This window comes from Canis lupus, chromosome 13 (genome assembly GCF_011100685.1).
Source record: "Canis lupus familiaris isolate Mischka breed German Shepherd chromosome 13, alternate assembly UU_Cfam_GSD_1.0, whole genome shotgun sequence".
In the NCBI taxonomy this organism is placed as follows: Eukaryota; Metazoa; Chordata; class Mammalia; order Carnivora; family Canidae; genus Canis; species Canis lupus.
In genome coordinates, this window is record NC_049234.1 from 37726546 (window position 1) to 37777893 (window position 51348).

At 62.4% G+C, this 51348-nt stretch overlaps 3 protein-coding genes and 3 long non-coding RNA genes across 45 annotated transcripts; 3 read left to right on the forward strand and 3 right to left on the reverse strand.

The window, feature by feature from the left end:
- Positions 1–2321: 2321 nt before the first annotated feature.
- On the reverse strand, positions 2322–28186 carry LOC102152006. Of its 9 annotated transcripts, none has more exons than XR_005368893.1 (9): positions 27584–28186; positions 24368–25470; positions 23244–23384; positions 22536–22648; positions 16030–16082; positions 15798–15921; positions 15142–15539; positions 14320–14874; positions 13729–13987 (listed from the first exon to the last, which is right to left on the reverse strand). It is a non-coding gene; the product is annotated as an uncharacterized LOC102152006 (long non-coding RNA). The 9 variants fall into 9 exon arrangements; XR_005368895.1 differs by having other exon boundaries at positions 15142–15305; positions 15393–15539; positions 15798–16082; XR_005368898.1 differs by having other exon boundaries at positions 13730–13987; positions 15798–16082; positions 24368–24531; positions 25217–25470; positions 27584–28185.
- Positions 18567–20296, forward strand: GPIHBP1 (glycosylphosphatidylinositol anchored high density lipoprotein binding protein 1). The gene is made up of 4 exons (XM_038555721.1): positions 18567–18721; positions 19168–19290; positions 19670–19786; positions 19919–20296. The coding sequence occupies exons 1-4, from the start codon at positions 18592–18594 to the stop codon at positions 20152–20154; spliced, it is 606 nt and encodes a 201-aa protein (XP_038411649.1). The 5' UTR covers positions 18567–18591; the 3' UTR covers positions 20155–20296.
- Positions 28187–28536: 350 nt separating the features above from the next.
- Positions 28537–40599, forward strand: ZFP41 (ZFP41 zinc finger protein). 26 transcript variants are annotated; one of them, XM_038555727.1, is made up of 9 exons: positions 30278–30755; positions 30962–33579; positions 33889–33940; positions 35160–35293; positions 35453–36479; positions 38212–38723; positions 39123–39710; positions 39927–40054; positions 40199–40599. In XM_038555727.1, the coding sequence occupies exon 2, from the start codon at positions 32146–32148 to the stop codon at positions 32734–32736; it is 591 nt and encodes a 196-aa protein (XP_038411655.1). In that variant the 5' UTR covers positions 30278–30755; positions 30962–32145; the 3' UTR covers positions 32737–33579; positions 33889–33940; positions 35160–35293; positions 35453–36479; positions 38212–38723; positions 39123–39710; positions 39927–40054; positions 40199–40599. The 26 variants fall into 26 exon arrangements, 7 of the variants coding, with proteins under 7 accessions (XP_038411652.1, XP_038411653.1, XP_038411651.1 ...); XM_038555726.1 differs by having other exon boundaries at positions 39123–40054; XM_038555728.1 differs by having other exon boundaries at positions 39123–40377; positions 40461–40588.
- On the reverse strand, positions 32304–42194 carry LOC119864089. 6 transcript variants are annotated; one of them, XR_005368906.1, is made up of 7 exons: positions 41987–42194; positions 39406–40569; positions 38916–39327; positions 38198–38603; positions 35145–35748; positions 34352–34618; positions 32304–33859 (listed from the first exon to the last, which is right to left on the reverse strand). It is a non-coding gene; the product is annotated as an uncharacterized LOC119864089 (long non-coding RNA). The 6 variants fall into 6 exon arrangements; XR_005368905.1 differs by having other exon boundaries at positions 35145–35363; positions 35509–35748; positions 38916–40569; XR_005368904.1 differs by having other exon boundaries at positions 34352–34443; positions 38916–40569.
- Positions 42195–42654: 460 nt separating this feature from the next.
- GLI4 (GLI family zinc finger 4) lies at positions 42655–48584 on the forward strand. Of its 2 annotated transcripts, XM_038555717.1 has the most exons (4): positions 42655–42746; positions 43557–43718; positions 46747–46863; positions 47561–48584. In XM_038555717.1, the coding sequence occupies exons 2-4, from the start codon at positions 43595–43597 to the stop codon at positions 48487–48489; spliced, it is 1170 nt and encodes a 389-aa protein (XP_038411645.1). In that variant the 5' UTR covers positions 42655–42746; positions 43557–43594; the 3' UTR covers positions 48490–48584. The 2 variants fall into 2 exon arrangements, with proteins under 2 accessions (XP_038411645.1, XP_038411644.1); XM_038555716.1 differs by lacking the exons at positions 42655–42746; positions 43557–43718 and having other exon boundaries at positions 45343–46863.
- Positions 48585–49652: 1068 nt separating this feature from the next.
- On the reverse strand, positions 49653–51065 carry LOC119864090. Its single transcript, XR_005368908.1, has 2 exons — positions 50665–51065; positions 49653–50559 (listed from the first exon to the last, which is right to left on the reverse strand). It is a non-coding gene; the product is annotated as an uncharacterized LOC119864090 (long non-coding RNA).
- Positions 51066–51348: the final 283 nt, after the last annotated feature.

Consider the following 51348-nt stretch of genomic DNA (forward strand, 5'->3'; position numbering starts at 1 on the left):
GAACCCCGCGCCGCCCCCCCCCCCCGCCTCCTGCGCGCGCCCGGGCGCTCACCGCGGGTCGGGGCGTGGAGCGCGGGCCTCGGCCGGAGCGCACTCACATCCCGGGGGGCGCACGGGCTGCGGGAGGCGCGGGGAGCGGCGCCCTTCGGTCTCCCTGCGGACCGGAACCCGGGCGCAGCCTCGTCTTTCGGGGAACGCAGCCGCAGACGCGGACCCCGCGCGAGGGGCGGAGCGGAGCCGGGGCGGGGGCGCGCGGGGGCGGGGGCGGCGGGAGAGGCGCGGGCGGGGCGGGGCGCGGGGCGCGGCGGGTCGTGGTCCCGGGCGGTGCGCGCCCCTCGACAGCCGGCGCCCGGGCCGCGCGTCCGCCCCTCGGGTGCCCGCCGCCGCCGCCCCGCGCGCCCCGCCCCGGCGGCCGCCCTTCCCCCTCCGCCCGGCAGACGTCCCCTCGGAATTGCTCGGAAGAACGTTTACTGCGAAAGGAAGCGAGCGGAACGTGCGGGGACGCGGAGGGGGGGAGGCGCCAAGGTGGTTGGCGCAGGGCCTCCGCCGCGGCGCGCGTACCTGGAGCACCCCCCAGCGCAGTGGTCCGGCCTCGGGGCTCCGCGCCCCCGCCCCAGCCCCGCTGCCGGGGCCTGCGGGCCCCAACCGCGCCCGCCTTCCAGGGCCGAGTCCCGAGTGCTGGTCGCGGCGTTCAAGGCCCTCCGCCGCCGGCTCAGCAAGTTGCTCAGCTTTGTCTCTCGCCTTCCCGCCCCACAAAGCTGTTAAGCCCTGCGCCCTTGTCCTTGCTGTCCCCGTGCCTGGAATCTATGTCTGCTGAGCACTAAGCCCCGGCTGCTGTGCAAGGGTTGGGGTCGTTCCTTTCTGTCCCTGCCTTCCTCCGGCCGGCAAGCACTCATGGAGGAGCCCCGTGAGCCCGCCCGCCGCTGCCCTGGGCCTGGGCCGGCGCAGTGGGGAGGCTTCTGCCCCCTTCCCCAGTCTTGCTTTACACAAACGATTATCACAGATGTGCCCTTGTGAGGTGTCGTCGTACTGTTGGCGGAGCACCTAGTGTGTCTTCTGTTCCAGACGCAGGTACTGTGTCCTCACAGCCTCACCACCCCCCCTGCTGCGAACTATTATTGACATCCCCACCTTATAAGGAGGAGACCAAAGCACAGAGCTTGAGCTCCCTGCCCAAGGTCACACACTGAGCAGGTGACACAGCCCAGGTTGCAACTGGAGCAGCTTGGCCTCAGAACCTGTGCGCCTCGTGCCCCGCCGGGGCTCCGGGGGAGCAGAGGCAAAGGACACAGACAGGCAACCCACCTGGGAGCCTGTGGTTCCCGAGGGTTCCATTCCAATATGAGTTCAAAGTCAAAATCAGCAAACATCCAAAGAAAGAGGCCTCCAAAGACACCACAGAAGCAATGAGGAGGAACAGGTTTAAGTCTCCACAAATTTTCTAATCTGAAAGTGTTAAATATAGAATATAAAATTAACCTGCCTTGTGGGTTTAGGATATATTAAGGGAAAGAACAAGGAATATCGAAACTGACAGTGCTTAGCTGAAAAACGGAGAGCCTCTGGAAACGAGAAACTTTTCACTGAAATTAAAAGGTCATCAGAAACTTTGATTAATGCTAAATGAAAATAAAATCCTTTTGAAAAACATACATGGTGTGGCTTCATTTGTATGAGACGCCCAGAATGGAAAAATCCAAAAAAGAGAGAAAGTAGACATGCGGTTGCCTCCACTGGCGGGAGGAAGGAACCGGGGCTCCCGGCTACTGGTCAAGGGATTGCTTTTCAAGTGATGGAAGTCATGCAACACGTGGATGTACTAAAACCCCCTGAATTAGAAACCTTAAAAGGGTGAATTTTACAGCAGGCGAGTTACGTTTCAGTAAAGCTGTCGTGTAAAAAACAACAAACAGCAAATGCAGGAGGCGGCATAGGCGCAAGCGAGGAAGGAGCTTGCGAACTGGAATGTGAGTCCACAGAAATGATCAAGAACACGGTGCGAGGGGCGCGGAGGGGGACACGGAAGGAGAGGGGGCACACGGCAGGCAGCACAGAGGAGAGAGCCAGTGTTTGAAGACCCTCTGCCTCAGAGCCGGTGACAGGGGGCCTGGTGGCTCAGGGGTCAAGCATCTGACTCTGGATTTCTGCTCCGGATGGGCCCCCGTCGGGCTGCACACTCAGCGGGGGAGCCTGCTTGAGTGTCTCTCCTGCCCTCTCTGCCCCTCCAGCTCATGTATCTCTCTCTCTCTCTCTCTCTCTCTCTTAAAAAGAGGAAAAGAACTGGTGAAAGAGCATCGGGCTCCCTGCATGGAGCCTGCTTTTCCCTCCTCTTGTGTCCCTGCCTCTCTCTCTCTGTGTCTCTCAGGAATAAATATATACAATCCTTAAAAAAACAAAAAGAAACAGCAGCTAGGCAGGCAGCAGGACTTGAGCAGCAGTGGAAACCAAGACAGTGAGGTGAGTCCCCATAAGGTGCTCAGAGGACAGTAATGGTCCATTGAGAACTTTTCACACTGTTTTCCAAAAAAAAAAAAAAAAAAAAAGTGCAAAATAAAATTTTCAGATAGTTAACAGCCCAGACAAATTTTTTTCAGATAAAATTTTGGAGATGTTGAGAGAGTTTGCCACTAGCAAGAACTTTTATTTTTTTATTATTTTTTAAAGATTTTATTTATTTATTCATAAGAGACACAGAGGGAGAGAGAGAGAGGGGCAGAGACAAGGGCTAGGGGGGAAGCAGGCTCCATGCAGGACTCGATACCATGTCTCCAGGATCATGCCCTGGGCCCATGGCAGGCGCTAAACCACTGAGCCACCTAGGAATCCCCCTAGCAGGAACTTTTAAAGAATGTACTACAGGAGGAAAAAATACCCCAGAAGGAAGGGCCAGCTACAAGAAGGAACCGTGTGCAAGACACTGGCTTACAAGGGGGAAACTGAGTCAGCCTCGTCGTCTAGGACAGCAGGAGCTCTGTGAAGTTGGAAGACTGAACCGGGAGCGACAGCATGTGGGGCGGGCAGCAGGACTGAGTCTCAGGGTCCTGAGCCCCTTGCGCTGTCTGAGACATGGCGCGGCTCACAGGGAGCTCTAGGTCGTGCTCAGACGTTGAGGATGCAGGGAAAGTTTCCATGGGACCAGCAGAAGGGCTGGGGTGCAGCGTCTCCCGTGGGAATCCTACTTGTGCAAAGGCTGGGCACGGAAACAAGGTCGGTGTGTCTGGCAACCAGTGACCCGGGGGACCGGAGGGACCCTCCGTGGCTTTGGAATCCTGTTACGGATCGTGGACCGTGTCCCAAGCACCGTAGTGGGAAGTCTCCGAGCTACACGTCACATGATACCCATCCGTGAGTGGGATGGTCAGTTGTGTGTCTGCTTGGCTGGTTCATTGAGCCCAGATATCTCGTCAAACATCGTTGTGCGTGTTGCTGTGAGGCTATCTTTAGACGAAATGAACATTTGTATCAGTAGACTTCGAGTGACGCAAATTGCTCTCCATGGTGTGGGTGGGCCTCGTCCAATCAGTTGAAGGCCCAAATAGAACAAAAAAACTGACTTCCTCTGAGCAAGAGGGAATTCCGCCCGTGGATGGCCTTTGAACTTGAACTGAAACACTGGCTCTTCCTGACTCTCCTGCCTGTTGGCCTGTCCTGCAGATTTAGGACTTGCCAGACTCCAAGTTGACGCACATGAGCCAACTCCTCAAAATAAATCTGTCTGTATAAATATACACATCCCACTGGTCCTGCTTCTCTGGAGAACCCTGGCCATTACAGGGCGCGACTTACGCCTGGGAAGTAAGGGCTGTTGGGCCCAAGCTCCCCGGGGGCTCTGTCCCTTTCCCCTGACGCCCCAGCCCTCCTGAAAGGGAGCTGGGATGGCTTCGAGTGCAGTGGTCAGCAGTGTGGCAGGAGCAGGGCCGGGAAGGGCTGAGGCCGGGCACACACATCAGCTGACACTTTGGACGATCTGATCCCTCTGGCTGCTGAGTTGAGCGTGGCCTGGAAGATTCTAGATCAGAACGAGGGGGCCAGTGAGGATTGTGGCTCAGACAGAGGGGCGGCACAGACACGGAGTAGGGGTACGGGTTCCCAAGACCTGGTGGGGCCAGGATGCTGCCCTTCGGCTCTGGCTCGGGAAGCAGGTGGGCCCAGGGCAGGACGCTTCTCAAGTGCCTGCGGGGCTCAGAGGAGGGTCTGGGGTGGAGATGTCCAGCTGGTCCCAAGGGAGCAGGTAGATCACCAGGTGAGAAGGTGGGGGGAGGGCAGGGCTACCCCATGCCCCTGAGGTCACGCCAAGTCGCCGCACAAGCGCCTGGCGTTCCTCGGGTGGATGAGCGCCTCACCGCACGGCCTTGTTGCCCGACTCCCAGCAACCCTGAGTCCAGGAGCTGTGTTTCCATCTGTTCTCCTCTCGAGGCAACCGGTACCACTTTGGCTCAAGTCCCAGCAAGGGCCTTTCCCCACTCTGGTGCCACTGTTCTGCGGAGCCAGTCCCCCCCAGGCTATGCCCCACACCTCCAAGTCCCCCCGAGCCACCTGTGCCCCCGCTGTGCCCGCGGGACTCCCAGCAAAGCCCCAGTGTCCTCCCAGCTTTGGGAGACTCCTTGGCCCCATGCCACCCTCCCCCTCCCGTTCCTCCTCAGCCCTCCTCACAGCTGAAATGCACCCCACGCGCCCCCACCCCTGCCCAGGTCTGCATCTGCATCTCGCACAGGGGTGGTCATCCCCCCTCACCGCGGCACAATCGGCCCCTTCCAGGCTGGCGTCCTAGGGGCGTTTCTGCCACCAGCATCCAGCACCTGCACGGTGCCACCTGCCACCCTTCCTCTGCACCCTCCCCGTGCCAAGGGTCCAGACGATCTGAGGAACATTCCTGCAGGGGGAGGTGCACCAGCAAAGCCTCAGATGGCCGTGCTCCTGCGCTTTCCTTCCTCTCAGCCCTTGCTCGCTCCTCACCTGGAACACCCATCCTGATACCTCACACCGGGGACACCGAGGCCCTCCCACCCCGCGCTTTCTTTTTGCCGTAAACGGTTCTGGGCCCCTTCCCGAGATGGACCATCCGGTGGCCCTGGACCAATCATAGGTCCTCCCATCCCCTCCTCCAAAGGCACTGCATCTCTAGGAGCCGCCCTCATCCCGGCGCGGAGCAGCTGGGTGACCCTGTCCCCCGTGCCAGGGCTCCATGGTTGTCGTGCCCAAGGCCAAATCTCAGCACGTAGAGTCTCCTCAAAGACACCTGAACTTTCTGGATGCTCAGGTCTGCTCCAAACAACCCCTTCCCACACCTGAGAAGCTCCTGGGAGCAGCTGCACCGAGGAAGCAGCTGCAAGAAGCCCTCGGGGCCCCAGGGTCCAGGATGGGAAACGGCTCCCAGGGGGGCCCAGACTATGGCAGGGAAGGCAGGTGCACTCAGGGCTCCTCACAGCTCCCCTGCTGCCTGCACTCATGCACACATGCGCCCACACGCAACGCACGCACTCTCGTGTGCACACCGATGCCTTTCCACTGCCTCTCCTGCACTGGCACACACACGCTCACTCACACGCTGAGACCTCGCTCCCGGGGGGTGAGCCCTCTGGCTCCCGACACTGCACAGGGCTCTGTACTCTCATGGGCGGCTCATGTGTCACCGTGTCACCGTGTCATTGTAGCTGGCCTGGCCGGGGACCTTTCTAGGAGGCAGAGCAGAGCAGTGGGGAGCGCCAGGCCCCGGGCGCAGATGGCAGGCGACCACGGCCAGTGTGTGCTGCTCTGGGCTCTGGGCAGGCCGTGTGCTCTCCTGAGCCTCGGTCCCTCGTCTGCGGGTGGGGCAGCGCTGGTCACCGTCTGGAAGTGTGGCAGGGATCGCACACGATGCCGCTGGGGAGTGCTCACTGGGCGTCTGGCCCAGGCCCTGGGAGGTCAGCACCCAACATGGTCATCCGTTCCCGCTGCGCCAGAGACAGTGGGGCCCCTGCCCCGTGGAGGCGGGGATGACTGGGCAGACAGAAAGGTGGCTGTGGAGCCCTGGGAGCAGTTCTGGGAGCCATCGGGGGCGGGGACAAGGCCTTGGAAGGAGACACTGAGCCAGGGCCTGGGGGGATGGGGCTGCCAGGAGCTCCCAGAGATGGGAGAGCAGGAGTGTTCCGGAGAGGAGCCAAGTGATTTAAGGGGAGGGAGGAGAAGGGAGGGGCAGGAAGGGTGGAGGGGGGAGGAAAGAGGGCCCCACTGCCCTGTCCTGGGGCACTGCCCTGGGGCATGGGCTGTACTCAGCCATTTGCTCCTAGTGAAGAGGGGACAGAGAGACAGAGGGACAGACGTCACTATGAGACAGGATTATAACAAGACTGACGCAGGCTCCCTCCCACTCCTGGACCGCTCACCCTGGGGAAGCCAGCTGCCCTGCGGAGGGAGTGAGGCTCCCCAACGACCCCCCAAGGGGGGCTGGATGCTGACCCCCCCCCAGGGCCCCCTCGGATGAGACCACAGCCCTGACAACAGCGGACAGCAGCATCCTGAGGGCCCAGCGAGGCCGGGCCTGGATTCCTGGCCCTCAGACACCCACCCAGGAGCACGAACCGTATTGTCTTAAGCCCCTGAATTTTGGGGTAAGTTGAAATGTAGCAAAGGATAGCACGGGCGGGTAGGGCCTGACGTGGGCATGACGTGAGGGAGCAGATGTAGGCGTCTGAGGACTGGTGCTCTGGAGGCTGGCGCCAAGGCCTGGGTGCGGCTCTGGGCCGTTCCCCAGAGAGCACAGCTGTTGCCCTCGCCCTCCCGAGCTGGGTGGGCTTGGTTGCCAGGGAGATGCTGGTTCCTAACCCAGTTTCCAAGCTGCTCAGCTTCCTCCCAGTGCATGTGGGTCAGCTTCACCCTATCAGGATCTTTGCAAACAAAGAATAATAATCAGTCCTGATTAGCAGCTGATTAGAGAGGGCTTTCTTGGAAGAAGCCTTGAGTAAGCGCTGGGTAAGCGCCACCGAGGAGTCCCTGTGCTGCTGGCCCTGCCCTCTGGAGCTGGGGAGGCTCTGATCTCTGTCCTCCCAGCCGCACCCCCCCCCAGCCCCCGGATCCTGGGGAGGAGCCGAGGCGCTCCCCCTGCCGGGCAGCCCAATCCCCAGCTTACCCTCAGGGCCAGGGTGATGCCAGTGGGCCGTCCCACAGCAGAGGCAGCTCCCAGGTCAGGACCAGGGACAGCGTCAGGAGGCACCGGAGCCCCTAAGGCCACAGAGGCAGCAGGACAGGCGACTGGGCCAGGCCCTGCAGGAGGGGCCGATGCTGGGGTCCTGCCTGAGACAGGCTCCCAGAGCCGCCTTGTGTTTTGGCCAACCCTGTCAGAAGCCCTCCCAGCCAGCCACGGTGGGCGACATGGCTGCAGTTCCCCAAAGACTGCCCTGCCTCATGGGGAGGGCCAGCCTCTCTGCCAAGGGGCGGCAGGGACACGTGTGCCACACGTCAAGCCTTTCCCGAGGCCATCCAGCCTCAGGGAGGGAGAAGGCTGCTGACCCCAGGAGCCCCCCAGAAGAGTGGGGGCACGCTGTGTGCTGGGCTGAATGGTGGCCCCAAAAAGATGTCAAATCCTGACCCCCAGAATGTGAACTTCTGTGGGAAGGTCTTTTGTGAAGGAGAGTAAGTTAAGGACCTGGAGATGAGGTCCCCCCGGATTTAGGGTGGGCCCTGCCCCCAGCACCTGGCGCCCTTGGCCAGGAAAGGAGAGAGTTGAGGCATAAACACACGGGAAGGGTGACACGTTCTCAGGGAGGGCTGTGGCCATGGGCCGCCCACCGCCTGGAGCCACCAGGTGCCTGAAGGAGCAGGAAAGACTTGGCGCATCTTTGCGGTTTTCAGGCCCCACGACTGTGATTTGCTGCGGGAAACAGACTCAGGGTCCGAGGCGCTGCATGAGGTGAGGCGCAGGGATGCCTCCAGGCCAGACAAACAGCAGAGTGAGGTCCTGGCCAGGCCCCAGCTGGGGTGAGGGGCGTTGGAAGGAGGGCAGGCAGCAGAGCCTCCACGTGGGAAAGAAGCAGGGCTCCAGCTCCGGGTGGGGGGGCTCCCCCCAGGACCCCCGGGACCCGCAGGGCCACCCCCAGGGCACAACCCCAGCCAGCCAGCTCTGCCCACCTAACATGGCCTCCAGTCCCCTACCAGAGCGACACTCACTTGGCATGGGGAGAGGGCGGGCCACTCTCAGAGCCCTCCAGCTCCTCTGCCCCCACCTCCGCTGCAGCCCTACCCCCTGGCTTTCCCATGGGGTCCCCCCACCAGGCCTGACCTTTCCCTGCCCCCGCCCCTGGGAGGAGCTGGCGCTGAGCTCCCCCGGGGTCCATGTAGGGACCCCAGCAGGGACCCCAGGCAGAGGAGCGTGTCCCCTGCTCTCCACTCCCCGGTCCACCGTGCAGAAAGCCAGCACACGGGCCCAGCTGCAGGGCCTCAGCCCCCCTGAAGCTCCCAGGGGGTTCAGTGGAGGGACAATTGATGTTGAGGATTCTTGCTCCCTGAACGAGGTGCTCCAAGAGCGGTGTGGGGAGGGCAGGAGACCCTAGGACACCCTCTGAAGAACCCTGCACGCACATGTGCAAACACACACACATGCAAACACATGCACGGAGTCAGGCACTTGTCCCCAAAGACTAGAAAAGCCCACATCTTTGGGGAACACCCCCCGGTGTGGGACGGTGGGAGGGTGGCCCCAGCTGAAGGGAGAGATGGGGGCAGGGGTCGAGGCCCAGAGGGGAGACCGAGCCAGCTCCATCTGCCTGCTGGCCCAGCAGTATTCTGGGAGCTCTCCATCCATCTGTCATCCTCCCCAGGCCTCACCTGGTGGGGACTCAAGCATCCCTCACCTGGACCCCTACCTGGGCCTCACCTGGGCTCCTTGTACCCACTCCCACCCACGCCGACCCATTCTCTAGGGGAGGCCAGAGCGGCTTCGGCAAATATCCCTGTTTAAACATTTTGGGGGCTCCCGACTGTTGTCAAGATAAAGTCCAAAGTTCCCTGCGGGGCCCACAGGGCTGCAGGGCTGAACCCACTGCCTCAGCTCCAATCACAGTCCTTTTTTCAGCCCCTTGGAACTGCCAGCCTCCTCTCGCACTCAAGCCCTAGGTCCCAGAACAGGAGTGTGTGGACGGTTGCATCAACTCTGGGATTGGGGCCCAGCCCACCCCCTCTGGGGTCCCCACCCCAGTCTCACCCTGGGATCCACCTTGTGCCAGAGAGGGTGAGCCCCTCAGCTCATCGCTGTGGGCAGACACCCTAAGTCACACGGGGCTGCCCCACAGGGACACTGCGGTGCACCCTCCTCCCTGTTGGGCAGTCGGCTCTGACATATGCATTCAGGAGGCACTGTCCATGGCCAGCCTGGGTCACCCCAGGCCCGTTTCCAGTGGCTAACATGACCAGGCATCAGACTCAGAAAAACACATTGAATCCTGGGAGGAACCATGAGTAAAATAATGTGCCAACCTGTCAAGCACGAGCACCCTGAACATATGAGAACTCAGCCCAAGGACACCCTGACCAGGACTGACGTCCTAACAAAAACAAAAATAGAGGGATGCCTGGGAGGCTCTGGGGTTGAGCGTCTGCCTTTGGTTCAGGTCATGACCCCAGGGTCCTGGGATCGAGTCCCGTGTCAGGCTCCCTGCATGGAGCCTGCTTCTCCCTCTGCCTGTGTCTCTGCCCCTGCGTGTATGTGTGTGTCTCATGAATAAATAAGTAAAATCTTTTAAAAATTTCAGTAAACCATGCTGTAAACAGATGACACTCATCGCGGCTTTCTTGTTCCATTGACAGGGTCCCTAGGACTTTCAGAATGGTCAGTGAGCACTGGCTTCACTGAGGGTCACCAGCTGCATTAGCCCCTAACAAGGGAGTCGGCTTGTAGCGGCAGCTTTAAAGCCAGGCAATGACGTCTCCTCTCCAACCACGCCGGTCCTAGACGGCACCTCCTTCCAGTACATAATCTGTTGCTTAGTGCAGCACCCTCAGTAATTATCTGAGCCTGATCTTCTGGAGAACTGGTTGCAGCTCTGATGTCAGCACTGCTGGTTTGTCTTGTACTTGCCTGTTTGGAGACAACTTCTCACTTCTCTCCTTCAACCTCGAGAACCTCTGCTAGCTTACAGCTTTCCCCTGCAGGCTCCTCATCTCTCCCAGCCCTCCTGGAATTGAAGAGAGTGAGGGCCTTGCTCTGGGTTAGGCTTTGGTTCAAGGAAATGCTGTACCTGATGTGATCTTCTATCCAGACCAGGAAGACTTTCTTCCTATCGGCAATAAGGCTGGTTTTCTTATCCTTCATGTGTTCACTAGAGAAGCACTTGTGATTTCCTTTAAGAACGTCTCCTGTGTGTTCACAGTGTGGCCGTGTGGTGTAAGAAAAGAGGGCTGGCTCTCCACCCGTCTGGGCTTTCCACATGCCTTCTCACTAAGCTTGGTCATTTCTAGCTTTTGACTTAAATGAGATATGTGACTTCTCCTTTCCCTGGAGCACGAGGGGTTATCGTAGGATTATTAACTGGCCTACTTTCAATACCAAAATATGACACAGAATCACAAAGTGAGCAAATGCTATCGGATAAAGTGTGAATAGACTTGCTGGCAAGGTTGCCACAAACTCATTTGTAAAAAAAAAAAAAAAAAAAACAAACCACAGTATCTACAAAGCCCAATAAAACAAGGTGTTCCTGTCGGTATTTCTTGTTACAAATCACAATACCACAATGCTCTACTACTGTGACTCTTGGAGATTTTCATAATGAAACGTTTACATGTGGAGCAGGGCTAGACCTTGTCCCCATGCATCTCCTCGACTGCATAAGGAAAGTAAAAAAACAAGTTACCTAAACTTCTGTCACTAACTGAATCTGTTTTCTTTAAAGTTAGTACACAGAGTCCCAGACACCAGAAAGGGGATTCTGGGACCAGTCATGGGAAAACAGGAACATGGGGCACAGAAGAGCTTGATCCCAGGGCCCCGCTCGGCTGTAATAGTGTTTATTATGCAGTTTTGACCCAGTGTTGAGTCCCGGCTGTCAGTTCCCTCTCATGGGCACATCCCAAACACATCTCTCATCAGGCTTCCACACTTCAGACTCTGGTCCCAGGGCTGGGTACCAGACAACCAGGATCTGCCCCAGTGCCTAGAGATGCCAAAATTATTAAACAAGCCAGTCTGCAGGGATCGTGTAAAACCCAGCTACCCAGCCCTGATGGCCATTCAGTAGCCACTCCTGCAGCCTCCTGGCTGGCACAGCCCCTGGTGGTGCCCCTATAAGTCACAGAGATCTGACTTCCATCTTTCCCAGTGTCACCCTCCTGTGTCCCACCATCAAAAGAACCTTTACATTTTATAAAACTGATGTAGAAGGACCAGTGTTCAGGTCCCAGTGGTTCTGCTTACCAGCTGTGTGACCTTGAGCCTGCTCCCTTGGCTTTCCCATGTGAAGATGGGAAACATGCACAGGGTCAGTACCTGCACTAAGTGAGCAGGTGCAGGTAGAAATCTTGGTAGAATGCCTAGCTTCATAAACACTTACATGATTCTTCCCTACACCCCCAGCTCCTGGCATGGAACTGCACCCCCAACCTTGCCCTAGAGGTCATGCACGCCAGCATCATTCTGACTGGACATTGGCAATGAGCACCACACCACCCCCTTGCTTCCCTGATGGCTGACTTCTCAAGGTAAAGTCATTGCAGTGGCTAATGCTCCCACTGACTCCAGAAGAGCCAGATAAATCACAGAAACCATCTTGTTTAAACTCTAGAGAACTAGGGAAATAATAAAGACAAGAGGAATGAAAATCCAGACACAGCAGATCTGCAGACCAACCCTCTAAACAGCCAGTCTCCCGAGTGCATGATGCCTTGTGATTGCTGATACCTTGAGGATTTGACCTTGGTCAAGGTCAAACCTCAGTTAAAGCCGAGGCCACCCCTGGGTGACAAAGAAACAAGCAGGCAAAGTTAGAGAGTTGAGAGGACTCCAATGTATGGTTGGTCTCATATAAATTTTGGAATCTGCTTATCAGTTTCCACACACAAGAAGTTAAAAGCACTGTGAAGCACTACTACACCCGCTGGAATGGCTACAAGTTTAAAAATTGACAATACGAGTGTTGGTAAAGTTGTGGAGCAACTGGAGCTCTCCTACAGCACCAGTGGACACAGTGGGTAAGATCGTCCCTACAACACCAGTGGCGACAATGAATAAGAACTCCTACAACATGGGTGGAGACAGTGGGTAAGAACTCCTACAGCACCAGTGGAGACAGTGGGTAAGATTGTTCCTACAACATCAGTGGAGACAAGAGTAAGAACTCCTACAACACAGGTGGAGACAGTGAGTAAGAACTACAACACCAGAACTCCTACAACTCTTACAACAATGGGTAAGAATCCTACAACATGGGGTGGAGACAGTGGTAAAAATTCCTACAATATGGGTGGAGACAATGGGTAAGAACTCCTACAACACCAGGGGAGACAGTGGATAAGAACTCCTACAGCAGTGACGGAGACAGTGGGTAAGAACTCCTATGACACCAGTGGAGACAATAGGTAAGAACTACAGCAGCAGTGGAGACAGTGGGTGAGAATCCTGCAGCAGTGGTGGGAGGTGAAAGGCAGTCCATAACACAGCTGGCACCTGCAAGTCTCAGCCCCGTGTTCACCCAGTGGACATGAGGGCTTGTCTACACCAAAGCACGTGTGCCGTGTGTGCAGAACAGCCTGCTTCATAAAAACCCCAGACTGGAAACAAGCCCAGTGCACCCGCATTAGATCAAACACCAGCCTGGAGTTCCCGCACCGCGTAACACCCCCTGGCAACAAAAATGCATGTGGACAAACCTCGGACACACGTGGCCCCAGGGTTGGTGGAAGTGGTCAGACACGAAGCAGCTGATACTGTACGAGGCCATTTACATGAAGTTTGGAAACAGAACCAACATATAGTATTCGGGGTCAGAGCAGTGGTTACCTTCAGTGCTGGACACTGACCGAGGGACCCTTCTGGGTTCTAGAATGCTCTGTGTTTTGGTATGAGTGGTTGTTACTGTATATACGTGTTTTCATCAACATGTACACTTAATGTTTGCACACTTAGCTGTATGAACATTTTATCACAATCTTTTTCATGTAACAAAAAGACATGTGCTAGAATGTTCACAGACAAAAACCAAAAGCTGCCCGCAGCTCAGCAGCTGTAGGGTGGATATAAAAACCATGATGTGTTCCCAGGACACAGCAGTGTCCAGCACTGAAATGAAACGAAGGACATTGGGACTCCTGGGTGGCTCAGTGGTTGAGTGTCTGTCTTCAGCCCAGGGCATGATCCTGGGGTCCCAGGATCGAGTCCCACGTCGGGCTCCCCACAGGGAGCCTGCTTCTCCCTCTGCCTGTGTCTCTGCTTCTCTCTCTCTCTGTGTCTCTCATGAATAAATAAATAAAATCTTTAAAAAAAAAAAAAAGAAGGACGTCTAAGCTCCACAATGTGGATGGACCTCCCAAGCCAGACCGCGGTAAAGTCCAAACACGAAAGGGCACCTGCGGTCGGCCTCTAATTAAACAAACAGGTTTCAGATAAAACCTTGTTTTTTAAGGCTAATAGCTTACAACTTTCCCACCTCACCCTCCTTCCTGCGAGAACCCTCTGTCGTGCACAACTTCTCCCTGCTTCCCTCTACTTGCTAGACGATGGGATGGTGCCTTAATCACGCATCGCTTAATCAAGCCAGCTAGATCTTCACATTTACTCCATCGAATTGTATTTAACACTTAAAAATAAAACCACCAGTTATTAGGGGCCAGCAGGAGGCACCTCCACAGAACAAAGCAGGGGAGGCTCTTCCATAGGGAGAGGGGCAGGCTGGCAGGAAGCATAGTGGCCCCTCATCAGCTGAGCCGTGACAGTCTCTCGTGGGGTTTGGGAGGAGGACCCCTCCCTGTGTGGGGTGGTTCAGCACTCACTGCCCGTGAGGTGCACCTCTCGGTGCTGGGCCTGCAGTTGAGGAGAGAAGTAGGGCTGAGGCACCCCTGCTGGCCTCCAGGCTCCACTCTCAGGGGGAGGCTCCTTTTATTAATTTGCACACCATGCAGGTGAAGACCTGCCACCGCGGCTGCCACGAATCCACATGGGACCTCTCCGGGCCCGGTCACCCCCCTGGGGGCAGTGTCACCCCCCTGGGGGCAGTGCAGCTGCTCTGCTGCTGGGAGGAGCTGGGCAACCCGCTAGGCCTGCGGTCCGGCCCCAGCCCGGAGCCCTAGGAGGGAGCTCGTGCTCAGCCTGGGGCTTCCCTGGCTCCGTGACCCCTGCCACGTGCAGACCCCTACCTGTAGCTCCACCATCAGTGTCCGTCTTCCAGGCCCCCAGGGCTTGCACAGGCACACACACACTCCTTCCTTTGCAGGCGGTGCACAGGCCCAGGGGGGTAACTCGAATGGAAGACGGCAGCTGGGAGACCTGGGTGCAGGGTGCTGGGAGTCCTGCACGGCCTCCTGTTCCTCCCCCTTCATCCAAACAGTAGAACGTGCGTGTGCTCCTCAGCGCCTGCTGTATGCAGGTAATACTTTCCTGACTCAGGACACAAAGAGCTTCTTCGTGCCTTCATGTGGCTGCAGAGAACCCCTGCCACATTCTTTTCAGTTTTTCTTTCTTTCTTTTTTTCTTTTTTAAGATTTTATTCATTTATTCATGAGAAACACAGAGAGAGAGGCACAGACACAGGCAGAGGGAGGAGCAGGCTCCATGCAGGGAGCCCGAAGCAGGACCCAATCCTATGACTCCAGGATCACGCCCTGAGCCAAAGGCAGGCTCCAAACCGCTGAGCCACCCAGGGATCCTTCTTTTCAGTTTTTCTGTCATGTCAGCATGAGGGAGATTGATTTCTATCGAGACAACGTAAACAACACGCTCCATGTGCCCCCGACCTTAGATTTTCCCAAGGGAACCCCAATGTAAAGCACTGGCACCCCAGGCGTCTGGGGGCTGCCAAGGAGCCCCTCCGCAGGGGTGGGGGGTGGGGAGCAGGTCTCGGGGAGGCAGAGCCCGGGGTCCCTCCAGCGCCCCAGGAGCAGCGGGGCGGCCGGTGGGCAGGATGCTCTGATGGAGGCCTGTGCTCAGTGCGGTTTCACGAGACCCGCAGGCGTGCTTACACGTGAGAGGAGAAGAACCAGTTAGCCATAGCTCGCCGTCTACCCCAGCAGCTGCACCCCGACTGCCCCCTCAGGAAGTGAAGCCAGGGTCCTGACGGGGTCCCGGGTCAGGTCCGCACAGCGAGTCACCGCAGCCAAAGCCAGCCAGGGTCCCAGCACTTCCACTACAAAATGCAGTGGATCCATCAAATGGAGTATTATCAGCGTTAAAGAGGAGGGGAAATTTGCCCCACGCTCCGACCCGGGTGCACCTGAAGGCATGACACCGAGTGACAAGAGGACACACATTCCCGGTTTCACTTCCACAAGGCTGCGAGTCACTAGGTTCAGAGACCGCAGGGAGACGGTGCTGCCCGGAGCTGCAAAGGGAGCTAGTGTTTCCCAGGCAGAGCATCGGTCTGGAACGATAGAAAGTTCCAGAGGTGGATGGTGGGGAAGGTGGGGCAACGGGAGCGCTGACAGGAGCCGCCGGGGGCCGTGGGCAGCCCTGCAGAGCTGGTGCCAGACACCAGGGACCCCCGGACCCCCTCCACGTGGGGCTCACAGGGAACGGGGAGCTGGGAGTCCCGGGGTTGATATGGGGGGCCCGGGGGGGCGAGGACTAGAGACAACTGGGGTGCGGATGTGTGCCAGGGGGGTCGGGGACACAGGCTGACCGAATGAACAACTGCAAGCCCGAGGGAACCGATGGCTGAGCTTCTGAGACCCGGAGAGTCAGCTCACAGGCTCCTGGTGTGGCCTGTCCCTGGGTCGCCCCCCACGGCTGCTTGTCTCTCAGGCCTGGGTTCCCGGGAAGAAGGGGGCTTGTGCCGCTTTACAAACCCCAGGAGCGGCCTGCCTGGATGAGAGAGACCCCCCAGGAGAGACCCCTCACGGCCCCCTGCCCACCTGGGTGACAGGCTCTGGCCTCTGCTCCAAGAAGGAAGCCTCTTCCTCTGCTCCTGGGGACCGAGAGCATTATCTGCAGAGAGGGTGGGGAGCTCCTCCCCGGGGCAGTTGCAGCCCACACGGCCCCCCAAAGCCCCATTCCCCCGTGTCTGTGCACAGTAGCCAGCCAGGTGCCCCTCCTGTCCACACAGCTGCTAGACCTTTGCCCTTCCGTCAGAAACATTGTTCACCCTTCTCCGGGTCTGGGTCTGATTCAACGTGGGGAGGCTGAGGAGGTACAGAATAGGGACTCAGAGCTTGAGACAGAGCAGCACCGTATCCCTGAGGAAAGCAGGGCCCACGCCCCCCATCTCCTCTGCCAGGCCAAGAGCAAGTACGGCTGGCCGGCATGCCCTGCCCACGGTGACACTGAGGTCTGAGCCAAGGCTGCTGCTGCCAGGGAGAGCAGGGTGACCCGCGGGCTTCTCTCGGCTGGAGGACAGCAGGCCTGGGGGGCGGGGGAGCCCCAGACCAGCAACATCCACAAGGCCGCCCCCTAGAGCCAGGTCTGCCAAGCTGGGCGGAAGGGGCAGGGCCGGGTCCACACTGTGCAGGGCTCTGTGGGCAGGGTCTGGGGCCCTGGGGCTGCCTCTGGATGTGGGCTTGGCTAAGGGACAAGGGCTCTGAGCCCAGGGCCCAGGCCAGTCAGCATGTGGGCTCTAACATGGGCCTCAGCTGCCCGTGGGGCCACCAGCCCAGAGTCCTGACTCTGGGAGTGTCTCAGGAGCCGAGTCCCTGCATTGAGGGTCTGCAGGAGGTGCCCCTGCCCCAGAAGCCTGGGATCAGGGAGGGGCCCCTATCAGGCATGTTTTTGGACCAGAACGTCTGAAGAAGCCTGGGTCGGGAGAGGGATGGGCGCACACACACCCCAACCTGGGGGCCTGGGGTCCCAAGGATGCCAGGTGTCTGCCATCAGGGTGTCGGGTAGGGGCCCTAGCTCCCCCAGCCTCGACGGACCTCGTGCACACACATGGGCCAAAAGCCCTGGCCACCTGCTGCATCTGCATGGGCAGAACTGGACCTGCTCCTACCCTGGATGGGGCAGGGGGCACCAGAGTACCTGCAGGGGGCGGAGCTGAACGGGGGCCAGGGGGGTAGCTGGGCCTGAACCCTACAGCCCCTTCAGCCCCTCGGGCTGCTGAGCAGCAACAGCAGTTCATTTTAATCAGTGAAGTAGGCGGGATTGTTATGATCCCTGCAGGCTCCTCACAAGTGCTGGCCTGTTGGGGGGCAGGGGCACCGGGGGCACCAGGGACACCGGGGGCAGGGGAACCCCCTGGGCCTTCCTGGGAACAGCCCAGGGGCAGGGGGCGCAGCCTCCCCTTGAGGAATGAAGACGGGGGGTACAGAGCCGTGACCCCCAACAGATGGGACCCTGGCTGGGGAGTGTCCTCGGCCCCGGTGTGAGGATGGACTGGGGGCGGCTTCCTCCAGAAACTGAGGTGGCTCTGGGGACAGCGAGAGGGCTTAGCTCCCGAGGACTCAAGGAGGGACAACACCTCGGGGAAGCCAAGACTTCAGAGAAGTGTCCTGAGGGATGGAGGCAGGCGCTGTGCTACAGGCCCACGGGCACCGCTCCCAGGGCCGAGACATCCTCTGCCGACCCTGAGGACCAGGGGACCAGGGGGCGGTCTCAGGCTCAGGGGGAAGGAGCCAGGCCCCAGGGCCAGCTGGCCTCAGCCCTGCTATAGGTGGCCGCACAGAGTGTCCACCCGCCTGCTGACAGGGACAGTGGCCCCAGGGGAGCCAGGGGAGGGCCAGGCGCTGAGGCACCAAGCCCCAGGCGGCTCCCCGATAACCCAGCCCCACTTTTCCATTGCCCCCAGTGGGGGGAAGCGGCTCTCAGGACGCCTTCAGGCCTGTGCCCGCAGAGAGAGAGCTGGCAGGGGCCAAGGCGCCGGGAAGGCAGGCCCGGGGTGCACTCACTCGCAGGCAGCTTCACCCCTCCACCACCTGCTCCAGCCAGCAAGCAGCACGGAGAGAGCTCCCCAGGGCAGGGGCACCCTAAGGTGGCGGGGACAGGGCAGGGGATGGGTGATGGCTGGAAGGAGTCTGGGAAGTGACGTGTAAGCAGGTGAGGGGATGAGCCATGGGGATCTAGCCCTCCAGGCAGGGGTGAGGGGTGAGGGGACAGGGGACAGGGGACAGCAGAGGCACAGGGAGGACACCCCCTGTGTTTTCATTTCATTTCATGCATCCCTGGACAGTGGGTGAGGCTGACTGAGTCTCAGGGGACGGGTGAGTGATGTGCAACCAGAGGGTCCAAGAGGGCAAGGTCCGGTGACCACGTAGCCAGGGCCTGGTTCCCACGGGTCCAGGTTTGCTGGCCGTGCCCCCCCAGCAGAGGCCGGGCCGGCCGAGCATGCAGGGGGGCAGGACGCCCCCCGCGATGGCTTCCTGTCCCCCAGGGCCCTGAAGTCAGGGGGGAAATGGCCGTCCCTGGCCTGCTGCCTGGCACTGGGGTCAGTGTCAGGCCCATTGTTTGAGGCTGGAGCTGGGGGGGGCCTCCGGGAAGCCCCTGAGATGGCCTCTGTCCCACTTCCCACAGATCCAGAGCCCGAGCGAGAGCCGGACCGCGCAGACCCCGCAGCGCCCGGCGGGATGACGGCGCTCCCGACTGTCCTGCTGGCCCTGCTGCTGTGCGGACGGCCAGGTACCGGGCAGGGCCACCCCTGCGGCGAGAGGGGACAGCTCAGTGTGGCCAGCGGGGGCCTCGGGGTACCCGGCCTGGGGGCAGGACGCGGCATGGGGAGAAGGGGGCGAGGCTGGAGTCTGAGGCCAGAGGGAGGTGGACGTGGGTCCCCAGACCCCACCTCTTTGAAAGGCAGGCTTCAGGGTTCCCTGCCTGTCCCCCCTCAGTGTCCTTTTCTGTCAAACAAGCAGGGTTTACGGCGGGGGGGGGGAACAGGTGCTGGAAGGGACAGGCCCCCACAGCCAGTGACCGGCAGAATTGGCAGGGCCACCAGCTGGGAGCCCACGGGGAGGACAGAGTGGGGAGGAGGCGGCGGAGGGGGCGCCGGGCAGGGCAGGCGGGGACGCAGCACTGGGCCCCGGGCCAGCCGTGGGGGTTTACGGGCGTCCCTGTGTGGCACCGCACAGGGCGGGCGCAGGACAAGGAGGAAGAGGACGACGACGCAGACTTTGGGCTGGACGGCTACGACGATGACGACGACGACGAGGAGGAGGAGGCAGCCAGTGTGAACGCCGGCGGCAGGGGCCAAGGTGCCCACCCCCCCAGGGCTCAGGCGCCCACCCCTCTTTGGCAACACCGACCGAGCCTCCGCCTGTGACCTTGGCTTGGGGGCCGGAGGGCAGGGGAGAGGAGAGAAGAGCCCTAACGGCGCGCACCAGCTGTGACCCTCGGCTGCCACCCAGAGCAGGGAGCCCGGAGCAGGGGTGGCTTCTGGGCAGGGAGGCTGAGCAGGAGTTCCCGGGGCAGAGACGGGCGCAGGGAGGCCCAGCACGGGTGACCCCCCCACCCTCGAGGCTCCGGGCTGGTGGGCAGGGCGGGGAGGGGAGGGGGGACAGGCCAGTCCTGAGGAGGGGAGCAGGAGGGCCTGGGCCTGGGCCTGACCCCCCCGCCCCCACCCCGTGCCCCCAGCGCTGCTGCGGTGCTACTCGTGCCAGTCCCTGCACAGCGGGGAGAGCTGCGGGCGAATTCAGAACTGCATCCGCAGCCACAGCTTCTGCAAAGCCGTCATCTCCCACGGGAACACGGGTGAGCCCGTCCCCCACCCCCACCCCCACCCCCACCCCCACCCAGAAGGCCTTGCACCCCGGGAGGACCTGCTCCCCATGCCCAGCCGTCCAGCCTGACGGCGCCTTTGTCGCCCCACTCCATCCCTCCCAGAGTCGGGCCCTCTGACCACTTACTCGGCGTGGTGTGCGGACGCCTGTAAGCCCATCACCAAGACGCTGGAGGGGACCCTGATGACCCTGACCTGCTGCCAGTCGGCCCTCTGCAACCTCCCACCCTGGCAGGACCCCCTGGGCCGCGGGGCGGGTAGCCCCCAGGGCGACACCGCAATGGTGGCCACTGCTCTGCTGCTCAGCCTTCTCCCCGGCCTCCAGGCCGTGGGGTCCTGAAGGGGGACCCACCCCCACCCCCACCCATACCCCCACCACGGCCTGGCTCACACCCTGGACGGGTTCAACCACAGGGTTGTCCAGTGCCTCACCCACCCGGCCCCCACCCCAGCTGTGGTGAATAAACTCGGAGCATCGTGCACGGTCCCGCCAGCCCTGGTTCTGCTCAGCCCCTCGGCGTTTCCTATTTCCTGCCCCTCTGGCCTCCCGGCCACTCCTCCTCCTCCTCCCCCCCTACCACTGCCGGGGGCAGGGTGAGGGGCCAGGGCCAGGCCTCGGGGGCTCCCAGGGCAGGTCCATATAGCCCGGGTGCAGAAAATACGCATCCTATGCCGAGGAAGGCGGCCACATTCTCCTCCCACCCCTGAAACACCTCCACCCACGACTGTTGCCAGGGTTCCTAAGATGAGGACTGGGCGGGGGGTGGGGGTGCCCAGTGCCCTCTCTAGCCAGGCGGCCACCACTGGCTGCTGGGCTCGTGGCCTTCCTTGACCGGTGCCCAACAGGACCCTGGGATAGGAGGGAGGAGGCCTGGGTCTGGGCCTCAGTTTCCCCATCAGAGCAGTATTGAACAGGCTTACAGGACCCCTCGATCCCCACCAACTCAGCAGCCCCTGGGGAGGGAAGCCCCGAGGCCTGCCCTGCACATCAGGTAGCTCCGGCAGGTGGAGAAGCCTCCCACTCTCCGCTTTCTTCTTTCCTTATTAATGAAAAGCTCAAGGCCTCCCTGGGGGCAAATCCCTGGGGTGGAGGAGACAGGGGTGTTTTTCCTCTCCTTCCTCCCTCCTGCTGCTTGGAATGCTGGCTGGGGCTCCGCAGCCACTTTGCACCATGAGGCAGCACAAGAGGCTGGTGGGGCAGCATGGAGGAAGGGGTGGAGATCGCTGGTGACCAGGAGCCCCACACTGCCTACCCCGGGACCCCTCTCCCTGGGAGGGAAACCAATGGCTGTGGGGTTGAAGCCAGTCACGTCTCTGCCATTGCCTCCTTGCACACTGTCACACACGCACTCCTGCAGGTACCTACACTCTCGTGTTCCCTCCGCCAGGGCGCACACTCACCGACACACGCTCACCCACACAGTGCCCACTAAAGCACAGCAGATAAAGCACAGCTCGGGGGTCACCCTGTCTGGTTTAAATGTTCGTTAAGGCCACGCCCCACGCCCCCCCACCTGGGTGAGCCGTGCCTGCCTGCGCCGTGACCCAGACGAACCCCTTCACCTCCCTACGCCCCCACTGCCCCAGCTGGGTCTCCTTGTCTGCTAGGTGGCAGGTCGGTGGCGCCCCAGCAAGCCCGACACAGGGGTGGGGCCAGACGAGGGCCAGGACGCAGCTGGATCCCAGGCCAGGTCCAGCCCGAGGCCCCAGTGCACTGTCCCCAGCATGACATTTAGGTCCCAGGAAGGAACTGCTGGCCGCAGGTCAGGAGGTGGTTCGTGGGGCCACTGCCTTCCAGCCAGCCGCATCCTCCCGGCCTGGGAGCACGTCCTGCTGGGTCGCCACATCCGTGTCCCAGAACTGCCATCGCTGTGAGCGTGAACCCAGGGGCCCAGCGCGCTCCCTAGGGCTCTGGAGGTCAGAGGTCTGAAATGAAGGGCCATGTTCCTCTCGGGGTCTTTGAGGGTCTACCTCATGCACTAGCCTCCCTGGGTGGAGGGAGGCCCGTGAATCAGCGTGTCTGGGACAGCTTTCCAGAAGACATTAGAGTCTGAGTAAAAAGAGGGCCCCTGCCCACGCGGGTGGGCCTCACCCAACCCACTGAGGCCCAAATGGAACAAAAAGCTGGAAAGGGCAACTCCACCCTCTGGAGCTGCCCCAGACCCCGCGGCTCCCGCTTCTGAGGCCTCCAGGCTCCAGCTGGGCCAGTACCCACGCTCCTGGGGCTACAACCTGGGACCCCTCGCCTCCACGCCCCCTGAGCCAGTCCTGCGGCCACCGACCACCCACACCTGCCCTGCACGCCCCACAGGCCCGCCTCTCTGGGGAGCTGCGCACCTCGCTCTAGGGGAGCAGGGCCTCTGGCCTTCCCTCCTGGCCGCCTGACCCGCAGCTCCCAGCACTTCCTCCACCCTCCCACCCCTCACTCCTTCTCCCTCAAATCTCCCTCTACCCCCATCCTGAAGGCCTCTGTGATGACCTAATCCAGGACAATCTCTCATCCCAAGAGACCACATCTGCATCACAGCTGCAAAGTCCCGTTGCCCGAGAGCCCACACATCCCAGTCTGCGGGGACTAGAACGCGGGTGTCAGCCAGTCATTACGGACTCCACACCCCCCAACAGCAGACGCCCCACCGGACACCTGCCGCGCTGGCTGTGTGCTGGGCCTCGGGCCCACGGCGGGTAAAGCCCAGGCCCAGGGCCTGCAGAAGGGCTCACCTGGTCACAGGGGCCACAGCCCGAAGTCTCAGCCGCGGGTGGCCCCTAGCAGATCTCCTGCCGTCCGGACGCGCCTCAGCTACCCTTGCCTTGCCTGTTGCTAGATTCAGCTTCTAGAGAACCAGGATTTTCCAGGTTGAATATACGATGGGTCGGTGGGGGAGGGGAGACAAACCATCCAGGGGAGGGACAGGCTCCCCCACCCTGCCCCCGGGGCATGGCCCCCCTGTGTCACCCTCCGCCTGTGGTGGCAGAGTTGCCGGGGTTCGCGTGTCTCCAAGAGGCAGTCCCCCAATTCGCACACACCCTTCCCTCCACCTGGTGCGCCAGCGCCCACCCCCAGCGCTGGCTGTCGCTGAGCTGGGTGTGGTGCCTGAGGCCAACTCGTGGGACCAACCCTAACCACACCTCCCTCCCCGGAGCTCTGACCACCTGGGGACCGTGGGTATCTAACACCCCCAAGGAAGATGCCACTGAGGATGCAGGGCCCCAGGGCGGGGGTGGGGGTGGGGAGGGTGCCTGGCGCAGGCAGGTCCCAGGGGTGCAGGGGAGACAGTGACAGAGCCAGAGGGTGACAGGCCCCCCCTGAAGGCACTCCCCTTCGGGCACTGGGGCTGCCAAGGTTACCCCAGCGCTCACCCTCCCTTGGAGCACAAGTCTGGGGAATGGGGCTGGTCCACACCTGCGGGTTGTCTCTAACTCACTGACCTCAGCGTGCATAGGCCTCCCCAGAGAGGCGGGCCTGTGGGGCGCGCAGGGCACGTGCGGGTGGTCGGTGGCTGCAGGGACTGGCTCAGGGGGCGTGGAGGCAAGGGGTCCTAGGCTGTAGCCCCAGGAGCCCGGGCCCATCTCCACATTCCCGCGGAGAAGCAAGATGAAGGAAGAGGAGAAACACAGGTGGCACCACCCCACCTGTGCCCACGCTTCCCCACGGTCCCGCCCCGCCCATGCCGCCCTCCCCCCTACCCGTGCCCGCCTTCCCCACGCCACGCCATGCCCGTGCCCGCCCTCTCCACGCCCCACCCCGCCCGTGCCCGCCCCTGAGGTCTGGGCCCCAGCAAGGGCCTTCTGGACCTCAGGCTCTGTGCTCACCCAAGAGGACGCCTTGGCTCCCCTAGTCTGCGGACTGGGACAGTCCCCAGTGCCGTCAGCTTTGAGGAGCGGGAGACCCATCTAATTGCACCCGGAAGGACCCCCGTCCTGGGAGCATGGAGCCCAGCAGCCCAAGCACCGGGGTACCCCCGGGACTCAGCAGGGGAACGCTCTGGGTGGACTCCATCTCCTGAGCAAGCGCGTGGTCTTCGTGGCCGCCGTGGAGGCAAACTCCAGCCCAGCCTGGACCCTGGGAGCCTGGGCCGCGGAGCTCTTCGCCTCAGGCCCTGGGTATTCCAGGGCCCGGCTTCCAGGTCCGGGGATTCACCCCGGGGCCCGGATCCTCACTCAGAATCCACGGAGTCGGCTCCTCCAGGGACCCCGCTCCTGGCCCGAGACCTTACCCTGGGCTGCAGCTGCCCTCCATCAACCAGACCTCAGGCTCAGGCTGGCACTGGTGGGGGGCAGCCCCAGGGGACCATGACCCCCCGAGGGGCACTGATTCAGACCACGCCTCTCCCGGGTATGCAGACAGCACTGCTGCATGTGGGGCCCTGTGTCACCGGAGTGTCAGGGGGTACCCTGCCCTGCCGGAGGCTGAAGAAGGAAACTCCAGGGTTGAGGGGTACACTAGTCAGCTCCGGCTGCCGGGAGCACCAGACCCTGGGGGCTGAAATGACAGAAACGTCCCATCCCACAGTCCTGGAGGAAGAAGGCTAGGATCAAGGTGCCAGCGGTACCGGTCCCTCCTGAGGGCTCTCTCCTCAGTGTGTAGACACCGTCTTGTCCCTGTGGCCTCACAGGGTCATCCCACGGTGCTTGTCTGCATCCTGGTCTCTTCTTGTAAGGACACCAGTGGGCGTGGATCAGGGCTCTCAGTGACTTCCTCTACCTTGATCACCTCCTGCAGCACAGTCACCCTCTGAAGTCCTGAGACCAGGACTCAGCAGATGGATTTGGGGGACACAATCCAGCCCCTAAGGAGGGCCTGAGACAGAGCTAGCTCCATGAGGGCGCACAGAGTGGCGTCAGGCCTGAGCTGAGCTTAGGGTGGTGATTGCCAGGATGGGGGAGATGGGGCCTAGTGGTGATGACCTGGCCCAGGTGGGGACCTGCACAGAGATGGGGGGCCGGAGCACAGGAATTCAGCTCGCAAGCACCAGGCCCTACCCAAGGCCTCCTGCTGGCCTCCTCAGTACTGTCCACCTGTCTATCAGGGTGCCCAGTGACCTGTCACGGCTGCTTGTCCTACCTATAGCCCCCACTTCAGACCCCCAGCAACCCTACCCCCACCACCAGGATTCCCCAGGGTGCCCCCCCTGCAGAGTCGGTGGTCTCTACGGTGACTGGGCTGGCTCCAGCTGCAGGGGCTGTGCTGCCGTGTGCCTGCGGACCCCAGTGCTTGCCCCACAGGGGCCCCTCCCGGCCAGAACGACTTTCCTACCGGGGTCTTTCCCACCGCACCCCAGGCCTACTGAGAAAATTCATAAAAGGAAACCTCACTAAAAGGGAAGTCGGGAGTTTGGGCAGGGGGAGCTCTCATACCCTCCCACCCTCACCAACCACAAATCCGAACCACAAATCCGAACCACAAATCCGATGGGAATGGAGCGGCCCTCCCCACACTACTGCGTTCCTGCTCCCTCACCGCAGGGCGGGAGGAAGGAAGGTTTCCTCCTCCCCTGGCAACATCCCAGCCAATGAGAAGCCGTCACACATCCAGCTCCCAGTTTAGTCCAATGGGCTTTCAGTTGACAGCAGCCCCTCGGCGCTCCACTTCATCCTTTGCGGGGCACACCTGCCTGTGGTTTTGCTGGCTTTGGCTTGCAGTTCTCTGCCATTCCTGAAAAAACAAAACAAAACAAAACAAAATAAAACAAAACAAAACAAAACATTTTTACTGGTAAAATAACTGGAAGATGTATTTTATTTTTTATTTTTATTTATTTTTATTTTAAAGATTTTATTTATTTATTTTTTTTTTTTTTTTTTAAGATTTTATTTATTAATGAGGGACATAGAGAGAGAGGCAGAGACATAGGCAGAGGGAGAAGCAGGCTCCATGCAGGGAGCCCGATGTGGGACTCGATCCCCAGGACCCCAGGATCACGCCCTGAGCCCAAGGGAAGGGCTCAACCGTTGAGCCACCCAGGTGTCCCTGGAAATTTTACTTTTAAGCTGGAATCATGCAGAGGCCCCGCCTCTGCCCTGGAATCAGCATCACGGCACTCCCGCCCCGCCCCACCCCCCTAGGAAGGTCGTGGCAGCCGTGGGTGCTGGAGCCCCGCACTTTCCCTCCTCAAAGCAGCAAGGATGTTCAGCCTCCATCGGCACACCCCTGACCCCGCAGCTACGCCCAAAGTAGTCTGTCCTCCAGACGCCAGAGCCCCTGGTCTGGACAGGCCTCCTGGGCAAAGCGTGCCCGGTGCTGGTGCTGCAGTGGGTGACCGCAGGCACCTGCGTCAGATCCTCTTGTCTAGACTGAGAGCTGGGGGCACGAGGCACCCCTTCCAAGAGCCCTGCCTACCCGTGGACGAGGAAGGACACCTGTGTACCACAGGCTGGTAGCACAGGACAGGGAGAGGCCGCAGGGCCTTGGCCCACCTGGTGAGCCTCCAGAGCCTGCCCTTCACCCCAGGACACGTGCAGGTCCTTGAACCCCCGAGGGTGCTCCTTAAGGGCCTAATGCTGGAAACTTCTGGAGTAGATGGCATGGGTCAAGGCTCTGCCCTGCAGCTTGGATGCTGTCGAGAATCTTCCTGGGAGCTGCTAAGACAATAAGGAGCCCGTGCAGCCCCAGGGCTCACATGCTGGCCAGGCCTCACGTCGGAACAGGCCACTTCCCAGCTGGGTGATCTCGGCAAGCCACATAGCCTCTCTGGGCTCAGTGCCCTTTCCCACAAAACTGGAGGAAAGCAGGACCCATCTTCTGGGATCCCCGTGGAGGCTGCCAAAGGTACCAGCAGCCAGGCTCTGGTGCTCTAGTGCCAGGGGTGATGTGGTGGTCCCTGCTCTGACCCCTGGAGCTGTTCCTGGGAGGGGGCAGGGGGTCCAGGCTCTCACACTCTTGCCCCTCCCAGCATTGAATCCATCCGGTCACCCCCCTCCCTTCTGCTCCCCTACAATGGCCCCTGACCTGGAGAGGACAAACAAGCACACTGGGCTGAGGGGCCCCTACCCAAGCTGTCTCACCACCCCTGGGGCCACCTCAGGGCCCTGTGTGCCCCCATCCAGGTCCTGTCCCCCGGAGCAAGCCCAGGACCTGTCAGCTGGAACAAGGGGCGCAGACACTCCCTGGGCACTCTGCCCCTGCAGCCTCCATCCTCCCCAGGGGTCGCTGGGACTCCTCCCCTCTCCGGCCCACCCTTGGCTCCCTTGGGTCAGCTGCCATTGTCCACGCACCCCCCTCACCGCCACCTGGGGTGGTCTCAGGACTTCCTTTCTCCCAAAACAGGAAGCAGGTGGCCACGGTGCATTTCCTGTCCTTGTTCCCCCTATGAGAACCAAGGATGAGGTGTTGATCCCAAAGCAGGACGTCCCTGAGGATGCAGCTTACTGAACGCTGGCCCTCTGGTGACCACCGGGTTTGCAGGAGCTGATGGACCCCGGGCCCACCTGGAGCCTCCCACCTCCCGTGTGGCTCCATGTCGCCTGACACTCAGGCCTTTGGGCCTCCGGGGAGGCTCGCAGCTCAGACGCGTGTCCTGCCTGAGGGCGCACCAGGGAGGGTGCACAGGGCTCTGTGGGGGGCTGGTGGGGCGCTGGTGGCTGGCTGCAGGGTCTCAGAGAACAGGGGGCAAGGGTTGGGGGGAAGTCTCTGCATGGCTCCCCTCACCCCACATCCTCCCAGAAAGAGCCCAAGATGAGCAGTGAACACGGCCGGCCTGTGCCAAGACTCAGCTCTCCTCCCCGCCTCAGGGGACGCCCCTGAGGGGCCCAGTCCCCTAAACCCTGACCTGGGAGCATTCTCTGATGAGCCAGCTGTGGAGACGACGGCTGCAGGAAAGCCTTCCGTGCCAGATGGCTGCCGGCCACATGGTCACACAGCCCCACAGTCACGGAGAAAGGGAAGCCGCGCAGGCGCCACCAGGCCTCTGGGCCCAGGGCGGGCCTGACCGGGAACTGGGAGTCCCCACTGGAGGGAAGTGGGCAACGCCCCCTGGCCTGCTGCCACTCTGCCAACACCCTCATAATGCCCCTCCCTGTGAGCCTGTCAGTGGGGCACCCACATGGTGCAGATGGGTGAGCATCGGGCTCCTGATCTCATCTCGGGTCCTGATCTCAGGGTGATGAGTTCAGGTCCCGGGTTGGGCTCCGTGCTGGGTGTGGATCCTAGTGATGAATGAATGAATGAGTGAGTGAATGAACGAATGAATGTTAAGCCTGTCAGCCGATGAACACGGGGAGGATCGTGTAATTGGAGGAGCATCCTTCCCACTCGGCTTGTCCTAAAGTGTAGGCTCGAGGGGTAAACGGGTTAGCTTTTCTGTGTAAACGGGTGTGACCCATAGTGGAAGAACGTGCCCCCAGGTGAGGGACCAATGTTTCTTGGAAGAATACGAAACCTGAGGGCGCCACTCCTGGGTCTCCCCCTGCTCGGCGGCCGAGGTGTCACCGAGCCCCTGCTTGCATCCCGGCCTGTGTCGGGACAGCGGTTCTGGATGCTGGCTGCTCAGTAGAACCATCTGGAGCGCTCTCAAGTTATACCAGTGCCACTTGGGACCTCTGGAGGTGGCATCGGTAGCACCTGGAGCTCTGCGGGGGTTTCAGAGACGGCCTGACCAGCACACCTGCTCCATGGGGCCTGCTCACCGACTGCGGCGGCCACCGGGGGCCTCCACGGCCCCAGGGGCAGACTTCACCCGCTCTTACAGGGCACCTGCAAAAAAGGTTTTTTAAAGGACTCTAAGATGATTCTAAGTGACCGTTTTACCGCGGTCCAGAGTGAGATGCTGTCAAACAGCATCACTCGCCACAGAGACAGCGTTCATGAAAGGAAGCGGCCGTGGACGTGGGAACCTCATTCTGCCGTATTTCAAGAACTTGCTCCCCACCCAGCTTGTGCAGAGCCTCCAGCAGCAGGAGGGCGGGCTCCCTAATAGCTCAGGTGACCGTGGCCGGTGTCAACCAGAGGGCGCCTTCTGGGACCAGGGCGTGGACATCGTGTTTTTGCAGCCGCAGGCTTCACGGACTAGAGTTCAGTGTGAACACGACCCTGATTCCCCGGGGACCAATCATTCGCGTGGCCGCCCTCACTGCGCAGGTCTGCAGCGCCACCTGCCCCACGCTCCTGGTGGGCCTGGGCCTGGGAAACCCGCTAACCAGGAGAGGACAGGGTATGTCACACACTGGAATGTGCTCTGAAAAAATTGCAGGGCTGGGTGGGGGAGTGTGGAGGCTGGGGAGGCTGTGGTGTCTAGAGCCTGCTGTCCCTCCCCAAGTGCGGGCGGCACCTGCGACTTGCTTCTGAGCCAGAGTATGGCGGCGGGACAGACAAGATGTCACTCCTGCAGTGGGGTGGTGTTGTATGATGGTGACCGGAGGTCACTCCTGTAGTTATGTTGTTGTATAAGGACGGTCACGAGCAGTCACTCGCACTATGTTCTACAAGACTCCCCCCCCCCCCTCCCCGCGAACAGCCACGCTGGGAGGGGGCCGCATGGCAGGGCCCGGTGGGGGGGGGCCAGGGCCCACCTCAGCCTCCAGCCAACAGCCAATGAGAAGCAGGCCCTCGGCGGCGCGGCCCCCAGGAGATGGGTCCTGTCCTGTCAACCACCGGGGGAGGCGACACTCGAGCCTCCCGCTGAGACGGCAGCCGTGGCGCGGCCAGGGGAGGGCAGCCGAGCCTGGACACCCGTCCCCCGCGAACGGGGGATCAACAAGCGTTGTGAGCGGCGCAGTTCCAGGGAACCAGGAAACGAGTACACGTGGGGTGGTCCCTGGGCTCGGAGGAGCTGAGGGAGCAGGCGGGCGGCACGAGGGTGCGGGGCAGACGCGGCGGGGACGCCGGGGCACCTGCTGTGCGGAGGGGGGGGGTGGGGGGAGCGAGGGGCGGGGCGGAGGGGCGGGGCCTCGGGGGCGGTCCTGGCAGAAACGGAAAGGAGGCGGCGAGCTGGAGGGCGGAGCCGTCCGCGGCGTACCACCGAGAGGCCGGGCGGGGCCCCTCCTAGAGCGGCGCCGGAAGGGGCGGGGCCCCCTAGAGCGGCGCCGGAAGGGGCGGGTCCTTCCGGGGGCGCCGGGCCGGGCGGCTGGCGCGGGGGTCCAGGCTGCGGCGGCGCTGCGGCGGGGCTGCGGCGGGGCGGGGCGCGGGGGTCGCCGGTTCCCGGACCCCTGGCATCCAGCCGGGGGAGCCGCCGGTTCGTCCCGGGCCCCGCGGGGCGGCTGCGGCGTCGACGGTCCCATTGCTGGGCGTCCTCCTGGCGCCGGGCACCGGGCAGCTTGAACGGGGCCGACCGGACGAGTATCTAGGACGATGCCCGAGCAGCAGCCGTGCGGGCGCCGGCCCCTAGCTAGGGGTGCGGGGCTGACACGGCCGAGGCCCCGGGCCGCCGCCCGCCGTCCCTCGGGGCCCCGCCTGCAGGAGCCGGGAGCGCGGAGGAGCCGGCCGGCAGCGGTGGGTACGGCGTGAGGCGTCTCCGCGGCGGCTCTGCGCTTGGCTGTCTCCCTGCCGACCGGACACCGGCCTCCGGGGGGTCGATCGGGTGCCGCGGAGGGCCCCTACTTCTGCACGCTCCCCAGCCCCTGGGCCTCCGGTGCCCTCAGCTCCGGCTCCCGCCTGGTGGGCACCGCAGCCTCCCGGAGCCGGCCTGCAGCAGGGCCTGCGGGCGACGTGGCCCGAGGCCAGCCTCCCACCCCCCTGTCCCGACGTCCTGGGCTCCCTGCCTTTGCCTGCGGGAGACGAGGGAAGCCCAGGCACCTCCCCGGTGGCTTTGACGATTCAAAGCATCTATTCCTTAAAACATCACTAGGGGGCGCCGGGCTGGCTCAGTCCGTGGAGCCTGTGACTCTTGACCTCAGGGTCTTGAGGTCGAGCCCTATGTTGGCCATAGAGCTTACTTTAAAAAAAAAAAAAAAAAAAAAGCAATGGTGTTTTCACGCACAGCAGTTGGATAGACGCAGATTAAAAAGGTGAATCTAGGGATCCCTGGGTGGCGCAGCGGTTTAGCGCCTGCCTTTGGCCCAGGGCGCGATCCTGGAGACTCGGGATCGAATCCCACGTCGGGCTCCCTGCATGGAGCCTGCTTCTCCCTCTGCCTGTGTCTCTGCCTCTCTCTCTCACTCTCTGTGACTATCATTAAAAAAAAAAAAAAAAAAATTTAAAAAAAAAAAAAAAGGTGAATCTACATCACCGGGAGTGTTACTAGGGCATCACACAGGCCACGGTGCCCTTGCTGAGAACCCTGTTTGCAAGGAATGTTCGGAGGATCAGAACAGGACCGGCCTGTGGAGCTTTAAAAAAAAAAAAAAAAACGGTTTTTCTCAGTCTCCTGGAGATGCCTTCCACGAGCACGTGGAGAGTCTGAAGTGTGCGGAGGCCATGCTGGGGTTCCGTTAGCACGGAGAAGATGCAGCTCAGGAGCTCAGGGATGATGCAGAAACAAAACAGACGAGAGATCCCAACCAAGGAAATAGGAGCCCTGCGGGTGATGCTCCTGCGAACCCCGGGGGCTGCTGGATCCCACTTGAATTTGTAGCGGAACTGGGCACCCGGGGGGGGGGGGGGGGGAGGCGGGGCAGCGCCAGAGAGCAGGCCAGGTCAGGGTATAGGGCTCTTCAGTATGAGGGAGGCCCCTGGGGACCACCCCTGGGGACCGGGGCAGGTACATGGTGGGGGTTTGCGGCCGCCGTACGGAGACAGGACATGGGAGGAGGGCAGGGGCGCCCCTAGGGAGCCAGCCCCAAGTTTGGTCCATCTCAGACTCCAGGCTCTAAGTGACAGGAGGGCAGCTCCCAAAGGGGGGACGCAGGTGCATCCTGCAGCCTGTGGCTCCAGAAGCACATCATCTGGTCCCAAATACACGAAGTGGAGGAGGAGGGGGGAAATGAGGGGAAACCTCCAATGTGGGGACCACACAGAGTTGTTGGTCCCCTGGACACAGGCATGGAGACCCCGTCCCCCAGGAGAGGGTTAGGGCGAGTGTTCTGTTTGGTCACGTCCAGTGTGAAAGGCTCATGTCCAAGGGAACACACGGACAGGGAAGGGGCCAAGGTCCCCAGGTGGCCCCCGTCATCCGTCCCTGAGCTCCTCCGTACCGCAAGAGCCCACAGCTATGTCCTCCCCACACACGCCTGTAATCTAACCTTCATGGTTTGGCTTCTCCGGCAGCACAAGGATTGGTGGCGTCCCCTCTCTGGTGCAAGCTTTCTGCTCCGGAGCTCTCGTTACAAGCTCGGGAAAACGAAGAGCTGTGTCTAATGGGAGAGCTTTCCGAAGAAGTGGGGAGTCCAGGCCCTGGCCTTTCTCCCTAGCCCTTCCTGGCTTCCGGTGGTCCTTCCTCTCTGCTGGGAACAGAGAAAGATGGAGAAGCCCACGGGCAAAAAGAAGGCACAGACCCCAAAGGAAGAAGTAGAGGTGCTGAAGGACGCTCCCAAAGAAGAGAATGTGTCTGGGGGGAAAAAGCCCAGGAGGTCCTCTGTGGCGAGGAAGCACAGCAAGGAAGCCAGCCTGAGCCCCGAGGATGAAGAACATTTATTTGACGCCTTCGATGCTTCGTTTAAAGATGACTTTGAGGGGGTCCCTGTGTTCACTCCTTTCCAGAGAAAGAAGCCCTACGAGTGCGGGGAGTGCGGCCGCGTCTTTAAGCACAAGACAGACCACCTCCGCCACCAGCGGGTACACACAGGAGAGAAGCCCTTCCCGTGCGACGCGTGTGGGAAGACGTTCCGCCACAGCTCCGACGTCACCAAGCACCACAGAATCCATACTGGAGAAAAGCCCTTCAAATGCAGCGAATGCGGGAAGGCCTTCAACTGCGGCTCCAACCTCCTGAAACATCGGAAGACGCACACCGGGGAGAAGCCGTACGAGTGCCAGGAATGCGGGAAGACCTTTGCCTACAGCTCCTGCCTCATCCGCCATCGGAAGCGTCACCCGCGGAAGAAGCACTGAGTGTAGGAAGCTGCCGAGCCACTGCCTGTGCCGATGGGGCCCGTGGGGGCCGCGCGCCCGCTGTCCCTCCTGAGTGCCCGATGGGTGCCGGGCAGGCCCCGAGCCCCATGCACCTGCGCGCCGCCCCGCCGTCATCAGGAAAGTCAGCCTGCACAGTAAGCAAGTGCCCGAGCGTGGTACAGACCTCTCCGGTGCGAAGCAGCCCTGGATCAAGATCCCGTGATAACGCGGGAGGCACCTGTGGCCGCGGCACCAGAGACGGGGTATCCCCCGCTGTCTGTGCCCGGAGGCCGTGGCTTCCGGGGAGCGGCCCAGCACCTGCAGCCTCTGCCCGTGGCGTCTGCTCTGCTTTCCGCCCTCTCACCTGCTCCTTGGGGGGACTCCAGTCTGCAGACTGTGGACCTGCCAGGCCCCGAGCCCATCCCTGTGCACCAGGCAGGAGCCTGCAGCGCTGAGCTAGACAGCGGTGCTCCGCGGTCGGTGCCCTGGTGCCACGCCACCCACCTGCTGTCCCTGCGAGGCTGGCCGTGGTGACAGTCCTGCGGTTTGTGCCCCGGCTTCCCCCCTCCAGCCGTGCAGCACCAGCCCTGGAACCCCTGCCCTCACCCCGTGTCCCTGGGAACTGGCCCCTCCTGCCTCCACCCAGCCCAGCCCCTGCCACGGTGAGCGGCCTGACGCGCCGTGTGGATCACCCAGGATCTACGGGCTGCCATCGCGGGCAATTCCTGCCCTGGACATGTGGGGGCCCCAAGGATGTGAGGGCAGCTCAGGCCAGCCTGCATCTGCCACGGGGGTGTCCAGAAGGGAGCCAGTGCGCCCTGCCCCCCAGGGGTCAGCGTCCAGGTCAGTTTCACGTCTTCTCACCTGGTCCCCAGGCCCCATCTCCCCCGGGCGAGTCCCCACTCCGTGCCCACCCTAGGCTGCCCTCCAGGAGTGATCCACATGGGGCTCCTCGCTCTGCAGAGAGCTGCCAGGGGTCCCAGAGTTTCCAACGGTGTGAGGAGGGTGATGTGACAGTCACTTAGGAGGCAACAGGGCTTTTACTAGGGAAATGATGCACTTCCAGCTGTTTGGAGCCCCAGAATGGCCTTGGTCTTTGGGGAATATATCCTGCAGGAAGGTCCTGAATCAAGAGAGACGTTTCTCCATCAGGTCACAGACGCCAAAGGGCAGATGCTCTCAGCGGAAATGCTTCTCCAGGTTGGTAGGTGTTTGCTCCTGTTCTTTCTTTTCTTTTTTTTTTTTTTTTTTAAGATTTTACTTATTTTCTCATGAGAGACACAGAGAGGAGCCACAGGCAGAGGGAGAAGCAGGCTCCTTGCAGGGAGCCCGATGCTGAACTCGATCCCGGGACCCGGGATCACGCCCTGAGCTGAAGGCAGACCCTCAACCGCTGAGCCACCCAGGCTGCCCACTCATGTCCTTTCTAAAAGCTGTGCTGTATGACACCTGAGCTGGGCACCCCTGTCCCCCAGCCCCCGGGCACAGCAGGCCCTCCCACACCCGACTCAGATCGCCCCAGGTGGGGCAGGAGATCCCGGGGGGTGGGGGCCACAGTGTGTGACCCCGGATGGGAGCATAGCTGTCAGGGACCTTCCTGGGACCTTTGGCAAACCTTATGTCCATGCTGTCCACTGGGTGGCAGGGCTGCATCTGTCTCCGCACTCCGTGCTTGGCTTGTGGCCTGTGGTCATCCCGGGCCTCATCCTGGTTGTCAGAGACGCACACTAAGCTTTCCAAGGACACGGGCACGAGGTCTGCAATTTACTCTCAGATGTTCGGCAGAGACAGTAAGGAGACGTGTATGAGCACCGGGTGCGAGGAAGCACACTGCTTGGGTGTCAGCGGCTCCTGCGTCCAGAGCACAGTTGGCAGACGCTTTCTGTAAAGGCCCAGGTGGCAACTTGTCAGCTCCACGGCCCTGATGCCTGTCACCACTCCTCTCCACTGTGACCTGGGGCCACAGTCCCCAATGACACAGAAGTGAGCGAGTGTGGCCGTGTGCCAGAAAAGCTTCATTCACAGAGACGGGTGGTGGCCAGAGGGGGCCGCTCTAGGTGAAGGGTGCATGAGGGTCAGAGTCCCCCCCCCCAGGTTGTGCTGGAGGCCTGTGGAAAGAGACCGGGGGTGGGGGGGCTGCGGGGGCTGGGTGCTCATCCCAGGGTGCCGGAGGACGGGGTGGGGACGCTCACCCTGGGTGGGCGTCCGGACCCAGGGGCATCCGCTTTGCCTTAGCCCGTCCCAGGATGCATGTGCTGTGTGACATGGGTCACGTGTTGCAGCATGTTCCCGGCCGCCAGCTTCCTGGGCACCACGGCCTCGCGGTGAACCCAAGAGAAAGGTCTCCTATGGGGGGCATGTGGGCTCTCTCTGGTTCAGGGCGTTACAAATAGTGTGGAGATAAATACCTTTTCTGTATTCAGGGCAGCAGGATGGGTCTCCAGACGTGGTACGACGGTGGAGATGAGCCTGGCCGGGACCCTTCTCCGGGCTGTGGCGGTTGGCGCCCCGGCAGCGCACAGACAGCGGGTTTGCCCTCCTCTCCAGCGGCAGGCAGGTGCGTTTTCGTCCGTGCCAGTTTGTTAGGAGACAAAGAAATAGACTCCCACCCAATATGGCTTTGCTCTCTGGAGAGGAGGTGGGTGGTGAAGAACACAGGGGTTAGTGACCTTGCCCAGGTGGGACCTGGGCCTCTCTTAACCTCGTGCTGCCTCAGTTTCCGCAGGCATGACGTGGGATGCTGACGGTGCTTAACCTGACTCGGTGACTCACGTGAAGTCCTCAGGGCACTGCTGCTTCACCCCAACTGTTTTAAGGATGGTGGCTCTGGGGGCGCCCGGCAGGCTCTGTGGGTGGAACCTGCGACTCTTGATCTCCGGGTTGTGAGTTCAAGTCCCACAGTGGGCGTGGGGCTTCTTGCCAGGTGTTCATGTTCGTAGCGAGGCATGGGAGGTGGCCATGCCTGCCGACAGCCCTTGGCGCCTCCTCCAGGAAAACCACAGCTGACTTCACCTGCATCAGCAGGAAAAAAGAGCAATGGGAAAATACTTCTTTTAAAATGAGACTTGGAAGTCTTACAGTCATGAGAAAAATCACGAAATCAAACTCAGATCAGTTGGTGGTCTTGTTTGCCTTGGCACGGCTCTGGCAAGGCAGGGGGTGTCTCCTGCGCTCCCCGCCACCGCATCCCGCCACCACACACCGAAGTCAGATCTTCCCCGTGAATCTGTTTTGAGGGTTTCTCAGTTCAAATGAAGCTCCTATCCTAGGAAAAGGAAAACCCTCCCAATAATGAGACTCAAACGAAAAGACATAGCGAAGGCTCTAAAATACTGAGACCTTGCTGACACTGAAACAGGATTGGCCAGAGCTTCCCCAGGAGCCGTTAAAGCCACGTGGGGACATGCAGCCCTAAGCACTCAGGACTCATCAGCAGAGCAGCTAGAGACCAGAAGCTGAGCCTCTGGCTTGAGAAGTTATAAAAAACACAGCGGAATAAATGCAGAGTGACAGAGTAGCAAAACCAGTGTGTCGGAGGCTGTCGTGGGAAGGAAACAGGGGGGCCCCGTCCTGGCCGGCAGTCCAGTGTGGGGCCAGGAGGCCACGGGAGCAAACGCGCCACCGCAAATGCTGAGAAGTGACAGCAGGGGCGTCAGAGATCAGAAAAGACAAAACTCCGCGCCAGGGAATGTGAGCACAGATGAGCTGCGGAGGCCGCCCGAGAGCCAGTGGCCCAAAGACCTGTAAGCGCTGCACACGAATGTCCGGAGCTTAATTCTCCCCCCCCCCACCCCCCCCCCCCCGCCGTGCAAGGATGCGAGTCCAGATGGCGCACAAGTTGAGTTCAGGCACCTATTCCAGTCTCCTTCGGGCTCAGAGATTGAAAAGCGGAGACACCTCCCCTTACTTTATGAGCTGGGACAGCCGCGAGTGTGTGCGAGTTTCAAGCCCAGAGCTGGAAACTGCCTCCAACGCGGCAGGAAGGGATGGTGGAGTGGGGCCAGAGGTTCTGTCAGGAAGGCAAGTCAGGCTCAAAACTGATGTGTCACATCAACAGATTGAGGGAGGGGCATATTATCATCTTTTATGTTTTTAAAGATTTTATTTATTCATGAGATACACACAGAGAGGCAGAGGGAGAAGCAGGCTCCCTGCGGGGAGCCTAATGTGGGACTCGATCCCAGAACCCCGGGATCACGCCCCGAGCTGAAGGCAGACGCTCTACCGCTGAGCCACCCAGGCACCCCCCCATATTATCATCTTAAATGTTGTGAAACTATGTCCCAAAATGCACCATCCTAGAATTGTCTAAACCTGGTAGAGAACATCTATCAGAACCTGGGACAGCACTGCAGCCTGGGGTCCCGGGTATCTGTGTCCCCTTCGAGCGCAGGAGCCAAGAGACCCACCCTCGGGGCTCCCCCCGCACCCCCCGCTCGCGCTGCCCAGGGGCCACACGAGGACGAAGAGGCACACCTGAGATTATAATGGAAAACCCTTAGTGTGTTATCAGCAGATGATACCACGTCTACTAGAATCTGAAAATCGACTCCAAGTACGGAGATTAGTAAGGGCTTAGCAGGCTTGCCAGGGCAAAGGTCAGAATCCGAATTCCCAGAGGCCCAGGTGCAGAAGCAGCGAAGCAGGAGCCCCCAGGCGCCGTGGCCTGTGGTACCCCCTGGACGAACGGACACATGGTGCGCGGAGCCCAGACGCAGGGGACAGCATCAGGCCTGGACAGGGAATGAGGCCCAGATGGTGACGAGCTGGTGACGAGCTGGTGACGAGCTGCTGCCGAGCGCAAGAAGCCGGCTGGTGTGGCCCGGGCTTGGAGGGCCCAGAGCGCCGCGCACAGCAGCATAGGAGAGACTCCTGGGCGGACAGTGCAGGGGGACGGACGCAGGGTTTCTGTTGGGAACAATACAGAGGCTGCGGGTGTCGGTGTCGGCGCGGGGGGGTGCCCAGCATCGCACTTGCTGCTGCTGCTGCTGTGTTCACTAAAACAATGAACAGAACGTGTATTCCCCACAGCGGAAACAGCTAATGAATCTGCTGTGCTGTTAGCAAAATACAGTTTTAAAAAGCTATGGATCGGGCAGCCCCGGTGGCGCAGCGGTTTAGCGCCGCCTGTACCCCAGGGCCTGATCCTGGAGACCTGGGATTGAGTCCCACGTCAGGCTCCCCACGTGGAGCCTGCTTCTCCTTCTCCCTGTGTCTCTGCCTCTCTCTCTCTCTCTCTGTCTCTATGAATGAATAAAACCTTTAAAAAATAAAAAGCTATCAATCTATTTTTAGCAACAAAAGTAGCTTTTTTTGGCAAGTTAAGGATGTGCCATAGGGTGCTAGCCCAGAAACTTGGGTCATCAAAATCCCGTGGGGGCACTCTGGTATGTGCGCCCAGAGTCCGTGCAGCGATCTGTAGAGCGCGTGTGGGATGTCAGGAAAATTGGAAATAACCCACATGTACGTCAGCAGCGAAGCAAGCAGATGCCCGTCCATGTCTGTGGCTCAGAACAAAGGAAGTCGGTCGCCCAAGATGCTGCTGATGAAGCGCAGAAGCCAACGGGGTGGAGCAGCGGCCCGCGGGGACTGGGCGCCCGGCTTCGGTGGCCTCCGGTGTGTCCCGTTCACCCAAGGGCTACGTGCGTCTGCAACACTCCTGTTCTAACTTTAACTTTGCAGGAAACGAGCGCTCTCCTCCCGGGTCTGTCCGGGCCCAGGCCTGGGGTGCGTGGGTGGAGCCCCGGCCAGTCCTGCCTCCAGGCCTCTCCAGCCCTCCCCACCTGTGTGCTCGCAGCTTCCCTGCAGCCAGCCAGGTGATAACTGCGTTTCTTTGTTCAGAAGGTGTTTCCGTGAGAGCAGCTCACCTGTCAAGAAGTTCCCGATGAAGCGTGCATAGAAGGGAACCTCCCAGCTAACAAGGTTCCCCAGTCCTGAGCCCCGAAGAGGCGCCCAGGCCACTGAGGAGGCGGCCAGGAGGCCCCTGGGTGAGCAGAAAGGCAACGCCCGAGGGCGGTGGGATCGGGGCCCGGCCAGGAAGTCCACGGGGGGCGGGGGTGCTGCAGGTGGGCCCCGTCTGCCTCCCACCTCCTCCCAGAGCCCCGTGAAGGCGCTGAACCCCCCAGGGGCCTTCGCTGCTTCTCAGCCGCTCCAAAGGCCACCATATCCACCTTGCTCACCTTGCACCGCTGCCGGCGCTGCCGGCACACCTCTGGCCCCGCCCACCCAGGAGGGGTAATCCTGAGCCTGCCCAGCCTGGGAGGGACCCCACCAGCAAAGTCAGCGGCTTCCCTGGAGTCCTGGGAATGTCCCAGAGAAATGCTTCTTCCACATGAGAACCTTTGGGGTGCCCCCCGCTGAGCATGGTTCTTGTTGCCGGAGGGCAGTTACAGCAGCATCCACGGAGCACCTCGGCACCTGGCCCACATGGAGGGCGCTGGGTTGGCGGGGAGCCACGGAGGACCTCGAATGGAATGGACACGGGGACGCCAGCAGATGTCCCAGGGACGTGCCGTAGATCGCCCTTCACGCTGGGATCTGTTCCTACGGGCCTCATGCCGACCTCGATCTGAGGGAAGGTGGGAGCCAGCGCTGTGGGAGACTGGGCAGTGAGTCCACATCGCAAGCGGGGCTCTGCTTCCTCCCCTCCCTACAGACTGGGGGGCTGACCTCTGGTCACCCTTGCCAGGTCCTCTGCATTCCTGGGGAGCTGTAGGCACCAGGGTGTCACCTGGGCTTGATTTCTAGTGACCTCTCATGTCCATCCCGAGTCCGGACACCAAGACTTGTGACCATTCCTTTCCCCAAGACACGCTGCGGAGGACGGCTGGACTGAGCGCAGCCTTGCGGCCTCGGTTCCAGGGAGGACAGCCCAGGGCGCCCGAGTCCTGGTGCTCATGACAGACGCCTGTGACACTGGGGACACATGGACATTTTCTCTGGAGCAGGACAAGTGAGGGCAGGTTCGCAGCCAGGTAAAGGAGGTGTCCCCAAGGGCCAAGGGAGCAGCGCTGGGACCGGAAAGGGAGTGGGCTGAGGGCCAGCGCAGGGTGGGAGCAGCCACAAAGATGATGGGCAGGCTCCGTGTCTCCTGCCTGAGGACACAGCTCTGCTCCGAGCCTCCAGGGACCTCTGCGCTGAGCTTAGCAATTGTGTCTCCCGCGTCCGCCTCACAACTGCCTGTTCCACAGCCCACAGCGCCAGTGGCCCTCTTGACCAGAGTCCTGCCGGGATCCAGGCTGGCCCACGGGGGCAGGTGGACGCTGCTGCCCGTGGTTGTCTGCAGCTTCCGGAGGCGTGGGCTTCCGAGGCCTGTAGGGTGAGCACCCAGGGTCCCTCGGCCCCAGCGCACACGTCGCCCCCGGACTGGGGTCCACAAGAGCGCCCTGTCCCATTGTGCGCCCCAGGTCCCTGCAGCAGCCCGGGGCAATCTGGTTTTATCACGCACTTGTTTACTTGTCAGCTTGAGCACTGGGCGTCGTGGGATTCTCACACCCCGCACACCTGGCAGGTGGAGGTGGCTGCGGGGCTAGATGCTCTCACTCCGCTGGTGGTCGTGCACACGGGAGACATGACTTTCCAAGCACGTCAGATGAACTTTGACGTTATAATCTCTTCACTTCTTCAGTCTTTAGAAAGCGAGTATGTTGCACGTCTGGGGGACGTGTTGTCCTCGTTCTGTGGTTTCTGTGGTTCACCTTTCACGTGGTGCTTTCTTAATCCAGGTGAGTGTTGCACTGGTTCGTTTCTGGCTGCCTCCCCAGCACTCATCCCAGAACGTGTCCTTGTGCTGCTGCTCATGGATAAGGTTTTCTTCTGTAATAAAAGTCTGCTCTAAAAAAAAAAAAAAAAAAAAAAAAAAAAAAAAGTCTGCTCTGTTCACTGGGTCCAGTCATCTCCCTGCAGTTTGGGGGTGCAGTCAGGACCCCCCAGGGAGGTGCTGGGTCTGGCCTCAGGCCTGCAGAGCCAGACACCCAACTGGCCACTGCCTCAAGGTAACCAAACTTGTAAGAGACTGACATAATCGGAGAAGGAATCCACTGACTTAGGATGAGAGTGACTCCTGTGGGACAAAATACTGTGTCCCTCTGTAGACACAGCTGTCCCGGCCCCAGGTTCTGGGGGACTAGAGGTTCCTTGGTTGCCTGATGCCTGCGGTCATAACCCTGGAGGGGGTCTGGGAGACCCCGACCTCGTGAGACCCTGGGATGATGCCCTGCAAGCACTGAGTGCTGAAGAGCCTGGGTTGGGCCCCTGTCCCATACCCTTGCTCGTTTGCCTTCCAAGGAAGAGCTGTCCTCTTGAGGGCAGCCCTGCCCCCCAGAAGGGTACACAGGAATACCTGGAGACATTCTTGGTTGTCTCCGCTGAGGGGAGGGGCCACCAGACCCTGCAGAGCACAGTATGCCTGGGGGCAAGGACCAGGCCAAGGATGGGACTGCAAAGTCCCCGCACAGTCAGGTGATGGGGAGACGCCCGAGGGCAGACAGAGGAGCAGCACTGTGGGCCAGGGCTTTGGGTGGCAAAACCAGGGGCCAGGCAGCTTTCTGCAGAGACCCAGACACTTGACAGGAGGCCTGTTGAGGCTGAAGAGCGGGAGCCGAGCCTCCAAGGCATCTGGCACCCCACTAAAGGGCCACACAGGAGGGGGTGAGGGGAGACTGAGGAGGGGGTGGGAGAGGCGAGCCCCAGCCACCTCTGTGCGTTCGTTGGGGGCCATGTGTCCAGAACAGAACTCGGCTGTGGCCATTGCCCCATCCCAGAAAGTGGGCCAGCTGCCACACTCCAGCCCAAACGCCAGGTTGTCGTGCCCCACATCCCAGCAAACAGCAGGTAATGTCAGTTTGGTCCCCAGCACGGCCCTACCCAGCCCACACTCTAAACCACCTGCCTCCTCCTGCCTCCCTAAACAGATCTTAAAATGTGCATCAGGCGTCACTCCCCTGCTCAGGACCCTCAGTGGCTCCTGGTGCAGATCAAATCCGGGCTCCTAATCACGGCTTCAAGACAGCTTGCCCCCCATGTCCCATTCTCCTTCCCTCACCCCCGCCCCCGCTTGCTTGTTCTCCTCCAAACCCTTGGGGACACTCATGCCTCAGGACCCTGGCACATGCTCTTCCTTCTGCTTTGAATCTCCTCCCTCTAGTGACTAGCTTGCCCTACTCTCCTCCCTCTCCTCTCGTGTTGCTTGCTTAGGGAGCCCTCGTCGGACCACTAGGCGCTTCCCTGCGTGCTTCCTTGGGGCGCTTACGCCGGCGTGGGTGCGGCCGTGTTCCCGTTTGTTGTGTGCTTTCTCCCGCACCCCGCACACTAGGAACGTGGGCTCCGCTGCGGCGGGGACCTGCCCTGCTCCCAGCGGCACCCCGGCTGCTGGCCTGGGCCGGGCATTAGGTCGGCGGAGGGGAGCAGCGCGGTCCGGCGGGCGCGGGGCTGCCCGGGGGGAAGCGGCCGCCCAGGGCTTCGGCCGCGTCCCACCCACGGAGGCGGAGGCGGCGCCTGCCCGCGGTCACCGGGCCCTCCTCGCCCCGACCACCCAGCTTCTCTCCCGCCTGGCCCCGCGCCGCGCGCCCCGCGGCCCTGGCTGCCCTGGCTGCCCTGTGCTGCCCGCCGGCCGGGCTCGGGGCTCAGGGTCGTCAGAACAGGCCGGCGGGGAGACTCCGGCTCCGGGGGACCCCGCGGCGGGCTCGGGGATGTTCGGCCGGCCACGCCTCGGGAACTCGGGGGGCCGCCGGGAGGGGTGTTTGGGGCCCCCCGGAAGGAAGAGTTCGTTCCCCGCAAGCTCTCCAGCGACTGCCGGCCGGCGGCAGCAACCCCGCGAGGGGAGAAGGGCGGCACCGAGGCCGCTGCCCTGGGGCACTTGGCCGTGGAGCCCGCAGCCGCGGGCCCGGGCCCCGCCCCGCGCCACCGAGGCGGGGTCCTCCGGCGCCCAGAGCGTCCCGGAAGTGCGTGCGGGGGGCCGGGCGCGGGCGCACTTCCGGCCGGCGCGCGGGCGGCCGCCTCCCGCTCGGAAGGTGAGTGGGCGCCGGGCGGCGGCGGCGGCGGGGATGCTCGGCCCGCCCGCGCTCGCGCGTCGTCCCCCCGGCCCCACCGCGGCCGTCGCCTCGCCCCCGCGCCGCCGCGACCTCGGCCCGGGCCCGGCCGGGGGTCGCGGGTGGGCACCCCGGGGCGCAGACGAGGCCTCGGTGGGGCGGGCCGCGGCGGGGTCCATGTGCGGGCCGGCCGGCGCCCCGAGTCCGTCCCTGCGGGGGGCCGGTCCCTCCCGCAGCCCCGCCGCGCGGCGCCGGTGCCCTCCGGGTGGCCGGGACCGCCCCCGCCCCCCGAGGCCGGTGCAGCTTGCCCGCGGCGCCCCGTGCCCGCTAGCGGCGTCCTTCTCCGCCCCACGGGGAGCCCCGCGTCACCACAGCGCCAGGGAAAACCCTTGTCACGTCGGACCGGACCACTGTTGCGACCGAGCTGGAGCAGGGGACCGGGCGGCTCGGGGCACCGGGGCCCGCGGCGCGGGGTCAGAGAGGCGCTGCCTCCCCAGCGCTCCGTCGGCGTTGCGGCCAGGAGCCCCGCGCCCCGCACCTCCCGACCCTCCAGGGCCCCTTCCCCGGAGTCCCCGCCTGCTCCAGGCTCTGGGCTGGGGCCCCGCACACCCGCTCCTACGGGGCCTGGCCTGGCCCCGCAGCGGCGCTGGTGCCGCCCGTGTGGCCCGGCTGCCACCCCAGGTCCCACACGGCACCCTGGCATCCTTGGCCCTCTCCCCGCTCCCCTGGGGCTGATGGGCAGCTGGCCTTGCCCTGGCCCCCCTCAGCCTGCCATGGTTTTCGTTTCCCCAGGTCCCAGGTGTGCACACCTTCAGCAGGCCCCAGGGAAGATGGCGACCCTGGGGGACGGTCAGGAGCCCCCCCGTGTCCCGTCCCCTGTCAATCTTGCATCACCAGGGACACCTGGACCCCACCACAGCGAGGCCCGGCTTCACCTGCACGGTCGTCAACACGGTACTCACCCTGCGCTGCACTCCCTCCACCGCCGCCCACCACCGGCACTGCAGGCTGGACTAGAGGCAGCTCGCTGGCCACTGGGGCTCCTGCACCCTTGCACTGGGGTCGGGCCGCGGGCAGCAGTGGTTGAGGCTGCAGACCGAGCCTTGTGAGCAATGGCTCCCCGTGGTCCCCCAGGGCTGTGTTTGGGGTTCAGGGAAGAGCAGCCCCCGTGCAGGGCCCTGTGTACTCCCATCTCCCTTTGTGAGCCTTTGCCCCTGCCCCAGAAAATAGCACCCAGAGTTCTGGGCAGGCTGGTCTGGATTGGGGCCCCCAGGGATCTGCAGGGGTGGAGCTGCCAGCCTGTCCCACTCTCCTGACAGGGTCTCAGGATGTCAAAACCATGGAAGTAGCCAGTGCCTGGTTGATGCCCATGGGTGGGTCTTGCTCACTTCAGCCATCAGGAAGTCCCAGGGCTCTAACCATGCCACACGTGCCACAGGAGCCCAGGCCTCACTCCTCACAGCTGACGACACAGATGAGCCAGTGACAACAGGTCAAGAGTCTGGGCATCCTAAAGAGCTAGCCCAGGGGGCGGGGCTCGCTCTGCGTGCGGGGTTCTCACCCTTGGTGAGTGCTGGCGTGACACAGTGATGTGATGACAGCTGAGACGTGCTAGCTCTGTGCCGAGGGCTCTGTGCCAGGGGCTCTGCGCAGGTTATCCTGAATCCCAGTGACCACCCTGTCAGGGCGTTAACAGATGAGGACGGTGAGGCTCACAGGTTGCACATGGCTCAGTGCAGGATCCGAACAGGAGCAGCTCCCAGCCTCCTGCCCAGCCCTGTGGTGGGCCACACTGGGGATGTGGGGTGGGCATGGAGCTGGGCGCTGCCCAGGAGCAGCACATACTCTGCAGGCCTTCGCTGGCAGAGAGGCCTCTCCCTGAAGGGCGGTTTCAGGGCTTTGCCCAGGGCTCCCCCCCCTCCCCGAGGCTGTGCCCTCCGTCCCCACGCAGTCAGGATTCCGGGGCCCGCTCTTCAGCTCCGGGTTCCCATGCCGCCCCTCACAGCAGCCTGGCAAGGCAGGACCTCCTATTCCTGTGTTCCTGACAGGGACATGGAAGCCCAGACAGGAGCCTGTGGATGCCAGTGGGATTCAGAACACATCAGTCTGGCTCAAGTCTGGCTCCTGAACCCCCCCCCTCCCCCAGTGCGCCCAGCAAACAGGAGCGGGGAGGGGCTGTCTGGAAGACCCGCTGACCCGGCCAGTTCTGCTGGAGAAGAAGACTGGTGCCCGGGACACAGGTCCTCACCCAGTGCAGACTGGAGCTGCCCCTGATCCAGCAAGAGCCTGGACGGCCAGGCTTTGTCCTTGGGTCACAGCCAAGCGCCCTCAAGTGCCCAGGGGCCCTGCCCAGTGAGAGGGAGTGGGGGCTGCAGCCAACAGCTTCAGCACTCCTTGTGCTGATCAGAAAAGGGGGGGGAAGGGGGTTGCGTCTGCAAGGAAAACCAGGATAGCCCTGAGGAAGAGACCGTGGGGCCTCCAGCAGGCTCTGCAGGAGGGCCAGAGGGAGGAGTGGAGGGTGCCTTCATCCCGTCCTCGTGGAGACCAGCCCAGCGTGGAGAGCTGGGCCCCAGGACCAAGCCCTTCTCCAGGACAGAGGCTACCCCTCGCTGCCTCTGGACCTCGTTTCCTCCACTGGTGGGTTCCTTGGTGCTTGGGTCCACAGACCCCCTCAGAAGAAAGACCCCAGCATCTCAGGAGCCTGCCCCAGGCCCTCCAGCTGGTGAGGCCAGGCCCCCTGGAGCCCCAGCCTCCGGCTCCCACACCAGAGTGGGTGAGGTGGGGTCTGCCCTGTGAAGCCTGGGGTCCCTCCCCGGTCAGGGTCCCATCGTCTCCCACATCCACCTCACACGAGAGCCAGTTTCTAAGTCTCTAGCTGGGCACAATGCTGGAGGGCGTCGGGGGCAGAGGGCATCCTGGAGCAGGGAGCAGCACAGGGCACTTGGCCTGGGCCCTGGGGATGGGGCGGGCATGGAGCGGGTGAGGTGACGCAGCAAAGAGCTTAAGGCCACCTCGCTCCGGACCTCCAGAGCAGGGAGTTAGGCAGGTGGGCTGTGGAACAGGACAGACTTTGGGAGCCAGGGCTGTGCTGGGCTGGCCGAGGGGCCTGGCGCAATGCTGTGCCCGCCATAGCTTGTGCTTCCAGAGCAAGTTCTGGAAGGTATGGTCTGGAACCCTGCAGCAGGAGGGGCAGTCTGGGCAGGAGCAATGATGGAGAAGGATGTGCAGCTCCTGGGGTGGGGAGGAGCTGCGTGCCTGGCCTTGGCACCTGAGACCTGAACTCTGTCCCCGTGTCCAGGTCCAAGCATGCACTTTCTCTGCCATTTTCACCTACAAAGAGCACCCCTTCCAGCCAGAGAAGTCCCGTCCCCCCCCCCGCCGCCCTCATGGCCCCAGAACAACACCCCCTGGAAGGCCCGCCCCAGCAGCGTGGTGTCCAGGAGCGGCCCAGGCTGGGGGCCTCCCCTGAGGCACAGCAAGCCTATCCCGTGCTGCGTCCCAGCCTCCCTGGAGGTGCCCAGGGTTGGGGGACACAGTGGGCGGGTGCCTCAGAATGGCACCCCAAGAGCAGGTGTGGGGGACAGCCCAGCCAGCACCCAGGGCTTTCAGAGATGGTGGCAACCGATGGGGGGGCCAGGGAGAGGAACGTGTGGATGTCGCAGCCAGAAAGCTCACGTTCTTGGGACTGCCCGACCCTGGGGAGGTGCTGGGAGCGTTTGGAAGGCTCTGGTGGCTCTTGCTGGGACACACCCCCGCCCCCAGTCCAGAGCAGCCAAGCGGTGCCCTGGGGCCCCTCAGGGAAGGCTGTCCCATGGCTGCACCCCTGTCTCCCAAGTGCCTCGACCCTTGGGACGCACGGGACCAGCAGGAGGGCGAGGAGGTGCGTGGTGTGAGGAGCAGGTGGCGTTCTACAGGCAGCTGAACGAGGCCCGGGCTAGATTGGGAGGAGGGGGAGATGAGCCCCCGTCCCCTGTGCCCCCAGACTCCCCTGGCTGCAGCCCTGAGGTGCCCTCCCAGCCACTGCAGGAGGAGGAGCTGTCCGACCTGGATCTCCAAGATGTGGAGGAGGTCCAGATTGGCAGAGATACCTGCTGGCCAGGTGAGTGAGCGGAGCCCTCCCCATCCCTGCCCAGGTGGACCTACCTGTGCTGCCACATGCCAGGCTCCGCGCAGTGCCCTGGGTGCTGGGCACCGTCGCCAGGACAGTGTCTCGCTCTGTCCCCGAGGGCCCCTGCCTTGTTCAATCGCGGTCTGCCGCTGAGCCCGAGCTGTAGCCCTTTGGCAGCCCCGGAGGCACGGGCCCTTCCCCCGGCCGAGCCCTCCGCCTGCAGTAGTCCTCTAAGTCAGGCTCTGGTCTGCGTCCCCTTTTCCCCACAGCCCCTTGCGGCACCCCCCCCCCCCCCAGGGAAGCCCTTGGGCTCTGCCTCCCCTAACCGGGAGATCCTAGAGGTGTCAGGTCAGGGCCCTGGAAGCAGACCCTGCCGGTGTCTGGAGGTGAGCAGCGCAGGGGAGGGGGGGGGGGGGGCAGGAGACAGTTGCCACCTAGACTTGGTTCCTGGAAGTGCCCTGTTGCGGCCTAGGCTGCAGAACCTCAGGAGAGGGGCAACCCACCCCACATCCCTGCCAGGAGCCTGGGTGGCACCTCTGGGAGCAGAGGGCTTTGCTGTCTCCCTCTGGGTCCAGGTCGGTGGGGGCCTTGCCCACCTAGGTCTGCGCTTCCCGCTAGTCCCGGCACCCCCCGGCGGAGGGAGAGGCCGACGCCGGGGATCCACCCGCCCCTGCGTGTATCGTTTCAGACTCGGAGGCAGAACCCGCGCAGGCCGCGTCGTCTCCCCGCCCCCGCCGCCCCGAGGACCAGGTGGACCAGGCCGGGGGGGCCCTGAGGACCCTTCTGAGGAGCCTGCCCCGTAGACCCAAGTGTGGGGACCGCTTTGGGCAGGAGGCCAGCCTGGAGCGGCCCGCAGGCCACCAGCCTCCGGGCCCGGCGCCCCGCCCCCAGCAGAGCGGCCCCTGGTGCACGACGCTGCGCGCCCCCGGGGCCTCCGGGATGGCGGGGGAGCCCGCGCGGGCCGCGGAGCTGGGGGGCGGCCGGGACGCGGGGCCCGGGGCGCGGCAGGGGGGCCCGCGGGGCGGGAAGCCACACCGCTGCGAGGCCTGCGGCAAGAGCTTCAAGTACAAGTCGCTGCTGCTCAAGCACCAGCGCATCCACACGGGCGAGAAGCCGTACGCGTGCCACGAGTGCGGGAAGCGCTTCCGCGGCTGGTCGGGCTTCATCCAGCACCACCGCATCCACACGGGCGAGAAGCCGTACGAGTGCGGCCAGTGCGGCCGCGCCTTCAGCCACAGCTCGCACTTCACGCAGCACCTGCGCATCCACAACGGCGAGAAGCCCTACAAGTGCGGCGAGTGCGGCCAGGCCTTCAGCCAGAGCTCCAACCTGGTGCGGCACCAGCGGCTGCACACGGGCGAGAAGCCGTACGCCTGCAGCCAGTGCGGCAAGGCCTTCATCTGGAGCTCCGTGCTCATCGAGCACCAGCGCATCCACACCGGCGAGAAGCCCTACGAGTGCGGCGACTGCGGCAAGGCCTTCCGCGGCCGCTCGCACTTCTTCCGGCACCTGCGGACGCACACGGGCGAGAAGCCCTTCGCCTGCGGCGCCTGCGGCAAGGCCTTCGGCCAGAGCTCGCAGCTCATCCAGCACCAGAGGGTCCACTACCGGGAGTAGCGGGCGGCAGGCGGCGGGCCCCCGCCTCCCCCGGCCCCTCCGCACCGCCAGCCCCGCGCCCCCCGCCCAAATAAATGCTTTTTCATGGATGGAAATAGGGGTCGCCCCTGCCTGTCTCTACAGAGGAGCGGCCGACCTTGGGTCCTCACTGACCCGCCCGAGGCCTGGAGCCCCCCTGACTTCCCTGGACGCGCAGCCAGGTGTTTCCCGATGCAGAGAGCCGAGGAGGGGCAGGTGGGGTCAGCTGGTGGCCGCCCAAGGCAAGGTGCCCCTCCACTACCCGAGCCACGTGAGGAGTTGCCCAGGCTTGGCAGCTGCTTCCAGCCCCTGGGAACACGCCGGGCTTCCGCCTCCGGACAGGTGCAGGCGGCTGCAGCCAGGCCTTGGCTTAGACCGTAGATCTGCCCTGAGCTCTGGGACGTCAGCCCAACACAGCGCAGGCCTGGCTGGGTGGGGGAGCCTGTGCCTTCCCGCCCCACCTGCCCCCTCCTGAACACTCTGGGACCCCACCCGCGCCCACATTGAGGAGCTGCCCAGCTCCTGCGGCCGCAACTCCGAGCCTCCCCTCCCCAGTTCTCAAGACTTCGGGCTGGGACTCCGTCCCCAGGCCTCCGTGGTTGAGCTGCCCACCTCTCTGGGCCACACCCCCATCGTGCGCCCCCACTCACGGTGGGAGCAGCCATGGGGGACAGGAGCAGACATCAGGCAGTCTCTGGACATCAGCTCCGGGGCTCAAGGCAGCTGCTCAGGCGCCTTTGTTGGTGCACTGTGGCCTGAAAGAGGCGGAAAAGCCGCCTTCTGGCTCCTTCCGCCCCATAGCTGCTCCCCCAGCCGCTGGGCTTCACAGGGAGCCCAGGAGCCTGGCTGCACGCAGATGCCAGCACCACCACCCAACCCGGTCGGCGGCCACCCAGGGCAGGGCCTGGAGGTCCTCCACTTGGCCCTAGACCGTTCCACAGACGCCTGTGCCCCGTGCACCTGTCTAGAAGGATGGGGCGGGGCAGGGCCTGCATGGGTAGGAGGGGACCTTTTATGCTATTCAGCCCTTCAACTGATTGCGTGGGGCCCACCCACATAGGACAGAGCGGCCTGTTTCAGTCTACTCACGGAAATGTTAATCTCATCCAGGAACAGCTTCACAGACATACCCAGAATGGTTTGGGTTTTTTTGTTGTTGTTGTTGTTGTTTTAAGATTTTATTTACTTATTCATGAGAGAGAGAGGCAGAGACACAGGCAGAGGGAGAAACAGGCTCCACGCAGGGAGCCCGACATGGGACTCGATCTGGGATCCCGGAGTCACGCGGTGAGCCGAAGTCAGGCACGCAACTGCTGAGCCACCCGGGCGTCCCACCCAGAACGGTTTGGCCAGATATCTAAGCACCCCAGGGCTCAGTCAAGTGGGCACATAATATTCACCTCCACAAGCACGGATGAGAATTCTACTGAGGCCGCAATGTTGGCCTAGTTTCTCCTGCTATAGGTGTGCTCTCACCATGACACAGCCCCAGATGAACGTCTTTCTAGTTCAGCCACGAGAGGGGCATGGGCTCCACCATCCACCCCTGGGCCAGGGGCTGTGACCCGGGGAGCTGGGCTTACTGACTGCTGCGCAGCCCGACTTCCCGTCACCCCGCCTGCCAGCTGGGCTGGCCGGGATCTGTGGACTGAACCAAGTGTCCTCCAGACGCTGGTCTTCAGTTGATTTCCACACTGGGCTCCCCCAGGATTTGTCCTTGGGACCCTGATTGATGAGTGCGAGCGCAGAAGTGGAAACTGGCGCCAGGCGCACGGGATCACCTGCTGTGTGATGTGCCCCAGGCAGGCGGGAGCCCCGGCCCTGCATCCAGCTCCTAGGACATTCAGGCTGCGTGGTGGCCCCGCCCTGCCACTCGCCTCCGTGCCGTCGTGGGCAGGGTACACACCCTGCGCCTGCGCTGGTCTGGGCATGATTCTCCACCTCGTGTTTGTGTGAGCGCTCCACGGGATTAGGTGAAGCAGCAGAGCACAGGCCAGTCAGGAGGTAACAGCAGGAGCTCCTAGCGTGCATGGCCTCCACCTGGAATTACATCTTTCCCAAGATCGTTTATTAGGTCTACGCATTCCTGGCTCACCCGCTCAATAAGCCCTTCCTGAGCACCCGCACTGGGCTGGGCGTCCCCACAGCAGGTCTCACCCCACGCGGGCCTCAGGGCCCCCGGGCTGGTGCTCTGTGCCTCTGCTGCACCACAAGCACTCACTAGGGGTCACCCAGGCCATCAGTGCTCGGATCCCCCGCTTTAACTGTTACGCCCAAGGCTCTCCGCTAAACCAGGTCCGGCGGGGTTTTTCCAAGCCCGTGGGAACCAGGCACGCTGCCCTTCCCAGAGATCCCTGTGGAGGAATGTCTGAGTGGGGTCTGAGCTGGACCCTGACCCCCGGAGGGGTGAGGCCGGGGCCGGGTCTCGGGGGCGCGACTGTACTAGCTGCGACGGCGGAGAAGCTGCATCCTGGTCTGCAGGTGCGGAGGGCAGCGCCCGAGCGGGGAGGAGCGCGGCCCGGCCGCCAGCGACCCGGAAGCGGCGAGGCGGCCGGGAGTGCGGCGGCAGGAGCGCGGCCCCTCCCCCCTCGCCCGCCGCCCGCCCCTCTGGCGCCCCCAGCGGCGGATCCTCGCCGGGCGGGCGGCCCGGGCCGCGGAGGGGGCGGGGGGGCGCTGAGCGACAACATCCCAGGCCGGGCGCTCGCTGCATCTAAGCGACCCCGGCGGTGCGTGCTGCAGGCACAGCGGGGTCACTGCGCGGGCGGGCGGCCGCGGGCGACGTGCAGGAGACCGGGCCCGCCTGCAGCCAGCGCGCGGCCCCGAAGGCCCGGGGACACCACA

Coding starts and splice junctions, on each gene's coding strand:
- GLI4 (XM_038555716.1), top strand. CDS start 46,071: ATGCACTTTCTCTGCCATTTTCACCTACAAAGAGCACCCCTTCCAGCC. Junction 46,864..47,560: donor CAGAGATACCTGCTGGCCAG/GTGAGTGAGCGG, acceptor GTATCGTTTCAG/ACTCGGAGGCAGAACCCGCG.
- GPIHBP1 (XM_038555721.1), top strand. CDS start 18,592: ATGGCCTCTGTCCCACTTCCCACAGATCCAGAGCCCGAGCGAGAGCCG. Junction 18,722..19,167: donor GCTGCTGTGCGGACGGCCAG/GTACCGGGCAGG, acceptor GGCACCGCACAG/GGCGGGCGCAGGACAAGGAG. Junction 19,787..19,918: donor CATCTCCCACGGGAACACGG/GTGAGCCCGTCC, acceptor CATCCCTCCCAG/AGTCGGGCCCTCTGACCACT.
- ZFP41 (XM_038555724.1), top strand. CDS start 32,146: ATGGAGAAGCCCACGGGCAAAAAGAAGGCACAGACCCCAAAGGAAGAA.